The sequence below is a fragment of the Lonchura striata genome, chromosome 13 (assembly GCF_046129695.1).
Source record: "Lonchura striata isolate bLonStr1 chromosome 13, bLonStr1.mat, whole genome shotgun sequence".
NCBI classification, from domain to species: domain Eukaryota; kingdom Metazoa; phylum Chordata; class Aves; order Passeriformes; family Estrildidae; genus Lonchura; species Lonchura striata.
The window spans coordinates 14,325,124-14,397,212 of NC_134615.1; the positions used below are offsets into that span (position 1 = coordinate 14,325,124).

General features: G+C 38.6%; 1 protein-coding gene across 1 annotated transcript; it reads left to right on the forward strand.

Moving 5' to 3' along the window:
* The first annotated feature begins 816 nt into the window (after positions 1–816).
* On the forward strand, positions 817–59,641 carry SLC6A2 (solute carrier family 6 member 2). Its single transcript, XM_021555023.3, has 14 exons — positions 817–1,258; positions 22,081–22,212; positions 25,893–26,130; positions 33,716–33,854; positions 34,579–34,713; positions 38,610–38,713; positions 39,422–39,546; positions 40,269–40,381; positions 42,935–43,063; positions 45,813–45,912; positions 49,281–49,381; positions 51,393–51,560; positions 53,260–53,331; positions 54,910–59,641. The coding sequence occupies exons 1-14, from the start codon at positions 817–819 to the stop codon at positions 54,931–54,933; spliced, it is 2,022 nt and encodes a 673-aa protein (XP_021410698.2). The 3' UTR covers positions 54,934–59,641.
* Positions 59,642–72,089: the final 12,448 nt, after the last annotated feature.

Sequence of the window (72,089 nt, forward strand, 5' to 3'; positions counted from 1 at the left end):
GCTGCCCGGGCTAGGGATGCGTGCTTTGCCTGGCGGGAAGAAGCAGCTCCGAGCGTGCCGCAGTCTGCGGCAGGACGGAGCCGACCCCAGTAACTCGGCGGGGAACCAGGGACGGTGCGGGCTCCGGGCCGTGCGGGACTCCGGGATGTGCGGGACTCCGGGATGTGCGGAGCTCCGGGCCGTGCGGGGCTCCGGGCCGTGCGGGGCTCCGGGCGGTGCGGAGCTCCGGGCAGTGCGAGGCTCCGGGCCGTGCGGGGCTCCGGGCCGTGCGGGGCTCCGGGCAGTGATGGGCTCCGGGCAGTGCGGAGCTCCGGGCAGTGCGGAGCTCCGGGCCGTGCGGGACTCCGGGATGTGTGGGGCTCCGGGCGGTGCGGGGCTCCGGGCGGTGCGGAGCTCCGGGCAGTGCGGGGCTCCGGGCCGTGCGGGGCTCCGGGCGCTGCGGGGCTCCGGGCAGTGAAGGGCTCCGGGCGGTGTGGGGCTCCGGGCAGTGCGGGGCTCCGGGCCGTGCGGGGCTCCGGGCAGTGATGGGCTCCGGGCAGTGCGGAGCTCCGGGCAGTGCGGAGCTCCGGGCAGTGCGGGACTCCGGGATGTGCGGGGCTCCGGGCAGTGCGGAGCTCCGGGCAGTGCGGGACTCCGGGCAGTGAAGGGCTCCGGGCGGTGCGGAGCTCGGGGCCGTGCGGGGCTCCGGGCGGTGCGGGGCGCGGGTCGGAGCTGGCGGGGCCGGGCGGCCCCAGGTGCGGCCGCTCCCCGCGGAAGAGGGCGCGGGCTGAGCGCTCCCCGGGGGCGCCGCGGTCCCCCCTCTCCCGCCTCATTTGCATGGCTCTTATTACGGCCGTGCCTCGCTCCCGCCGCGCTGACACCGCCGGGCTGAGCGCGGAGTCGCCTCCGCCAACGGAAGCGCACTTCCGTTATCTGCGCGCCCGTACCCCCTCCTCAGCTCGCTCTCTCTGGATGTTTAAGGCGAGGATGAACAAACAGGTCCAGCCCGAGCGCAAAGTGTCGGTGGTGGCCCCCTTGCCGGACCGCGCGGGGCCGCCGCCGCCGCCGAAGAAGGACGTGGAGCTGATCCTGGTGAAGGAGCACAACGGGGTGCAGTACACCAGCAGCAGCCTCCTGCCCGCCGCCCCCGCGCCGCGGGGCACCCAGGACAGGGAGACCTGGGGCAAGAAGATCGACTTCCTCCTCTCCGTCATCGGCTTCGCCGTGGACCTGGCCAACGTCTGGCGATTTCCATACCTCTGCTACAAAAATGGAGGGGGTAAGAGAACCGCTTGCGAGGTCTTTTTTCCCGGCCCCACAGCCCCGAGGCGCACCGCCGCGAGGGCGGCATCCCGTTCGTGTCGGAGTTTCTGGGGGACAGCGGGAGCCGGGCTCACCCGCGGTGCCGGGCGCGGTGCCGGGTGGCCAAGGCAGGAGCGGCGGCACCGCGGCGCTGCGCAGCGCTCCCCGCTCCTCCCGGGCAGCGGGACCCGCCGCGGCCCCAGGGCACCGCTCAACCCCTTCCCGGGAGCCAGTGCTCACACACTCCTCGAAGTTTAACTTAGTTTTTCAGTACAGGCGTATTTGCCTTCTGCTGCCGCTCCGGGGTGCTTAACACTTTTTTTCGTTCGCAAAAAATAGCACCAAGAGGAGGGGGGGAAAAAAAGGCCAAACCAAAGACACTCAAGCAGAAAACGAGCATCTAGAAGAGTTAGTGCCAGACCACTGAAAGGTTTCATGGAGGTAGTTTTAATGTAGGATTGTGACTTCTGCCCTCGGTTCTGCAGTGTGGGGGTTCTCCCCTCCTCCAAAGTAGGTAGGAGACTTGTTACAAACAAAGCCTAGCTTCCTGCACAGTTTGGCAATGACAGAAACAAAAAATTACACAAAGTAACTATAGTTGGCTCAGATTGTCTGGCATGTCTTCAGTAAGACCTTAACTCCATCATCCTCTTTCATCTCCCTGAAGTACGCTGTGCTGTCAGTGATGACTCCAGCCTGTGATGGAGTAACACCATCTGCAAGCCGGGCAGGTGCCTGGGGTGCTCTCAAATCACACACAGAAGGAACAGACCCTGCCTGGCAGATGGAGAACTGTGTGTGAACGCTGAACCACACAGATAGAACTGACAGAGAGAAAGCACGTTCTGAAAGATATTTATGTATGTATATAGTGATAGTGTGGTTGCCTGGTGATAAAGGCTAATAGGTCACACTTGTAGCATAAAATAATTGCTTCCAGTGAAAATAGGAATGCAGGATGAATGGGAAAATCCCTATTAAATAATATGGAATTATACCTGTCCTTGGAACTTAATAGGATATTGGTGCTAATGAAAAACTTGATCGAGTTGGTAGCTCCAAAACTTCTGAGAGGAGTCAGAAAATCTCTCTGCTCACCACCCAGACAGACTGAAGAAAGTAGTTAGTACTGAAAAATAGCTTCCATCCTTATTTCATTATGTCCAAAAATAGTCCTGGACATTGACACTACAGCAGCACAATGCATCAGGAACCCAGCTGGCTCCTGCTGGGTCAGGTGCAGGTGGGGCAGCATCATTCAGGATGCTGCTCAGGACAGATGCGCCACTGCCACATGTCCATGTTATCTGGCAATTTTCAAGGAAAGAGATATATTCTCCTATCTCACATTGCACAAGGTGACACCCAGAGTGCCTGAACTCTTTTCCACAGTAATTTGGGTCACTTAATTTCCTAACCTGCTTCCTTCATAATTCACTGCCAGCTCAGGCACAGAAGGTAAGAGTCTGCAACTCTTGCATTTTGTTTAGCAACCATGTATTATCTTATGCCAGTTCAGCTAGAAAAAACTGGGTCTTCATTAGCATCTTCTGATTCAAATACTTCCAAATGGCAGTGAAGAGAAAGCCAACAGCTACAAGAGGCACATTTCAGTGAAAAGTTTGCAGTAATTTTCCATATCATCAAAGGTAGAGAGGCCCTTTGCTACCAAAGTCTATAGATTGGCCGAGAACTCTTTACTGATACAGAGACCAAACACTCTGGTACCTTAAAATTTTTCCATCGATTGCCTCTTATGTTGGACTTACATATCAGTTTTAGTCAGTAGAAACTCTTGCAAGTTTCAGGCTCTAGAAGTACTTTACTGAGTTTCAAGCCAGCTCAGTCCCTTCTTTCTTTCAAACAGTGTTTGGGAGCTTGTTTGCTTTACGTGTAAATTTTCCTACAAGACCAAAAAACATAAGGCAACAGGCATACGTGCATATGCTGTGGCATATTGTTGGATTTTGTTGAAATCTTTCCAGTCATAAATCACAGATATTCTTAAATGTCTCCCCCCCTGCCCCTCACTGCTATTGCATGAGAGAACCTTTCCAGCACTAATTTAACTTTTGCTGCCTCAAAAGGATAACACAATGGGTTTCATATAATTGCTATGTATCCCCATGCAAAAATTGGTATGTGGATATAGACATGGGGAAAACTTAATTTCACTATCTTAGTAGTTTTTCTGGACTGCTGAGCAAATTAAAGAGATGAAATCAGAAGTTATTTTTATACTTGTCTAGCATGTTCAGACTTAACCTATAAAAAAATTTATAGGATACGCATACTAGCGTTATAGTTTGCCTTTTGATATTTATAAGGAGCTGCTAGGTAAAGTAGAAACCAACAGAACACATCAACTTGAATTGGATGGTATGCATAAAGTAAAGCAGTGGAAGGTAAAATGTTTCCTTTCCTCTTCCTCCTGCAGTTTCTCTTTATTCTGAAAGACTCAGCAATTACTCAGCCTCAGTGACTTAACCAGAGCTCTAGAGCTGACTTTGGGCAGTCAAATATGTGGGTTACGAACACGTTATCAGCCAATTGATACAAAATAGTTGGTGAAACAGAAGCACATGCAGCTTACAATGTCCTAAATCCTGGCTCAGCATAGCCTGACAAAAAGAATCAGCATAGCCACCTAACAAAAAGAAATTCTCCTATCCTACCAAAAGCTACACCACAAATATTCTACAAATGTTCTTAGAATTTGAACAACAATGTCAAGGACATGGAAGTGGTAGAAAATGGCATCTTTCTTTGCATTTAAAAAAATGTTAGGTGGTTGACATATGGACTATGTCCTAAAGATAACTATGATTAATTCAAGATGCCTGCAGACACACTAAGGGCCTTTTCATGTTTGTAAAAGTAGGTGGCTCTCAAGAAAGCCTGAAACTTACAAGAACTGAGAAGGAAAATATAAACACACACTCTATTGCCCAATTCAAAGTTGAATTTTACCAGGACATGTATGTCCTTCTTTTGGGCTTTTGGGTTAGATCTGGAAGTTCCACTTATAGACAGCTCTGATAGTTTACTTTGGTGAATTTTACTTTCACAAGGCATACACCACCCAGTGGCAGCTATACAGACTTTTTTTGTTAGGTAGCTTCGGAGGAAATACTGGTGGTGGTAACAAAAAGAATCATTTATATTTTAACAAGCTCCCAGTAACAAAAAGCTAGAGAGTAAGAAGCATCCAGCAGAACTAAAGCACTGAATGAATAGCCAGAAACATCTGTGTTTTGGGAGTAGCCTGCTGAGAGACCCCAATGGGACTTCTGCACAAAGATAGATGGCAGAATGTAACCCTTCTGTAAACAACTGTAATTTTTTGAATAATTCTTCTGCTATTAAAAAATCCCCAGTCTTTAGTAAAGTCTAAAAATCTAGAGAATTTATTTTTCTATATCAGTTACTTACTTACAAAGGCAGACAGATCCAGTGGGATCTGAAGGAGTTCTTGCCCTCACTGACTTCTTGGAATCGGGATATGTCCACTGTGTGCTCTAAAGTATTTATCAGGTGATAGGGTAGACTCTGAACAGACAGGGAAAATCTGCAAGATCCCACTAAGTAGATATGGCAACTCTCCAAAAGGGAGAATTCTCAAACATCACCTTGTCAGTCCAGCTGATCAAAAAAGACCACAACTTACAGTATTTGTCTGCTGCTTGCAGCACAGAGGAAAAGTTCTGTTTGGAGCAGATGGAATATGTTTTCTGCAGTGCATTTGTGAGAGTTGCAAAGGAGCAGGGCTTGTCACTGGAGAAATCATCAACTATGGTCGTTTCTACTGGCTAATCTTACAAGAGCTATATCCTTGTTATAACCTTTCTGGCAAAAGCACTTTTTTAAAAAATTATTTTTAAGAAAAAAAGATCCCCTGCTGTAAAACTCTCTGTGTTAGTGGTCAGCATCCAAAGAACTCTTTATAACACAGCCAACATTTTAATTGCTCCCCAGCTCTACAAGAGGCTATGGTGAAACAAAGAAGAAGACTACTATTAAAATTATACTCTCATCAAATTAGGGAAAGATTTACCCTGATATTTTGATTACATCTGAAATTTTACTGATGCCAAATGAAGTTGAGTAATGCCTACTATGATTAACTGATGTGCTCACGGTGGGGGAGGATGATGCTCAGTCTTAGTTAACAAGCTATTGTAGTTTTTGTACAAGACACTTTCAGTATTAATGTTCATTTTTGTTTCCTGTTCCCGCATAGTCATAGGCAGAATTAATATTTCCCACTGAAACTTGGAGAAAGGGAATTTACCAACATAAAGTACTTCTTTTGTGAGCCAAAGTATTTGCAAGGTCAGTCATGTTCAGACTCATTAGGAAGCATGTAATTGTGGGATTAGTCACTGGAGATTTACTGTATCATAAGAGTCAGATTAAGTTTTTAATGAATTTAAGAATAACGGCAAATAAATATTTTAACATTACTCTAGCTACCATAACGCACACTTTAAATCTCCCCTGCAGCATTATTTGAAAGTGTTTCTAGACCACAGTATTTCTAGAAATTGTTTGCTTTAACAGTTTGCCAGCAATCAATACACTTCAGAATTATCTTACAATTTATCCTGATGCTCCCTGTCCTAGTTATAGTTCCATAAGCTGTAGTGCAGGACTGAGCAATCCACAGCACAGGTACCAAAGACTGCATAAACCACATCCAAATATCCCTGAACAGGCCCAGCACAAAGTCAGGAGCTCAGAGCTGTCACACATCAAGAAGGACAGAGTGGAGCTGTCACCTCCCACAGGGCTGGGAGCGTGGCCACCACACCACTCCACCGAGAGCAATCTGTGGCGCTGACAGCACCACCTTGTCCTTCTACTACACTCTGCCTCCTCAGTTTTGCAAAGTGCCTGCCACCAAATTCAATCACTATTTTAGGGAAGAAATATAACCTGATACTTTACAGTTCAAAGGTGGATGACCTTTCCCTTACAATATCAGAGTTTATACTTCAAAATAGCATTGATGATGATAATAATAAATCAACTTTGAAGTAATCTCACTGCAAAGCCTACGCCAAGAGTTTGACTCATCAGTCAATCAAATCTCAAATGCAAATCTAGTAATTTTGCTTTCCTAAAAAGGGGTTTTCAATTCCCATTAGCACATCAAACCACTGACCTCAGACAGGTTAAACTGTTATGCATGATCTCTTCTCTACGGCCTTGAGCTCTGGGTTCTCAGCCAAAGTGTGACATTTGGGACAATGCTCTGTTGTGTGGTGTTGCAAACACCTCCTTTCCCAGATCCAGAGTCAGTGTCCATCTTACAGATGCTCTCTTCCCTTTCCCACTCCATCTATTCTCTTTTCCTTCCTTGATCAGCCACTAATCACCTGGTGCATGCAGGGCATGGGTTCACCCAGGATCAGCAGCACTGGAGCTCACATGCCAGTTGCCATCTGCTTCTCTGAAATGACCCATTCTGATCTGCATGTCCTATTGGCTCCACAAAATAAGAACAGGAATTTCTGCAGGGTTATAAGCTACTGCATCATACACCTACTACACATGAAGTATTAAGAATAGCTGAGAGGGAAGAACTGAATCTCTCACCCAAATCTTTCCTCTGTTGTAAACTTCTTTTTTCTGACTCTGAGGTATGATATCATGAAATAGTGTATAATTGTGACACTGTATAGACTCTCAGCTAAATACCTGCCTGTGCAGAGATGTTACTTGTTCCTGAACAATTCTAGCAATTCCTAGCTTGACAAATTTACTAAGGTCTGGAGATACACTAGCATAGAAAGGTTGTAGATGAGATCCATAATATTTAGCTTGATGCTACACATTAAGAGGACAATCCTGTGGCTGATGCAGGGCAAGCATTGAGAACTGATCTAAAGGATCCAATGAATTACCAAAACTGATTTTCCAGCTTTACTGATGACATTAAAAGAGCTGGTGTGGACCAGCTGACAAAAGCAAAGATACATCTTTCCAAGTACAGTGGATGAACATTTTGATTACCACTTGAAATACTTTATTCTAAACTAAGAGGCAGAAAAGACTTCAAAAACTAAACTTAGTTCTGTTTTCAAAAATTTAAAATCTCAGCCTAAGATCTTCCCATCCCCTGCCTAGCCCCCAAGCTCTCTTCATTCCTGTACACCCTTCTCAATTCTGCCAAGGAATGGAAGTACTGAAATATCCCTAGTAAACAATTTCTGCACAAGTAAATTCTGCAAGTCACATTAGGGAGCCTTCAAAGTTCATATTAACTCCTGCTGAACCAAATATAGGACATTCTTACAGTTTGACATGGAGACCTGGGCTTGCTTACTCATTCAAACTGAAACAGCAGGCACTTGAGTTTTGTGTGCCTGCTTTCTCACTCACATCCTAAGCTTTGGAGTAATGGAAAAGAGAAAGGCCAGCTTAGGAGTGCAGCAGACAACAACCCTTCTTTACTGAAGAAACCAAAATATCTCTAGAGAGATGCAGACATGGTCTACATGGTTTGGAGGCAGAATTTCACTTTCATTTTTAGGCAAAATACCACAAAGCTGTCTGTCAGTTCAGTGAATATATGACTACAGCTTCAGAAGTCTAAAGATATTATTTTCAGATAGATACTACTTCCCCATCCTTACACCAATATGCAACAGAACAACTTACACATAAGATCAGGAGGAACATACATCTTTAGTGAGAGTTTAAATATTCTGTGAGGGGAAGCATGGATTAAAATCAGGCTGTAAATTACTGAACATCTTGCTGTGTATTAAAATAGAAATGAATGGTTTAAAGAATTTTGAGAACTTCTGAGAAGCAACATCAAATAGCCCATGTCTTCATTTTTGCTATGTCTGATGGTAAGCACATCAGCAACTCCCAGTTGTAAAGCCTTTGTCCCAGTTTAACCAATTTATTAAATTTTTAAGAAGTGTAGTATGGTTCTCAGATATCAGTCTGCACTGTTATCTCCATAGCATTTGCATACATTGCAGTTATTACATGTAGTTATTAGACACTGTTTTACCTAACTGCTCTCAACATTATTACAAAATAATAAACCATAACCAAATAATGGTACACTTGGAGATACAGTTATACTAAAATATTGTAACTTAGAAGTCAAGACACAAATTTAAATTATGCATCTTTGTAAAACAGTTCTGGATCTTTCATTACTACCTCAGTCTTAGTACTTTCCATTTTCTTTATACATATAGAATCATAGAATTATTTGGGTTGGAAGGGACCTTAAGGATTGTCCAACCTCCCCTGGAATCTTGCATCTGACTCCCAACTTCTTGACTTGAAATGCAGCAACAAGAAAGAAATTATTATTGTTGTTCCTATTATCATCATCAAAGTTGAAATAAATTTTATTAAGGACAAATCCACTGTCCCAATCCATTTTCAAGGAAGAGTATGTAAGGAATCCAGGAATATCACAGTGGTTATAAAGCTTGAGTTTTCCCTCCTCAAGGCTTTTGGAGACAAAGGATTTTTGTTAGCAGCCCATTACCCATGTCCTGACAACCTGTAATTGCCTCCTCCAACTACAACTCCTTAATCATCTGCTTTCCTTCTCCCTACCTTTGTATTAAGTCTTGAACCTTTGATGGAAAGATTTTGTCCTAATTGTGCAGATCTTATATACTGGTGCCAAGTCAGTAAAGTTTCAAATGAAAGCTTTATTGACATTCAAAACTTGATTTCCTATAGATGGATATCTGAGTCTTTCAGGAAATCAGCACCAAAAGTGCCTAGATCCCCAGAACTGTTGAGTAATTCCTGTTCTCATGGAAATTCTGGGTAACTAGTATAATTCTGCATCTTAACTTCTGTATAGATTCAAGGTACCTAATTTTATCCATAGAGCTTTTGAAACCTTTAATCTATAAAGAAGGGGAAAGGAGGTGAGAAGCATGGAAGGAAAACAGTTGATTTCCTTGTCTTGTGACATATTCTTCAACAAAACCATAGGAGAGAACCTCTAAAATACATATCAAAACTATCCTTTGTTTTATTTTCACTCTTCCTTCTCCTTTCCCCTATTCTCTATTGAAACAAGTTTTGCAATCTTTCCTGAAGCATGACAAAGGTGACAGTCCAGAGCAGCACTTTGGGGACCAGGGTTTACCATTCAGAAGCAGAAACTGTCAGCAGGGAGGTCTGGCTGCATAAGTCACGTCCTTTTCTGCACTCATATTCATCTAAAGCACACTAGCAACTTTCCAGTGAACAGAATTCTGTGATAACACATTACTAAGCAAAATTCAGGCAGGATTGGGCAGGCAGTTGTCTGTTGCCAGTCCATAAATGTGTTTTTATGACAAACATTCTGACTGCTGGTATGTAGTAAGACAAGCTGCCCTTATTATACAATAAGTCTTTTTATAGAAGATGATAATTTTTCCAGCGCTCCTACTCCTTATGGTTTTATGAACACAACCACTCACTTCCAAAAGCACAAGTGATTGCAGAAGCCATGTTCTTAATGTAGGTATTAACTGATTTCTACAGTTTGGCTATTATAATTGTCTAAGAATATATGCTAGGTGTCCAAAATAGAATCCAACCCTCACTGACTAGTGGTGTTAGACCACATAGACATGAAGTCTTTCTTAGAATGGTTTGTTATAAACTGCTTCCCTAGAACAAACCCAGCATCAGAAGAACAGTACTGGTTTGATTCTGCCCCACTCAAGTATGCAGGAATTGTAATTTCAACAGCAGAAGAATATTACTCCTTTGCAGTCTTTATTTCAAAGCTGGAGATAGTTATTGCATAATTTCCAAGCACTGGGTGTCCTGTCTTACTGCAGCACTCTTGATAGTCTGAGAAACTTCTGTGGCATTGATGTAGGGGAAGGATTGTAGCTGGGAAATTGCACAACATTCATCTTTACCTGAAGCCTGCAGGACTGTGGGAATGAGCTGATTTTCTGGTCCAACAGCAGCATGGAAGAATGAACCCTCTGCAACGGCCTCATTGACCATCCAAACCAGTGTTTCCTTGGGCCCAGTGTATGCACTGAAAAAAGCATCTGATTATTGTCCATCTTGGTTTTTGCCAACTATTTTAATTTATTCTGCCCTGACTGACCTATGTGAGTATGTGTGTACAGCACTCTTTGCTGATATTTTCATCCCTATTTTGCTCTTCTGTAATGAAAGACCTCTTGCAATCTATCCTGAAGCATACCAAAGGTGACTGCATTTTACTTGCCCTTAAGATCCGCATCTCAAGGGAAAGTATGATACTGATTCCAGTTAAATAAAAAAAGAGGAAGAGGCTGGACTTTTCCTGGCCCAGCGCTCTGTACGGAGCAGAGAAACGGGAGGCGTTTTTCAGACCACAAGGTGGAGCAGTAGATCCTCACAGGTCTTGGGAGATCCCAACCTGGTAATTAATGTCACAACCTTATAGGAAAAAAGAATTTCATGGTGGCTCGTTACTCCTAAATACAGTCATAACAAATATTATTAACAGACCATTCTTGGATTTCCCACTTTATTTTATTTATAAGGATATAATAAATATATAGGGGCAGTTTTTAGTGGTGCCTAATTCACGTGTAAGGACCTCACTTGTCAGCATGGCCACAATGATAGCAAGGACACAATCCATTGATAAGAAGAGGTTAGCCCTGAACACACTTTTTTTAAAGAGAGTGCAACAATAAAATGGAGATACAGTCTCTTCTCCACAAGGATTGATACAGGAGGAAACGATTTCTTTAATCCTAAATTTAGAAGGTGCTCCAAACACCCTCAAAAGATTTGCCTTTGCAGGAAAAAACAAGCTCCACACAGACTTTCATGGATACATTCTACAATTGAAAGATTACTTTTTTCTTCTTCAATATTAATGTAACCCACATTTCAGGAGGTCTCAGCATCTTTCCTTCTTGGCAGAGGAATCCTTATTTCACAACACATTAATTTCACAATTAAGTATGTTGTGCTTACTATGATATTAGAGAGTTCAAGGCCAAATGTTACCAAAACATCAAGTTACTGCTTAGAACCACTCTCAGAAGTATGTTTGGTACATGACTCTTCACCAGCATGCACGGCTGTATCTGCCTACTGATGTGCAGTTAGACTGATGTTGAAGAAAGTTCCCAAGCTCATGTCCTCAGACTGAGGGGAGATTGGAGCTGTACAAGGCACCTTAGTTCTACAATTTACTACAAAACCAGGGAATAGTTTGTGCTGTGCAGTGCTTTGTCTCCTTTCAGAAGAGAAATGCAGATGTGTAAATGAGATCTTGAGACAGGTGTTGATGAAGTCAAGCAGTCCAGGACTCTGTTTTGGGGAAGAGTTTGATCATCTGCTTCTTTTCTACAGTTTGTTTCTCATGTATGCATGGCTGTACAGCCTTAGTTAAAATCAATAGATTCGTAAACCACATGGGAGGAATCCTGACCCAGCTGAAGTCAATGGGTGATTTTTTTCCATTGACGTCACCAGAGCCAGGATTTAAACCCGAATAACAGACGTCTCTCTTAAGGACTCCTAAGTAGACAGAATTTCCAGACTAAGAATTATGTGGGAAGAAAAACACAATAAAGTAATAAAAAACTCCTCAGACTAAACTGATACAGAAGACTTCCACCGAGTAGTAACTGATATTCACTCAGTACAATAGCTCAGTATTTTACCTAAAAAGCAAATTGTCAGGATTACATAGATGATGGTGATTATTACACAAAATAGATTTACTCTGTGAGAGTTAGACTATGACCTCAGCATTCTCCTATGCCGGCCTCAAGCAATAAAAAAAAAGTACTATTTTAAGAAGTGCCTTTTACTCTCACAGCTTCATAGGAACAAATGATTTAGGCAAGAATCTCTTTCTAGCTTTCAAGACTGAAAAGAAAATCTGGGAGAGTACAAAGTAAATTCAAAACTAAAAGCAAGCAGGCAAATAAAAGGATTGTAGTAGAATATCATGCATTTTAAAGTATTCTGGGGCCTACTTCATGTTTTTTGAACTTTTGAAATTGGTGGCTATAAGAATACAATTACTCTCTGGCATAAGTTACCATCTTGACACTACTGTAACAGAAAGAGCCAGAAAGTAGCTACCACGGTCTTCCTAAACAGCCATTTAATCCTTCACTGACTCATACAGAAGCTGATGACAAAATCACTGTGTTGTACCCTAAATTATGAGATTTTGAGATCTTCAAGATCACCTATATGTTTCTTACTAAATACTATTTTACAGTCATGATGTATTATGTGTTTAAAGCTGCTTAGAAATACAAAAATAAAAAATCGCTGTGTGACAAGTTGAAAACACCAGACTCAGCCAGACTGATTTATCATAAGGTCTGAGTAATCAGTGAACAAAACTGCCCTGCAATCTGCCCAAGAAAAAGTTTGCACTGTGATGGAACAAGAAGGATTTTGCTTCAAACTGTTAATAGGCCTCTGCTTCATCTTGGAAAGGAGCTATGATGGGCCCTGGGGTCATTTTCACATTCTTCCATGGTGTATCAAGCTAGGAAGCCCTGTGCAGAATGGCAGTGACAGAGCACGTACTGGACAGCTTGGACTGAGGGGAAAATTACATTGCTTGAAGCCTATTAGGAAACAGCCCACTAAGAACAAACATAAGGCTCGAGTTGCAAACTTAAAGAAAAACTTTTGTCTGATTAATTCCCACAGAAGAAGCTGAGTAGCTGGAGGATGGAAAATGAAAGAAGGGTGTTGCTAGCCAGTATAGGTAGATTTGTGCAGCACTGTTGTGATTTCATACAGGTCTAAATATGACTCAGTTTACCCCTTAAAGCAAACTGATGTCAAGAGAAGTAGTTCTTACAGTCCTCCTGCTGCAGGAGGGATGATACAGAGAGGTTTCACTTCATGTTCACAATGCCCAAATTCTCAGAGACCCCACCTAATGGCTTGCACACAGAATATTGCCAGCACTACCCTGTGCCAAATACAGATTTTTCCCAAAAGGAAAAGTTTTATGTGAAGAACTTGGTGACAGTTTTTATGAAATTCCTGTGTTCGGTGCTAATGGAAAGGTACAAAGTAAAGAAGCTACACCCACTTAGAAATTACCATTGCTCAGGCCTTCCAAAATATTAGCACGATCCAACAGTAACTATAAACTTTGATAAGAGTACAGGATTTTCAATTTTTCTAGGCAATTGTGCAAATAGTAGCCATGACTGTAATGGTAAGTTTGCCATCATCATTGTTAATAGCACCACACACAGCCATTAAAGTTTACAAATAAATTAAAATGATGCAGCATTTGTCTTCTAGAAGAAAATATTCTTTATGGCTAGATAACAAACTATTCATTTCAAATATATCTGATATCTTTAATTTGTAATTTAGAAATCATGTCTAAGAAATGTCAGAAAACTGCACATAGTGGGTTTTAAGAAAACATGGACAATGGCATTATAAGGTATATAACTTCTTGCCTTCTGCTTTAAAACCCTGTTTTAGCTTGCATTATATGTAATTTACAGTACAGTTACTCTGCTTCCTTTAGTGGAGTCAGAAAGAATATTCATCCTGAAGGCTTCATTTCTAATGACTGAGAGTAAAGGTTAGATTTACTAGAATTCTTATAGATAGGAGACTCAAATCATCTCACACTTCTGTAATAGAAATAACCCTTTACTGAGAGGAAGAATTTAGGGGATTCTGTTAGGCAAGAGTTTGTAAAGATTAAGACAGTACAGAAAGTATAGCACCAATAAAAATAAATCTCTATTAAAGACTGGAAGGAAAAGGAGTGTTTTGCTTTAGTCTTTGAGTCCAAACATTGAAGTTGCAACTTACAATTGGATTATTCACTAAATGGTGTAAGGCAAGTTTTTAAGAGTGTCACAGATTGCTGTGCTTGATTCTTTAGCAGAATGTCAGGGCATTTTCCTTCTATTGGTTTGTACATTAATCCTCTTGAAAGCTGCTTGGCACTTGTCTGGAGATGATTTAAGATGTCTTGGGCACTTTGTTTTACCCTGGCACAGTTATGAATCTCATGCTGCCTAAAATGGGTACTGCATCCTCCCCAGAGGGTGCTTAACTTGGAGGCTGCTGGCTGGTTTTTATTTTGACAATGTGCAAAAGAAAAGTAGTGTTTAAGAGCAACACCCTCCATCCCAGATTGCTGAGAACCAGGAATTGGCCTGCTACATGCACAGAAAAAAGCACATTTTACACAGGGGCAATCCTAAGAATGTTAGAGAGAGTAGAAACAAGGACCAACCAATACTCCCTAAATGCTAAATGAAGGGCTCAACTTCAGAGGACTCATCCCAGACTCTTTTTTATTAAGTTGGAAAAACATTTCAGGGATATCAACTTGGCATTCCAGATGCTGAGCTGGTAAAAGCACAGCTTAGAAAGCAGGTATCATAATTTAATGTAGGCACCAAAAGTGTCTGCGCAGCTCTTCAGCCTGCCAACACCAAGGAGTACCCATAGGGTGGCAATTTCAGACAGAAAAGCAGATATCACTATTGCACTGTAATTAATTAGTTTAGTTCACTCTTCTCTATCGATTATAAAACAGGAAGACCAACACTTGATTCAAAACTAAAACACAAACAAAAACCCCCAAAACAACACAACACCAAAAGAACCCTCCAAAACAAAACAATCAAATAGCAAAGGATCTGCCTACTATCTTCCAATCAGGTTTGTAGGTTTTTCTGTCTGAAACTCTGGTCTGTGCTGGACAGCAAGTGAGATCAAAGTATCTCACAAGCTGTTCTGGCATCAAATTCATATTAATCCATGAATTTTGAAACCATTTATTTTCGCTTACAGATGGCTGAGGAAAAGGAAACCCAACACAAATGAACATACAAGTTCTCTGAAAAGATGAGAAAACTGTGACTAACAGTCTATATCTGAACCAAAGTAGAACTGTAGTTGCCAAAATCTTCCTGGCACCAACTCTCCCTACATTTAAGAGACAACTAAGCTGATGAAATAGTATTTCCTTTGGTGTACATGATGATGTTCCACATATCACAGAAAATATCTTTTCAGTACTTAATAGTTCAAGGAAAACTTATCACATGAGGTTATGCTGTTATGGATCTAGTGCTGGAATCTAGGAAAACCTGCTTATCTTGATCCACAAGCTCACAGAAAATACCTTCTGATATCTTAATTCAAAAGTATTTTTAGCCATGGGTGTTCTGCTACCAATAAATCAGGGTACATTTTGACAGGCACCTTGCTCTTGTACATCTGAAGTACAGCCTACACCTCACCTGGGTGGTTTTGTTGATATGCAATTGCAGGTGAATATCCTCGTGTCACCCCTAATAGCTGCAAGGTTAGAGAAAAACACACTAATAGAACATTCCTATTAATTAAGTGCTAGAATAGTATTTTCCCCTCTTAATTTAATATCTTTTAAGCTTCCAGCCATGACTGTTGTAAAGCAGCTGTGTTCTCCAGGGAGGCATCTGCATGCTGACCCAGTAGTCCAGTACTACATATGTCCCCTGATTAGGACTTTTTGAAGAGTTTGTGAACTATAAAGTTTGCTGCTTTGTTCCCAACAGTGTTATCTGTCCAGGAAAGGATACTACCACTTTTACAACCCCTGTTCTATTGAGCATTAGCAATAGAGATGGCATAAATAACAGAATAATCTACAAGCTGGTTCCACAGTCCTGCTCACTTACTCTCTAATTTCTTGTTTAAGCCAGTCAGGTAGTTAAAAGACAAAAAGGCATAAAATCAAGATGGTGGATTTGAGCAGTAATGTGAGCAGCTAGGCTTTCATATTGTTACAAACTCCAAGTATTTACTTACCGAACTACAGATAGAATTCACTTTATTGCCTTGATCTAGAAACAAAAGATCAAACTCCAATAGTACCTCTGTTATAGAGGCACAATGTTAAAAGCTACCAGTGCAACCTGTAGAGCAGATCTTCAAAATTCCTATGATCACACTCATGGCAAATGGTGGGAATGGCTCTTTTCCTAAGCCAGGAACAGTGAATGTTGTGAAGGTCAGCAGCAGGAAGCCCCTGCAAACCTCCATAGCTCCCACTGCCACACTGGCCATCTTGGATCAATCTGATTCATATTCTCTGAAACCCACCATGACTCTTCATTTATTCCTTCATTTCCTACCAAACAACACAGGCCAGAGTCCTGTTCTTGTATATGCCTGCAATTATCTTTGAACTACACATTGTTGTAAATGTGAACATTTCATTAATTTATGTAAATAGGACCTTGGCCAATGACTTGGCTGTTATTTATGAATGAATCATGCTGCTCTGAGTGGCTGGATATATTTAACTCTCATTAATTTGTTCAAAATAGCTACTAATGGGTTTCTTTAGCTCATGACTCTTGTAACAAAAGGCAAAAGGATAATTGGATTTGTGAGGGGAGGGCCTAGGTAACCCTTTCAGTTACTGATCAGTGACCACCTTCTAAACACACTGCAAGTTACTTCAAGTGATTTTAAGGCAGTAGCAGGTTAACAGCTCAAGACAAAAAATGCAGGCTTCAGTTGGCCTCAGCCAACAACACTGAACCATTTCTGGAAACTATTTGTTTTCACTTTCTTTTGAGTGAAAGGAATGCTGTTAAAATTGCAATTCTGAAAAAATTGGAGGATCTGAGCCCAAAATGAGAGTAGTAATATAAATAAGCTCAAATCTAGCAAGAGTTTGTTAGAGGGAGTAGCTAAATAGAGAAACTTTAAGAGAAACATGCCTCTCACCATGTATAGATCTGCTGGTTTTATGATTCAGAAATACTTTCCATTAAAAAAGGTTGCATACCTGGATGATTTTATTGTATACTTGGAGAAATTTACATGTGTAAAGTACTGCTGGAGTTTTTGTAGTATGTTGTGAAATCTGTTTTGCAGAAATATATTCTTTTTTACAACTAGAATCTCTTGCTAGCTGCTGTCAACATCATCAGACAGCTGCTGTTATCATCATCATCTTGTCTTTGACTGGAGGTTCTCTCATGCTCCTTTCTAGCTCTGCCATCTCTTTGCTGTACCACACAGACCCTTATTGCTTTTAATCTCAGGTCAGTAAGGTCTCAGTCTTCCACCCCCTCTTCCCAGCTGTCTGCAGCAGGCTCCAGCTCCCCTCCTTCAGAGGTGCCCTTGGAGGCTGTGCAAGCTTGGTGGCCTGTCTGCTGCAGAGCCAGATAACATCCATGTACTGGAAACACCTGCTTTTCCAATCTTGTACAATCTTGATCTAGATTTCAAGAACTCAGTGACTTAGTTTTTCATTCACAAGAGTCTGCACAGATCAGAGTTTCAACCCATTTTCCTTGTTGTCCAAGCAAATGTGCTACATTCTATCAACTATTTGTTGATATCGTTTGAAGTACTATTTATTCTGAATTAAAAAAAAAAAACAGCATTGATAAATGTTATTAGAGATATTAGCTTGCATTTCAGTTCACCAGTTGGGAGATCTCTGCTTTTAGACTTTTCCTGCACAAATACCAGAAACACTCCTATTGGAAAATATACTGCCATATTTGCTCAGAGTTTGTTGTTTTGGCAGACACCCCTGCCAGTATAACATTTTGACTAGAAATAACCATGGTAACAAATGCAGAAGGCTAACAAGCACAACGAGTTCAAAATTGTTTCAACTACCCCTGGCCTGGCCTACTTCTTGTATGTGCATCAAAAGTCCTTTTAGGATAACCACAGCTATTTAAATTATATTTTCTCAACTATTAGTAAATTAATGCTTCTTCCTTTCTGGGATTTAAAAGTAAGATGAGACCTCCTGGTAGGACTGAGAAGAATATTTAGAGCTTTTGCTTCCCACCCCTTTGGATGCTGGGAATGCTTAAAAGAGAGGAAACACTCCATGTGGATTTTGGTATACCAAAATTAAGAAGCTGTTTTGGCACTGAATACAGGAATGCAAAGTCTGTCTTGCATTTTGTCCTTCATTAATTAAATGTAATAGTTTTTCAAAGAAAAAATCTGTGTAAGTTTCCACTTGAAGTTTCCCATAGATGGTTCTTGTAGAAGCTGAGGGTTTGACTTAACCTAGTTTTGCATAAAACATAGTCTGTCTTAATCCCATATTTGCACTGGTGCCTTAAAGGGGCACATATGGATCTTGTGAAATCTGTCAGGAGAGAGATGTAGCAGCTCACAACAGTCTAAGGCCAGCCTGTGGCTTTCTAGCTGCATGTGACGCAGTAGAGAGTCAAGTATGGCTCTTGCACCAGGGCTGTATTACAGATGTCAGTGACTTCAGCTTTTTAGGTGTGAGGCAAATGAGGAGCCATTAGGGATTGCTGGAACCAGTGCTGCCTTGTGGGCTGCAGCTGTGTGCTCACCCGAGGGGAGTGCAATGCCCTCGAGTGCGATCACGCCTTCCTGCCAAGACCGCGGATCGCGCTCCCTCAGCTCACTGAGGTAGGCAGGTCTTGGCAAGCTCGTCTGGAGTGTCAGCCAAGCCCTGCTTCCTAAGAGCTCGGCTGTCTGGCCTCTCCAAATGTGACACTGGATTCATGCAATTAAAGCGCTGCAGTTTCTGTGGCCAGCGGCAGGGCAGGAGTGACCCATGGTGCCTCCCTTCCCAGCGCACTCTGACCGCCGAGGCAGGGCAGGCAGCACCAGCAAGGGCTCCTGCAGAGGAGCCTGGGCTGCTGCTTCAGTTCACACCGGTGGATCTAAGGCAGCAGGACCACCAGGACTGCCTTGCCTCTGGCCCACGGGAATTTCACACAAACAAGGATTTAAAAATTCTTCCAAACACCTCTTGTTCATAGGGCCCTAAGATGGAGCCCCTGTGCAAGCCCAGAGTGACGCTGGTCAGCTCTCACACACAGGCTGTTTACAAGAATTTGCAGACCATTCTATTCTATATCTATTTTATGTGGAAATTTGAATGATATTTTGACCATAATTTCTTTTATTCAAAGGGGCCTTGATCCCAGAAAGGGTTGAGCAAACACCATGAAAATTGATTCTGAATATTGGCAAGGAAAATAAAAGCAAATATAAAGACACTTAGAAAAGTACCTGACTTTTTAATATTTTTTTCTACCTAATCAGAAGCTGCTAAACAAGAAGTTTCCAGAAGACTCCAAAACATTAAGTCAAACTAATATGACTAAGCACCCTTACTTTGGTATTTATCTCAATTTCAAAATACTTCAATCACTTAGCACCTGAAAAGTAACCCAGCTACGAAACCCTGCCATACTGTGTAACTGCTCTTTGATGAAAATTACACCACACCTTATTAATCCCTTGCGGGGGCAGGGCGGGGGAAGAAAAAAAAGAAAGAAACCTCCTATAACTAAAGCCTGGAATGACTCGCAGCCAAACAGATGACACTTAAGCAAGTATGCTAAGTACAGTACACTTCACAGTTCATCTTGGTATTAGTAATACTTTTAAAAACTGAGTATTTTAAACTAGCATTTAGTACGTATGTCCACTACACAGCTCCAGGATTAATCTTCTCAAATACAAATTTCCCTGAATGGGCATCATGTTTTCCACGGTCTCATGACATTAATCAAACATCACTCCCTGCAAACTCCATACCTCCCAAATACAAGCCAGGTTTATGAGTCAGCTCCACACACTGTAATACGATCAAAGACAAATATGGCACTTCAAAAGCTCACTTGTGGAAATTTGACAGAAAAACCACCTAAAATAATTTTTCCAGATATTAGATATACTGAAAGCAATATGTTGTATCACAGACTGATTTTGCTGAGTATGCTTCAAAATTGAGCAGAGCTCAGAACTGCAGGCTATTAAGTATCTGTTGAATACAGATTTTTTTTTTTGCACAATATTCAAACATTCAACAGTTCAACACAGCAATCATAGGAAACAGATTATAAACAACACCAAAATATTACTAAAACCACTGATAGTGTAGTAGCTTATATAAATGCAAGTTGCATTTACATTACATTCCATCATGAAGAAGATTCTTGCCCTCAAAGTGATACAACCAATGTATTTCAATTTTAATATGCATTCTTAAGGGTTTAAGCTATTTTTTCTTTCTGTTGATATACCTTGCCTCTCTTTTGTTGCAAGGTTTCAACTTTCAAATGACTAAACTTATGACTGAATGCTGAATACATTGTCCTTACTATTATGTTACAGCACGTTACTTTTAGAAGTAGATTGGTGGTATGACTAAGAGAGCGGAGTTTGTTTTTCCATTCTATTCTCCAGTATATAGTCAAAATTCCCTTTCTGAGCAGGCATGCAAGGCAGCTTACACCAGTAATATTTGTGAAAAGCAAGCTCTAAAGTTAAAGAAACAACCATTCAGACTTTTAAAAGCATAACAATAGTTTCAAACATACTTTTCAAACATATAATTCATTCTGCTTAGTGGCATGTTTTGAAAAGCTACAGGCATGCTTCCAGATTTTTACCTCCTGTAAGTGCATGAATTTAGAAGCAATGCAAACTTCCTTTTACAAAGGAAGTTTTGAAATTACTAAACCAATACAACAGATTTTAAAGGTTTGTAGAAGTTTGTACTACTTGCTATTAGGAGAAATAGTCAAGTTACTGATGTTTTTGCCTTTTGCTGAAAAATTGAACCATGATATTCACAATCTAGTTTCCTCTTCATAGGTAATTCCTAAGGACATTAGTCATATATTCAGTGTACATAGTTACTCTATCATCTCTCTAGTTATTAAAGCAATCCAATAATGTTTTTCAGAGAGGCAAGTTTAATATTAATTGAACTCTTCTTGACCAAGCAAGCTGTGCAATATAGTAAAAGCTACCCTTTGCATGTACCACAAAGCAGAGATTTGCCAGAGCCCACAGTTATTAAACATGACACCAGCAATAACTGCTTTATAGTTTCACATGTAGCCATGCACTGGGGTAATCTCTCTGTGATCTGGATCATATGAGATAGCTAAGAAATTTTCAGGTAGTTTCTACATTAGGTGATCCTTTCATATTTCAGCTCGCAATACTTTTTATGCTACAGTAGCTCACACACCAGGATTTTTCCAATCTGACAGTTTCTCAGTGACAGTACAAACTCACAGGAGAATGCTCAGCCTTGTGAAGTGCTCCAGGAAGGTGCCAGCAGCCCCAGCACTGTCCTGCTGCAGTATCAAGATGCTGTACTGGGGCTAGCAGGAACCTCCACATCCTCCACAGTAACGGCCATGAGCATCACTAGGTTGGAAAGGGGTGTGTTGTCTAACCCATTTCATAAGAAGAAGGAAATTTATTATCGCAAAATCCAAAATATGCCATGGAAGTCCAAATTCTATATAATTAGCCAGTAGTAATTAATTTTCAAGCCAGAGGTTGCAGCAGACACTTCACACATTGGTTTAAGCTGCACTTACAGGATTTCACATTTTTCTTTTCTGTCGCTGGTTCCATGCTGCCTTCTGAAAATACTGCAGTTAAATTAAAAAAAAAAAAAAAAATTGAAAAATTGCATGGTCCCTTTTTCTTTCAGCTAAGCAAGTTTGTTCAGCTTTTTTTTCTTATTCAGTTAGGGATTAATTTTCAAGGACACATTTTTTTCTCTTTAGAGCCAAAAAGCAGAGGGGAAACATTAAGGGGAAATAGGAGGTACAGCCTATAGCTCCCTTCAGGGATTCCGTCTCTGAGACAGAAAGCAGAAAAGGGATAAGAATACATGGATTCTTCCTTCCTGATATTTCCTTTCTATTTCCCATAAGCAGTGGTTTTGTCTTTAGCTGGTAAAGGTAAGCAACAGAGTAAGAAAAATTTGACCAATACCAAGACTACAATGTCTCTTTACTGTCTTTTCAGGTGCTTTTCTTATTCCCTACATCCTCTTCTTAATCATTGCTGGAATGCCCCTGTTCTATATGGAATTAGCACTGGGACAATATAACCGAGAAGGGGCTGCCACTGTTTGGAAAATCTGTCCAGTTTTCAAAGGTAAGTGTTCCTCTGCTCCCCTGAACAGCACCTGAGGGTGCCACACAAGTGTGATCACAAACAATGTAAAGATCTCTCATCTTTCACAGACAAGGTGGTATTTGGTGACCTTTCCCCAACCCTTGAAGTCAGAAGTTTTTGTGTTATCAAAGGTGAAACACAACATGGGAAAAGTCACAGAAATCATTTCAGGGTGATTGCTGGCTGAGTGAAACAGAGAGCAATGAGCAGGAGCAGCTCAGCCCTGCCCTCCCTTTTCCCTGTGTACTGGGGTTTGGGAGGAACTGGGAATCTCAGGGTGGAGTGGGGTGGTTTGCCAATCCAAACGTTGGAAATACCAAATCCCATCCAGGTAAATTCAGCCCTGTCTTCCCCATTGACTAAGGTAACCACTACTCCATTCAGGGCGTGGAGCTTTCTCTGAAGAAGCCAACATACCACAGTGCCTACAACAGTAAAATGGAGTTGTGAAGACTGTAGGTTTGGCCACTAGACTTATAACAGCACAGGAGTTTTCTGTGGTTTCTCTGTACCTCAGTTTTCCTGCCTGTGAAGTGGGAGCAATGATTCTGATAGTCTTTGTAAAATGTCTTTCAGATACAGCAATGAAAAACACTTATTAAAATCTGGACATTATTACTATTGAGTGTTTACCACTAGGATTAACTCTCCAGCATCACTGAATAAAAGCTGTGGAGTGTTGTTTGTGCACAGCATCATTTTGCAAGGAAAAATATGTTGGGTGTTTGGCTTTGATCAGGAAACAATGTGTAAAAGAAGCCATATGTGTTCTGTACATGAAACAAGTATTTGTTAATGAACCTAAAGAAATTTTTAAGCATTCCTTGCCAGTAAAAAATGTAAGTTCCTTTGTATATATACTAGGCTGCATCTAAAATCTCATGCAAAAGTCTTTTCAACAGAGACATACCTGAAATTAAACCAGGCAAGTTCAGCTGACCTTAGAACCTTAAAATTCAGATCATGTTCATCCTGGGACTGACAAAAGCTGAGGAGCTTAACAATAGCAATCCAGACTTGATGGATCTGCTGCTTGGATATAGGTTACACTAAGTAAATGTTAGTCTTCTTTCTCAAAATACAGCTTTCCTCTTCAAGCAGTCTAGTGCCACATAGTAAGAAAAGTGGAGGGGTTTTTTTTCTACCAGTTAAACCCGAAACTCACAGCAAAATTAGTGGTATAACAGAAAATAAGTAAGCGAGCTAATAAAACAATGTGCCTCAAAATTTTAAAATTAATTCATATAGATTTACCTAGCCTTTCTATAATCCTGTCATGGGAGACAAAATTCATCCCAGCACCCAGGAACCTGAATACCCTTGCTCAATAAAAATTCCTGTTGGTATTATTTATATACCTTTGGATGACAATGAGGATTTTGAAAACCTAAATGCAAAAAATTAGACCTTCAGGATCTCAAAGCATTTGAGCCAAATACCACTGTGCTCAGAGGTATTCTGTGTTGACTTCAGGATTGAAAAGATTATGAGAAAGGAAAATAGAACTTATTTCATGTACATTCTTGTTGACATTCCAGCTGTGTTTTTAAGCTGACATTTTCAAGGTGGACTAAACATACATTACTGATGATTTTAAAGTTTCTTATTACAAGAATATAGAAGAGTTATTGATTCTCAAAAAGTAATAAGTATTGAGACATTTACACTTTGGTATAAACTCAGTACATTTAAAGTTTTGACTAAAACCTCTGATAACATGCAAACACATTTTACTGCTAGTGCTTTAGAGTTGTTTCTGGGACAACTCAGATCTCTCACTCAAAGGAAAAGTACACAGTCTACACAAATTCATAACAGCTTCTCTAAATGAACAGCACTATAGTTCTAATTTTAGCTATGAATATTATTGCTATGAACTCTAAGCACTCTACTTTTAATGAGATGCTATCATAACACATGCAATTACAAATATACCCTGTAACCTTTGTAACATAGTCTGTTTTCATCTCTGCATTTTTTTCCAGAGTCTATTTTAGACTGTGGGTGGTGCAGCATTACTTTTAATAAAACCTAGAAACATAAGAGCAAATTCATTCCTGAACATTCTTAAGATCACAGAGAAGAGCTATTTAAAACACATTTGATCCAGTATTTTTTAATCTTGACATTAAACATCTTGCGTCCTCCTGGACCGGAGGAATTTCAGGAACACTTTTTTAAACAACAATCATTTAATTTTAGTCTTTTGTATATTATCCATACTTAGTGTTTTAGCATTCACCTTAACACTTAAGAATTATTCTTTTTGGGGTTTCCTCCCTCCTCTCCATTCTATTGATCATGGTGTATCACTAGAGTTTGAGTCTTCAAGTACAAGATTCATTTAAGCACCAAGGATTTGAAAATACTGTTTCATCTTTACTTTCACAATTTTTCCCCATTATTAGGGATGAGAAAACTGGTTTACAGATTAAAAGCCTCCTGCAGAGCGAAGAGTAACGTTTGTACTGTTTTGTACTGCAGCAGTCTTTGAGCTGACAGCTCTTTCAGGGTCAGAATCTGTTCTTTATGCAAATTTTAAACCTGGATTAATACTCACAGTGGGTGCTACTTCCTTCCTTTATAAAGAAATAATAAAGCTAATAATCTCCAACTGCTAGGCCTCTGATGCAAAACATTAAACTGAAGCAAACTAGAAGTAAAGGTTTGCACTTAGTTGCTGTTACAGTACCCACTGTGACAGTGATGACATTCATAAAATAACTGTACTCCCTACCTTTTATATACAGTACATACAACTTTGAGGAAAGATTCAGAGAACAAAGCTGCACACGGAGTAAGAATGATTGAAGTCAATGTAAAGCAAGATTCCTGAGCAGCTTCCTCTCAAACTGTTGGAAAATGTCCATTTTCATGAGGAGAATGTGCACTTTCTTGGGTGCTTTTGCTAAAGAGACCCTCCAGCCACACTTTATGATATGCAAAAATACAAAGCCAAAAGAGAACGCTTACACTCTGAATTCTGTAATCCTGGAGAGACAGAAAAAGGGGATGAATGTCACACACAGTTTAGCCCCAACCCAAGAGTCACCAAGTTTTACTGGCATTCCCAAAACCACCTGGAGACATTGGTGGAACAGCACAGACTCTTTCATGCATGATTTGGAGCCAGTTCCATGCTGATGGAAGCCAATCTAGAGAGCAGTAATGGGAAAGAAACAAGAGAGGGATCAGTGTCTGTTCCAAACTAATTCAGGGTGGGAACATGTGGCATAGGGAAACTTCATTTAAGTGTCAAGCTTTACTTTTCCAAGAGAAGTTGCCAAGGTCCCTGACGTCATGAAGATGAAGTGAGTTTCGCTCCTAACATGGGCTTGCAATCTTCTGCATTGGAAGCAAATCAGCAATTGAGTTGTACAAGGACAAATTTTGACATTGCACTGCTTAATTTCTTTTTCTGACAGACAACTGGATTTGATAAAAGCCAGTCATTTTCCAGAAGCATTTCTGTAATTTTTTGTTTAGAGGTCAGGTACATTGTATCCGCATATGTGTATGCAAATGTCAAAAATTCCTTTTTATTGATGTGAAGACCTAAAATGCATTTACAATCATGTATCATTGAATTTAACTCCAGTGTTTGTGTATGCTGTTGCATGTCAAGTGCAATGTGTAATCTAGTTTTCCTTTGTCTTTAGGTGTAGGCTATGCAGTGATACTCATAGCTCTTTACGTGGGTTTCTACTACAACGTTATCATAGCTTGGTCTCTGTATTATCTATTTTCATCATTCACATTTGAGCTCCCTTGGACAAACTGCCACAACAGCTGGAACAGCCCAAACTGTACAGATCCAAAACTCTTCAATGCATCAGTGCTTGGCAATGGTACTAAATACTCCAAGTACAAGCTCACTCCTGCAGCTGAATTTTATGAGTAAGTGTTGACCTAACTTCACTATTTATTCAAAATTCTGTGTTTAAGGGAGTTTCCTCTTGAAGGTAAAATAGTTTCTATCCAGCCTCTAGAACAAGCATCAGAAGACTAAGGTTAAAGTGGAGCTGTAATGTTGGTCTGTATGCCTGGGTGACTGACTTTTGCCTCTGTGATATTTGGTTTCTCCTGTGCTAATGCAGTGCTTGCTACTGAGCAAAATGGAATTGGACAAGACACAAATGTTCTCTATGTGCCACTTTTGCTTGCACCAGCTTTGCTAGGGCAAGGAAACACAGCTATATTCTGACAGAGGTGACTGCATGTCAAACTGAGATGAGTTTAAGACTTTAAAATAATCATTTGTTCACAAATTTAGACTGCTGCTCCACTCAAAATTTCAGAGCAACAGCAGACCTCTGTTTGTTCCACTGCTTCAATAGTTCAATGAAGTGAGATAAAACACTGATCAGGAGGAAAGAACCAGGTTACAGAAAAACAGGGTTTTACCAATGCCTAAGCAAAAGAGTGCTCTGCAACACGGGCTGAGACAGACAAAGGCAGGCTTAAATCAAACAGCTGGAATCAAACCCCAAATGGTATATAAATTAACAACTGAACTATAAAACAAAGATACCTATGTCTGTATAAATATTTTCATTATGGACTTATAGGGGAAATGGGATTTGATCAGGAGAAATGGGATGAGCATCAAACTATTGAATCAGCTGTTTAATTAATCTGAATAATGAATCAATTAATATTTCTGTGTTTGGAGTAGAAAGATACCAGGGCACACACCTGCTAAGCAGTTAGTCCAACCTTGTAGAAACAAAGGGAAAACACTGTTACCATAAATAACCAGTAGGGATTTTGGGGTCTCTGTTTATAGCTCTTTAACATTTGTGGCTGCTGTTTCTCCTCTGAAGACAGCACAGTGAAAGATCAGTAGTGATACACAAACTGCTGGCAGGGGTTTGGGTAAACGAAACTCAGTGCTTTGAAAACAAGATGGGGGCTTGAGTTCAAAGGAGCTTACTGAAATGGCAAATAATGACAGCTGTGAAATCTACTGCCCTTACAATAGAAGACTTAAATCTTAGCAAAGTAAAGTGCAATCTCTGCCTTCTTGCTTTGCCTTTTTATGATTTAAAATGGTTCTCAACAACTTTTGCTATCACATCATGCTTGGGTAATGATTTTGACTTTGTAGTGGGTGAAGCTGAAGTAGAATCAATTCATGATGTTTTGATTTAGTTCCACTGATCTGGGGAACAACTGAATTAATGATTGTACACTGAAACTTGAAATATTATGGACCTTTCCTCATTCTGAATGAGATTCAAGGTGCAGTGTTCAGAAGGTAAGAACAGAAAGGGAATTTGACATTTCATCATGCTTTAATCCCTGAATTTTGCAGCTGTAATTAGGTCACTAGGCCCTGTACTTATTCATGACTAGAGTACATTGCAAAAATGAGAAGGATAACCACTTAACTAAAACACTCTACAACATCTGTTTTCCCAGCTGTAAAAACATGCAATCACAAGGGGCATTATATTCACTTATCCAGTATTTGGATGAGCTCATTGCGTCCAGCTGTACAGCTCAGGTGTCAACCCAAACTTGTACAAAGTCTCAGTGTATTAAGATCCAACCTATAAATGAAATCAGAAAACAGTTTCTTTCTTATATCAAATAACCCAATTCATGCTTATGCTCTTCTTACAACAAGGAGAGTTGAATCTTTTGATTATAAAGTTTCATATTTTGTGCCAGAGTCACAAAAAGAAATTGGAAGTGATACAGCTTAAACTTGGTTCTCTAGGTTGTGTAGTTAGATCAGAACACTCACACAAAGTTTTGGCCTCTGGTAGGCAGGTTGAGGGGGAAGCAGGGAGACCAGAAACACCAAACATTTATTTTGCAGTTGCTGAGTGGCTGAAAAGAGGTACTTCCAAGACAGGACTCAAGCAGAGAGCTAGTATGATTATTCTGAAAAGACACAGACACTTCTTTTTGGGATATAATTTCTTCACACTAAGATGGCCTGACCAAGAATTTAGAGTTGATTATTTCCTAAAGCTCTGTAGCTGCCAGAGCTGACTGCCTCTATCTCCACCAGCACAGGAATAAACTGTAGGAGGAAGTGGGAGTGCTGTGATGTGACAGTTCATCAAATACTACAAGAAAGGTACCTCAAATTCAGCAGAAATATGCTGGTTGTCAGTACTTATATTGAGTGAGAAAAGGGAAAACTTGTAATCTAGGCCAAATCTATCAGCTGTCCAGTATCTGGGAGGAAAAGCAGAAATAAACCTCTAAGCCTCAGACTAGGAAGAAATAATTTCAAGTTGCAAATTCCATGCCAAGGCAATGGCAGGAGAACCTTGAAGAACATATTTGGGTTTGTTTTCAAGCTTCAAGAGCTGGGCAGTACTTAAGGTTGAAGTGCTTCTACACTGAGGAGTGTAGAAGAGTTTTTTAATAAGTTTCATTTTACTAAGTCTGGTTTCAGTTGTAGAGGGCTAATTCAGGCCGAGGTGCCACTGATGTCATGGGACAGCTTTTTACTACAGGAAGGAATGGGACCTCTGCAATACTTCATTAGGGATGCTTCAAATCAACTATAAAGTATTTGTATACTGTAAACTTGGCAAAGCACGCTAAAATCTAATATCAGCTGGTGCCTTTCTGCTAAGTAATAGCCAGACATAAAAGAAATCCAGTTAGGAATAAAATGTCAACTCCACATTTCTTTAGGGACACACATTACTTTAATTCCTTCCCTCTTCAGTGGTTTGGAATTAAACACAGAAAATGAAAAGAGCCTTCTATCCTTTCCACACATGTTAAAATAATTCAATATGAGCCTTTCTCTTTTTTAGAAGAACAGAAGTACATCACAAATAAAGTTTCCCATCTACTTCATATTGCTCCTATTTAAATACTTTATCAGAACACAGGCATATTTTATATTTGTTCTCTCCACTCTTGTGTCCGGGAAAAGTCTGTTACCATATTGCTTTCATTTATGCTGATGATTAAGAAATGCCAGTTAGGAGGAACAAAAGCACTAATCTTCTCACAAGGTACTGTGCCTGCAAAAAATCACAATCGGCTGTAGAAACAAGTCTTGGCAATTTAAAAAAAAAAAAAACAGTGAAAATATCAACAAACATTGGGCTACAGCTATTTCCCTCTGACAGTACTTTTTCTCAGGGCTGTAAATCCATTCTTCCTGCACGAGAAATTTCACAGGGAAATTTCCATGCCAGATTCAGTAAAGGAAACTCACAGAATTCACAAGTCTGCCCAGCTGTGAACAATTACAAAAACCTACCTAAGATCAAGGAATAAACCCAAGATTCACTCACAGCAGTCTACATTTGTCATATTTATGAACATCATGTTTATAAAATTTATGAATGCGTGAACCAAGAACATCCTGTAAAAAAAACCCTCACCCTATACAACAAAGGTTACTTTTCTAGCATAGATTTATGCTTTTGGGTACAAGTCTTAACTGGAAATGCCACCCCAGGCAAAGGCTCCACATGGTTCAGTCTGACAGCAAATGGAGTGACCAATGCTGTGGACCCCAAAGATGCAGGAACCCATCCTCATTAAACAATTGGGAAGCAACTTCTCCCAAAAGAGAATACACCACTTCAAAAGTCAGCACAAGCTATTCTGCCTATAATTCTGCCCACATTTATAATGTAAATGCTTACAAATTCTGCCTATAAATGCTTATAAAAACTTAATCAGTCTGCAAGAACTAATGAGAGTGGATAGCCCTATATTCTGCTAATCACACCTGGTCTTTCCATTCAGCTCTTCTGAAACAGTAAATTTTAGAGTCATGAATGTGCTGAAGTGGGGTACAGTAGCAAGGGAGGACAGAATTCCTAAGTTAGTGGGAGAATAAAGTTTTCAGTGCATTGAGATAAACATTCTCTCTGTTGTTGTGATTTTAAAAGAAATTTCACCTCCAATGGGGCAACCCTGGATGTACAGACAGACAGGGAATGAGATCCTGGAAAGCAGCACCATGAAAAGGGACCTGGGGGTGTGGTCCATGTCCAGCTGGCCATGAGTCAGCAGGGGCTTGGCAGCCAGGAGGGACATCAGGGGCCAGCTGGGCACAGAGGGCGATTGTCCTGCTCTGCTCTGGGGTGGCCTCACCTCCAGTGCTGGGGGCAGTTTTGGGCACCACAATATAAAAAAGACATTAAGATGTTACAGAGCATCTAAAGGAAGGCTATGAAGATGGTGAAGGGCTTTGAGGGGAAGCTGTGTAAGGAACAGCTGAGGTCACTTGGTCTGTTCAGAGCAGGGGAGACTGAGGGGAGATCTCAGTGCAGTTACATTGAGGGCAAGAGGAGGGACAGGCACTGATCTCTCTTTGTGGTGACAGTGACAGGACCCAAGGGAATGGCCTGAAGTTGTGTCAGGGGAGGTTTATATCAGGTATCAGGAAAAGGTTCTTCATCCAGAGGGTGATTGGCCACTGGAACAGGCTCCTCAAGGACCTGGTCACAGCTCCAAGCCTGACAGCATCCAAGAAGTGTTTGGATAATGCTCTCAGCATGGGAGATGTGGACATTTCTTAGAGATGTCCTATGCAGATGTAACAGTTGTACCTAATGATCCTTGAGGGTTCCTTCCAATTTAGTATATTCTGGGATTACGTACAAATAATAATTTATTATAAACCAGCCAGGGTGCCACTGGGATATCATTGGATTCCCAAAATCTATCTTGCAGTCCATTACACGGCTCCATTGTCCAACACAAGAGGGAGCTGAAATATCTAGAGAAAAACCCAAGTGCTGCTACATCCCCTGGCATCCCCCTGGATTGTGCCCAGCACTCCAGGGTGGTGGTGAGGCACACAGGGCTCAAGCACTGCACCTCAGATGGCTCAGCTGCTCTCCGTGCTCTGGGCTGTAGGACAGCACTGTCCCAGAGCCAGGATATCCTTCAGCACTGCAGCTGTGCCCACTCAGAGCTCTTTACAAAGCATCCAGGCAGCTCAGAGAGCAGCCCCAGGTGGGGCAGAGCTGGGCCTGAGCCAGGCTACCCCTGTGGCACTCCATGGGAGCCACGCTGCTCTGTGCACTGCAGCCCCAGCCTAAGTTCCAGCGAGGAGACCCTGGTGAGGAGCCCGCGTGGAGGCAGCTCAGCTCCACAGGTGGTGCACCACAGGCTCTGCCTCCCACTGCTCTGTGGACACAAACTGCCACAAAACCACAGGTGAACGTAAGATGAATATCAGTAGTGCTGTTTGTGAAATAAAAATACCTGGAGCCTGGCAAACTGCAGAAAAGGCTCTATCCACATCGTGTATCTAGCCTAACCTTCCACAGGTAAAGGAAAACCACGTCATGCTCTGAAGGAAACTGGCAGCAATGATGACTGAACTGTGGTTGCCCAAATATATAACACAGAAGATGCATGTAGAATAGCCTTCTAATTGAGCACAATTATCATGCTCCAAATTGCCTTCTAAATTGAGTATGCAATTTAATTTCTATAGATTGCACATTGTATACACTTACAGTTCTTTTAGCATCCTCAATCTACAACTTTCATTACGTTTTAAATCATAAAAACATAGTCTAATTACTAGGATAGGGAATATAGCTTGGGACACCAGGACTATGTCTATTTATACCTTGTCCATTTTGCTGATTCTTAGTTTATGCAAACCATTTCGGTTTGATCTCATAAATATGACTACTAACTTTTAGAAGTACTTAGATGTTCCTAGAAGTACTTAATATGTTAACTAGCAAATACATTTGTTAGTTAACATACTAATTTACTGAAAAGTAATGACATTTTTGAATTCTAAATCAATCTGATGCAACACACGTAAAATTTAGATAAATGACACTCTTCTATTGAGCACATCAAATTTAGGCAAGTAACTTTTACCACTAATAAAAAGTGAAAGAATTAGCTTATAGAGCTGTGTCATAAACATATTTGGACCAAAAATGAAAATTATGATTGATTTTGTATTGAAAAAATGAGACTTACTCCAAGACCTTAAACTTGATTTGTTTATGCAAAATTTTCTAAATTTCTAAAAGACAATTACATAAATCTGTCCAGGGATGAATAATACATAAAGCTCCCTAGAAAGTACCAGTCTGACAAAACCATCCCAGAGAATTCCGCACCTAAAACTCTTAAATCCTGTTTTCTGGCTATAGCTTAAATATGTTGGAGTGAAAATGATAGAATAATTTTCAGATCACAACCCTTGGTATTTCTTTATTTCCTGGTTTGATTCCCTGTTTATGTACAGATATTCACCACTTCCATAACAACTATGTTCTGAATTGCACAGAGACAAAGCACACATTTATAATGATCCTTATTTTACAGCTGGGAAAGCCAAGACACAGAAGAATTTATTGGTTCCAACATTTCCTGTTATTTAAACTATAACTGGATCCTTCATTTACTGAGTCCTACTGAGCAGCTGCCCCACTACCTCCTCAATAATTTGTTTTTTGTAGGATTTATGTGTGAGTACCAATCAGCTGAGCTGCCTGTTGGCTGTTCAGGGTCTGATGCCAAATTAAAGGAGACCCAAGTGCTGCACAAAGACTAAACAGAGTCAGTGGTACCAACAAACAAATCGCTGTTTGCAGATTTCTTTGGAGGTATTTCCCTTTAGCTGAATGCAATGTGGAAGTAAGGCAGGAACTGGTGCCAGAGTCCTTGGGTGACTAGGAAAATCTTCCCAGAAGAGAGCATGGGGAAGGAGAGAATGAGAAGAAATTTCCCTTGGGAGGAACCAGAATGTCTGAATGCAGCTCCAAATGGAGAGCCCTCCACATTCCTGCCCCTCCCACAGGAATGGAGGAGGTGGACAGACTCCTGGAACCTGGATGTACCATCTCAAAGTCATTGCAAATGTAATTTATATCCCTTACATGGGATGCAATCTTAGGGTAAACCAAGCTCCTTTGCACAAATCCCTGATTTCTAGTACATGTAGTTTGATTCTTGGTGCTGTTTTAATTAAATATTCCTAGAGCTCAGAATAGAATATCAGAAAGTTTAAACAATTTATTTGTTTCTCTTGCATTTTGTCCAGCCTAATAAAATAGATCCCTATTCTACTGTCAACTTCATCTGTTGTTCTCAGCCTTTCCCCCCATAACAGTCTCTTCTCATTTTTGCATGTATTTCTCATCTACTTTAATTCTTTTCTCAATAAAAATCTACAAGCAAAACACTAATTCTAGTTGTCTTACTACCAATGGTTTTTCCTTTCTTTTTGACTCATTTGAATTCTGAGAGTTTATTTTGTTAGCAGAATTGGACAAACATCTCTCTATTTATGAAGCAAGGATTGCTTTCAGAAACTTTTACTTAAGACATGCTTTGGACATAATTTGAAGGCGTTAACAGAAAACAGAGCTTCTCAAAGCACCTCCACTGACTGCCAGTGATGCCAGTGGGGTTTCTACTGCTGCCATTCCCATTCCTGCTGCCCACAGCATGAGAGGTGCAAAAGCCTTTTCCCCCAGTGACTTCACTTTGTTTCTGTGTATCTGGTGTGTAGGCGAGGAGTTCTGCACCTGCACGAGAGCCGTGGGATCCATGACCTTGGCTTGCCTCGCTGGCAACTTGCCCTCTGCCTCTTGGTGGTGGTAATCATTCTTTTCTTTAGTCTGTGGAAAGGCGTGAAGACTTCAGGAAAGGTAGAGCTCATATTGTCCTTCTGTCTTGACTACGTTCTTTTTCTACTTTAAGAAGTCTCCTAATTTTAGAAAGCAAGAAAATAAATCACTGATTTGAAGCATCCTCAGGAACCAAACGATCACATTTCTTGTGTGATATTCCGACTGAAAATTTTATTAATGTATTATTTTCAATTCAACATTGGTGGTTTCACCCAGAAAGTATTTTTAAATAAGCAAAATTGTCTTAAATGTGCATCATCTTCTTAGCCAAATGTACTAATATTTCAATGATATAAGAGGTTTTGGTTTTATTATATAAAATGCCATGTCAAGAGAAATATCTGATGAAAGTCATGGGGAATCACTCTTTGACATCCCTCACAAAATACCTCAACAGAAATTCTAGAGTTGGATACCTCTGAGAGGTTTTTGTACATTTTTATGAAATGATCACTTAACATCAGGCAATGACTGCACTTTTTAGTAAACAACAGAGAGATGAGGAGCAATCAGCAGTCTAACATACACTGACACTGTCTTCTGTTTGTCAAAACTCTCTCCTACTGGCATCTGTAAACTTATATATGAAAAGATTCATGGCATACAACAGCATTTTTCCTCCTAAAAAGAGCTCCTCCATCTGACTGAATGGACTAAACCAAGAAAATTCCAGCTGTACTTATTACATATTCTTAAATCTTCTATAACTGCTGATTAACCTTGGGATCTCTGTTGTCTGCAGGTTGTTTGGATAACAGCCACTTTGCCTTATGTTGTATTATTTGTCTTATTAATACATGGAATAACCCTGCCTGGTGCATACAATGGAATAAATGCATACCTGCATATAGATTTCAGAAGATTAAAAGAAGCCACAGTAAGTGTACTCTTCTGTTCTCATTCCCTAATTATTAAACCTATTGCCTGTGTTATTGAAACTGAAGATATTACAACTAACCTGAAATTAAATAGCCATGCTCCTGCTTCTGCCTAAGCACTGGTCCCCTTTCTATGACAGTTTAACTTTCCAATGCTCTCCAAAACAGGATTATCTCACTCTAAACCCAAACAATTCAGATCACAAAACACTCTGTGAAGGCACTTACAGGTGTGGCAGACCCCTGAAAAAGTCCATTCTTTGACTGTGCACCCAGTCAACTGCAATATCCTTTATACAGGAAATTGGAATGCAAAAATTTAGTTCTCAAAAGGCTAAGAATTCCCTCAAGAAGAAAATCTTGCTTTCTGAACCACTAGCTTAAATACTAACCTAGAAAACAAAAATACTGACCTATGCAAACCTTGCTAAACATACAAGACCAGGACTAAATCACCTAATCAAACCATGGTCCTTCATACAAATAAGATTTTCAAAAGTACAATGTTCTTATTTTACTATTGAAAGTAACATACATTTCATTCTATCACTGAATATATACGAACCAACCCAATTTGTGGAGTAACTTGGAACTACGACTTATTTGTAAAGCAAAATCTACACATAAAGTCACTAATACATGAAATTGGCAGCATTTTAGATCTATAAACATCAAAGACAACAGAGATATTTACTCCCTTCTACTATCCCAAAAATGACATAAAACATTTATAAGACATTAGTGTCTCTATGGATGGGTCATAAGGCCATTCAAATGGTTATAAATCTGAAAAGAAACAATATCATTTTACTAGAGGGAAATGCATCATCTTGAAAAATTGCAGCTTTCAGAAATGTCTGCAGTCTGTCCATAGTTGCACAGTACCTTTCCTGTGAATCCTAGCTTGACTTTTCCAGAATTATTAAAAAAGTCTTCAAGTGTTATAATATAGATATATTTTTAATATTCTTAGCCAAAAAAAGACATTCCTGACTTTTTAATGCTAAATTTGAAAGCAGGAATTTCTTCAAAAATAGACCCAGACCCCATGTCTATTTTGGAATAATCCAATCAAACTTCAAATTTGGGATTTTCATCCACCTTTGTCAGAAGACAGTAGCCACCCCAGTAATTCACATTTATGCATACACATAAATACAAAGACATCAAGATGAGCAAAGCCAGTGCTCATATTTTTCTAATATATTTTAAGTGCTATTTGGAAATAAACACCACAATTTCAAGTAGATGTCTATTGAGCTGTACTAGCTGTACCAGGCCTCTATAACCATATCTGCCTTCTGCTTCTGGAAGGACATTCTGTGTGCTGCTCTTTCTTGGCTTAATATTTCTGCAGCTGCTATTTAGATGACCCTCAAGTTATTTGTTTCTACAACTACGTTTTTCAGACAACAACAAAAAGTTACACTAGAATAATAAAAGGCCAAAGAGCACTTATTCTGAGAAGTGCCACAAACTGCTTTGTCATGCCAACCCTTCCCCAGTGGGATCCCTGCTGCTGCAGTAACCTTGTGTGTTTAATCTTTGTCCTCAGGCTACAAAGAATAGAATCCCACTTCATTTCTATGTCAGTGTATGTCAGTGCATCCCTGGATGTGATATATGATTTTTAAAATTTCTTCCAAATGAAGAATCTGACAAAGAAACATCCTAAGTCACAAACAGTGATGCCCCACAGAGGGCTCTGCCAAGGCTCTTCTAAGAGCCCTTAGAGCACCATGGCCACTGTCAGGGTGTGCCCCATTTTGTGGAGCCAAAACTGCACTGCACAGAAGTTACAACAGCATAAACACCAAAGAAGGCTGGAAAGACTGATGACTGCCTATTGTAAATTGTTCCTATTTATTTTTAATACAAATAAAACCAATATTCTATCATAAAATATATTCAATCACACATCAATCAAAAGCTGTGAAAATGAGAAATGTGAACTGCAAAACGAGCCATGCTGTCTTACATCCTGCTTGGTTAGAACAAAGAGAATGTTTTACATTTAATCCTAATTGTGAAGGAATTTCTGGTTTCTGCTCTTTTTTCCCTTCACCTTGATCTTCTCAATTTGTTTCCTAATCAGCTGCTATGAGCCAAGACTCTTACTCAACAGATACTTCAGCATGTGCTTAAATCCTTTGGGAGGCAGCAGGTGCTGATCTCTTACTTGAGTCAACAGGACTTAAGCATGTGCTTAAGGGTGCATGAAAAGTGGGCAAGGGTGAGTAAAACTGCACTAGCAATATACAAAAGAGACACAGAACCACTGAAAACTAGTGTCTTATGGTGGCAGTATGCAGATCTGGTTAAGAGTTTAACAAAACTGGTATTGAAAATGCCCAGGAATTTTGTTGACAACTAAAGTTATCTGAATTTTTCAAAAAACAAAAACAAACATAGGAGACTGCATCCCTGCTTCTGCATTCCTATCCACATAAATGTTATTCATAGAGTACAACTCAATATGATTTCAACCTTTGTGTGAAAATAGAATATTAAGATATTACTGGTATATAAAAAGAATGAGTATGGAATTAAGGTTACAGGATTGTTTTGTAATTCATTGAAAGAAATCCATAAAACCCTGCATTAACTACAATTTGATAAAATCATATCCTCCTATCCACTGGCTAGCAATAAACACTCCACAGACTGCTTTTCATATTATCTTTCAAGTAATCAACTCTCCATAGTTCATAAAATTAAGGTTTTTTACAAACCCAGAGTACCATAAGTGGTTCACAGTGTCCAGCAGGCAGCAGTTGAAAGCATCTGTCATCTATGTTGAGAGAAAAAAAGAGATTGACAGCCTAAGTGCTTTCATATATCATGTCAGCATGGGAGAAGGCACTCTCTTCCTTTCCACTAGGCCAAATATAAAGTGTAGCACTAAACTACCAATGCAGAGGGAGCTCATAAGCTGCTTAGATCGATCAGAAAGTTGCTGCTGAATAGATATATTAGATCTGATTTTGTAGAGATGGATGAATGATGAAACCCAGTGCTTTTCATAGTTTTTTCTGAGTTCTTGGCAGATTTAATCAAACATTGCAGATCTCATTTTGAGAAATGTTGGGTATTATTCACACCACTGATTTCACTACTTCTGTTGAAGATGGTCATTTAAAAGTCTGTGTAACAACAGAAGAGGGTTAACCAAGGCTATTCTCAGGTTTCTGGTTCAGAGAACCAGGACTGTGGCATTGTTCCTGTCTGGATGAATGGCTATTGGTAGAAGGGACACTTTAGAAAATATTGTACTTTTACAGTGTTTCCCTGGTAGACAATCCTTAAAATTATCAAACTGCAGCTAAACTGAAATTTAATGACTATCACAGAAATATCTCTTTCTCCAACTAAGTGAGAAAGATGAGACAAATCTTGCATGGCTCTGTTCACAGCACATCAGTCATGCTTCAGCTCCTGAACCAGGAAAGTATCATGTAGAGTGCACTAACAGTCACACAAAGGAAGCTTTGGTATGGGAAAGAAAATGTCCTATAACTCTTGACCCATTAACTATTTTTAGATTTCTCGTTGTACATTCCAAGCTAACTTGGAACAAGAGCTGTTGGAAGCGTATTTCTGTCACCCAGGAGAAAAGCCCCTGTGATCCTTTCAGTGCTGGGTAAAGCCCCAGAAGCGCCTGTCCCCCTGCACAGCCCCCGGGCAGCAGTGTGTGTGTGCTCTGAGGGCTCTTCCCCTGCTCCTGCTCCCCCCTCCCCATTCCAGAGGCCATCCCAGAGCAGGGCCATGCTCCTTGTGACACTTCCCTCCCCTTGGCATGAATGCCAATTTCTTTCCAAAAGCCCTGCTCTTGCTTTTCTCCTGCTGCATCCTTGTGGACTGAGCTGACCCTGGCACTGTTGGTGTCATTCTGCAGGTATGGATTGATGCAGCTACTCAGATATTTTACTCCTTAGGAGCTGGGTTTGGTGTTTTAATTGCATTTGCCAGTTACAATAAGTTCGACAACAACTGCTACAGGTAAGAGCCTATTCTTCCGTTCCTGCTGCAAAATTATTTTATTTTGCTCCGGCTGCAGCTGGAAGAACTTTTAAGCAATCATTCTATCTTCAGTCATATATTAATGATGGTGAGTTTTGTGTAGACATAGTAACCAACCCAAATCTTGAAATACTGTCTTCCTTACTGAATTTTTAGTAACAGGAACCTGCCAAGATATCTGCTGCTCTCCAAAGCAGAATGGGATTAGGTTTGGACTTTAGACAGCTGTGTAAACTATACTGGTGTTTGCCTTTCAAAAGTACCATTAAGCACAATAGTGAACACAGGATAAAATCTTATTGGTGCAGAAACAAAAAGCAGAAAGATTCCAGCTTCCAGAAGTGTTTCTGTGCTTTGGGATTATATTTCTGATATTTTACATTGTGCTCCAGTTTAGGAATGCACTTTAAATCAAGTCAGTTTGTAAGTGTTTTGCTGAATCACCACCATGGAAATTCAACCAGAATCACTCTGCACCATCTGAGAAATTCCAACATTTAAATGTTTTTTTTTAACAGTAAATTTTGGAATGAAAACAAGCAAGTCTTTTCCAATGAAATATAAATTCAGAAAGTACATATATTATAAATGCATTGTAAACTGAAGGATGGGGGAAAATGTTAAAGGAAATCCCCATCTAGTTCTTAAAGTTTTTTCTCACTGGGCTGTTCTTCTCTCCATGTTTAGGGATGCTTTGCTGACTAGCACCATTAACTGTGTCACAAGCTTCATCTCAGGATTTGCAATTTTCTCCATATTGGGCTACATGGCTCATGAGCACAAAGTTAAAATTGAGGATGTAGCTACTGAAGGTAGGAAGTTAATTCTATATTAATTTTAACCCTTCTCCCCCACCATTTCTTTGCAAATGTGTTTATATTTGATTCCAGCAAGTGTGTGAAAATCTCATGGAAGTAAACTGAATTAACTTACTTGGAACTAGAACTCTGTGTTTAAATCCCTTGTTGAAACGTGAACTCTCAATGGCATTGATTCACCTCACCTCTCCTGAACTGAGCTTCCCCAGAATCTTACCCCCACAGGTTTTGCCCATTCAACAGACAGATGTTAACCACTGGACAGAATCTTACAAAAGTATTGCTGTTCAGTGCCACAGGTGACTGGTTTTGATGGTTCTGCTAAGTTCAGCTCTACATTCTTTACTGGGAACAAGTCACTCATGGTCCCAGCTCCTGCACCTCTCATCACATCCAAAAGTTCTCTTGCTAAACAAAGGCAACACTTCACCACTACATAGAAGAATAACTAGTAAAGTTGCAAATCCAATAAAATATTATTCAAAGTGGACAACAGTGGGATAGTGTCTTTTTAATACTAAATCATCATGAGTAGGTAAATATGCATTTTAAATATATTTTGGTATAATGCAAATTTTGTTTTAACAATAGTCAGACCATGACAAGGACTGAAATGAAAGTCAACTTAGTCATGATTTATCTTATTAAAATGAACACTTTGGTGAAGATAAGAAACATAATGAAGTGACACCTCCTTCTCCCCTTTTCCATTCCAGGAGCTGGTTTAGTTTTCATCCTGTACCCAGAGGCAATTTCAACTCTTTCAGGATCTACATTTTGGGCTGTGGTGTTCTTCATCATGCTCCTTACACTTGGTATCGACAGTTCTGTGAGTACTTTTTCCTTCTAGCCTTGGCATTGTCCTTTTCCTGTCATATTTTGTTACTAAAGAGGCATTTGCCTTAAGCAGATTACATTTCAAGTAAACATTCTGTACATTTCCTAAATCTGTTTCCACAGTCATAGAGAACATGGCAATACTATTACTTGCTGCCTTATAAAGACTGTCCATCATCAAGAGGTTTAGGAAAAGATTAAATCTCTGACTAACCAGTAAATATTTACTCCCTGCTATTTTTTTATGACTTTTCAGAAGGGCTATTCAACAATTATTACTATTTAAAGGTCCAACAACACTACTATGAACTATTACTACTATGAACCTGCAAAAAGGTTTTGAAGCCCTGCTTGCAAAATACAAGTAAGACATTGAGTAGAGTGGTTTCTAGAAGGGATTATTTTATGTGCTAAAATCCACTAATCTGCTCTAGACAGACAATGTCTGAAGGTACTCCCATTGTTTTTCTACAAGCCATGATACAGAATTTCCTGTAAATTTAATCACAAGTTTAAAATCATGCCAGAATATTTCCATAGCAGTTTTGTTTTCCTATAATCTTACTGTAAAATGTCTAGTCTAACAAGTGTATTTGCTCTTTGATGAGGTAAGTTTTACAACATGATATTCAGGATCATAGAAGCTTCATCCCAGAAAATATTCCAAGTCCCCAAACAACTTTTGTACTACTTTTTTCTACCAAAGAGGCCTCAAGACATCCTGTTATATTTAGCTTAAAGGTTAATACATTTCTGGAGAACCAGATAGGGTCTTTAAGAAATAGTAAAACCATGGACAAACTTTTATCCTCTTTAGTAGGGTAAGGGGTTTCTTACTATTCCAAAGCATAGAAGTCTCTTTTGAAGTTCAGAATGTCCAAAGTTGATCCAGGAATTTCTTGCTGGAAATGGTAAAACACTGTATTTCCATTGCTTAAAACTTCAGGAAAATTCATTCCTTTTCAAGGGCAAGAAAGGGAATTAATGAATTGATATGGAAAAAAGCAAAATCAAAAAAAAAAAAAAAAAAAAAAAAAAAAAAAAAAAAAAGGGTTGAAGCAGGAAGCTTTGATAATCATTGGCAAATAGCTAAATAAGATCTTGTGGAGTGAGGGCTGAGCTGTAAAGGTCAGATTCAGGTCTAAATATTTCCAAAGTGTTTGGATTTTTGGATTCCAGCTGAGGCCCAATGAAATTTGTCTATATAGACTAAGATCTGCATCCTTAGAAAAAAGTTTGAGGGAAGATTATATCTGGAATTGTAGCTTTTTCAACTGCACCTTTTTTAACTGTAAGCAAATAGAAATGATTGAAATGAAGGGTTTATTGCAGTGAAAGGACATGAATGACCAGTAGGAAAAGGACAGAATGAAGAAGAAAATTTATGTTGAGAAGTGTCTAGATCCAAAACAGTTAACTTTGCAACAGCAGTAATGTAGGGCAATGTAAAGAAACATAAAAGTGACACTGTAGGTTGCAGAACACAATTTTCCTACAAATAGAGAAAAGTTTTTCTGCTGGAGCTAATTAAAATACAGTGAACTAGTCAGCTGTGGCCAAGTTTAGTTCTTTCTTTCTAAAAAGGGAAGGATTTACTGGTTCAAGATTTGTCATAATTTGCCAAAGAAAATTCAGGTCCTGGAGTACTTTTTATGGTGATAATTCTCTGTTACTGATTTCAACCAGGAATATTTTAATCAAAGGCTTATAGGAACAGGACAGGCTGTGTTAGCACCTGCTAACCAAATTTTGTATTGCACCAGGCACTTCAGGTCTTGCTGTGGTCTTTTAGCATCACAAAATGCATAGAATTAAGCTTCTCCAAAATATTAAATAAATTTGTTTACTATGATAAAAGATTGAAATTAATTTTCATAGCTTTTTGTTGGCATTTAGGGGCAGATTTTTTTCATTAATGGAAAGAAATTAAAATTCATAACCACCTACATAATCCAGCAATTTAAATGAAAATTTGGAAAGTACCTTTCCTGTATTGCAAAACAATAGCTAATGTCCCACATTAACTTCTGAAAAGCAAAGTAAAATTCTTTCGTGTTGTCAACAAAAAAAAATCACATCAACCTTCCTTTGTAGTAATTTATAGACTTCTTCCAAGTCTGTAAAGATTTTTGTCAAACTGGATTCATTAATCAATGGCTAATGCAAATCTTTGTTCAGTACATTTCCTTTAGGTGCTTGCCATGCCTGTCTTTAAGAAATATCTTAAGGAGCTTAGCTACTTAAGCTAGCAGCTTTTCCCCCAGAGTACATTCAAATGTGTATCCTTTTCCCCAAAGTACTGTCTACTTATTGTTCTGTTGAGTCAGCAAAGAGTCCTCAGAGGCTGTGGAGGCAGCAGCCACTCCTCTTGATGTCCAGTTCCCTGACCCAGAAGAAAATTAATCCTCATATCACCAGTTACTTACAGCTGAAATATCAGAAATCATAGTGGTTGGATATTAATTGCACAATCTGCTTTGCATTCTTCAGTCTGTATTTCCTACAGCCAGTAGCATTTAACCAGAGTTTGCCTTCCCTTTCTCAGATGGGTGGGATGGAGGCTGTCATCACTGGCTTGGCAGATGATTTCCACCTTCTGAAGCAGCACAGAAAGCTTTTCACCTTTGGTGTTTCTTTTGGCACTTTCCTACTTGGTCTTTTTTGCATTACCAATGTAAGTACAACAAAAGTTTCCCTCAAAACATTACCTAAAAATGCCATTAACATTTTCAGATGAAATATGGATAGGTTCAGATGACTACATTTGATTATAAATTTTAGTTCTTAAACAACTTCTATTCAGAACATCACTTTTAATATAATATATGAAGCTTCTCTAGTTTTTGGCACAAGATCATTTGTTATAAACCAAGCCTGTAAGTCTTTGTTCCAAACAACTATCTCTGCTATTGCTGGGTTTATTTGGTTCTGTGTGCTTTCTTTTGCATGTTTGTTTTTTTTTTGTTTGGTTGGTTTTGGATTTTCTAGTCACATTAAATGGAATTGTGTAGAGTGCTTATTCCTCTGTGAGGAGTTAAGAATTTCAAGTGACCAGACCATATGTCTGTCCTCTTCTTGAAGAAAGTAAAAGACACTTACTGCTCATGGAAGGAGTGCAGAGTAATGAACTAGTCTCCCCACCTTGTTTCTTCTTGTTCCTTCATGTACCTAGATCTTGACATCTTTTACTGTTAACACCACATAAAGCACAAAGAAAACTTATCCTGAACATTCAATAACCTGTATTTATCACTACCATCAGACTGAATATTTTGCCTCATCTGGCATTTTAAAACTAATTAAGGAATTAAATTAATGAGTTCTAGGCAGGAGATAATTTTTCTTTTTTGGCCATAAAAAAACCAGAGAGACCTGTTAACTAACATACCAAAACTGTTAGAAAACAACTGAAACTTGAAGAAACGACCATGAAACCTGGTTTCATGTGCTGAACCTCTCTCCATCTCTAGAAATGGTTTCTACGTCTATTATTAAGATTAGTGAAATGGCATAACTTTATAAATAACAAAGTGCTTTTTATGTAAAAACACCCCAGTATTTTTGTTCCAGTCTCCTCAAACTGAGATATAGTTGAGACTTTAAAAAAAGATATATCATTTTAAATATCTATCCTTTTAATACCATACTATTTCTATCAATACCTAAAAATTGGACAAGCTCCTGTTTATTCAAAGTTTCAACTGGAATAAAATATCCTGAAATACAATATCAGAAGAAATTAATTGTTAAGAACCAGAAGATGTGCCAGTGGGTGCAATTCCACTGCCTCCAAGTGAACTAAAGCTATTCAAAATAATGACCTAACTTTAGCTTTTAAATAATGGCACCTGTTTAGGCTGAAGTTCACCCCTCCAGCTGGAATTCACAAACTGTCCAGAATAGTCCAAACAAATTGGTTCACATAACTAAAGGACAACATTTCTGATGTGTAAAAGATAAAAAGGAAAACCCTTGTGAGCACATCATATGAAATTGTTTGATTTTGGCCCCTGAATTTTTAAGGCTATATTTTCAAAAATAACTGTTTCTGAAACAAGCATGTTTCTTACAAAATCATTAGTAATTCACTTTGCTAAGTTTGATTGAAAATGCATTCATTTGGAGCAGTTGTAGAGCAAAAACAAGAGGTCAAGCTCAAATGTCATTCAATAAGCAACATTTTCTAACACAATAACCAAACTTCATTCCATTTCTGGACAAGTCCCCACAGCATTAAAGACCTCCATGAGGCCTGAGTACTGCTCTCCCTATTTTTGTAAATATGCACAGCTGTTTCAGAAAAAGACATCTTTGTAAAATAAAAGGCAACTGATTACAGAGACTACAATCACCTACACATTTAAACAATACAAGTGCTATTTCTACCACTGGTGGTAAAATAATTCCCTTTGTTCCTCTCCTTCTGAACAGGCATCATCAGGTTAAATTTGGTTGTAAAAAGATATTTTAACAAAAATCTACTGCCACTGCAAACATTTCAGTTGTTTCCATGTGACAAAGTATCCTGACACACTTTATCAGGGTTCATTTTGAAACAAATCTGGATCTCATGGTTTTCCATTCACCTTTAGCTGAAACTCAGTAAAATGTGTCATAATTTACACAAATACACACCACACTGTAGAACATGGAAAAAAGTAGTAAAATTGCAGCTAAAAAAAAAAAAAAAAAAAAAAACCAAAAAACCCAAAAAAACTAACAGGGCTTCAGTCAATTCATTTCCAGTTCTCAGTCATGAACCACTGAAGCACAAAATGTGCTGTTGTGAAGGAAGACAAGGTATGTTCTCTCCACTGAGCGAAGGTTTGCAAATACCACAGCCCAGAGACTGGACAGGGCACAGCAGCTGCTTGCTCTGCTGGGGACACAATTTCCATCCCCTCCTGCCTTACAGAGCAGTGGCCAAGAGAGATGTAGGCACTCAGGGAAAAGAGAAATGAGACCAACTCACCCAAGACTCGCTGGCCTGCAGAGCAAGTGGCCTTAGGAGCAGAGTGACAGGTAAGGGCCTATGGAAACCCTTGCAGAGCTCCATTCCTGCCATTAATTTAGGACGTTCATTAACTGCTGCAGACAGGCCCTGCCCTACAAGCTGCTGATCATTTCCCCAAACTTCCACTGAACAGGAGTGCCAAGAGAACTCATTAATCTAAGCTGAGGTTTCTCTTTCCCAGTGAAGTGAGGACATAGGTGAACAAAAGCCTCTTTAGAAGAGTTGCAACTTTGATTGCACTATTTTTTATGCAAATATGAACCTGTGTCTGATGCATCAGATCCATACTAAAATACTTGGGTTCAGATAATGCTTCAAGTAAAGCAGATTTCTGTTAAGTGCATACTAAATTCTGAGGTGATTCTATTTGTAACTTCATGTCCTTGCATCTTTTAACTCCCTTTTGCAGGGTGGAATTTATGTGCTCACACTTCTGGACACATTTGCAGCTGGGACTTCAATATTGTTTGCAGTTCTAATGGAGGCAATTGGAGTTTCCTGGTTTTATGGTAAGCTTCTCCTTTTGTGTGTGCAAAAGCTTTTATGAAATTCCAAATTCTCATTACAGGCTTACACATCATTTTAAGGGAAAACAGCATAGCCTTGTATACACAAAACCATGACAAGTCAGGTTTCATAGAGTGATATTCATTTGATTTATGAGCAGTGACAGGAATGCAGACATTCAGTGGGCCAAGCTTTGAGACCCTGCACAAAGCCAAAGCAAACAGCCTTGTGAAAGGGGCTGTGATGGGATGGAAAAGTTACTCCTTCTGCCAGTATTTTACAACTCTTAGTATTGCTGATGACTTGCAGTAGCAGATTTAGATTTGGTACTTTCAAAGCAAGTAGATTAGCCTAAATATAGACTCACCTGTTTCTGCTTTTCATTAGTCAGGACAAATCTCAAGCACTCTTCACACAACGCAAATAAAGGCAGTGTTTAGAGAGTTAGAATAATTCCTACATCAATCCATTCTGCTTGAGACAATATTCTACTTCATTGTAAAACACTAGCAGTTTATTTATTTTATTTCATAGAATGGTATAAAATACCCAACACACTGGATACTAGAAATTCTATTTCTCATATTTGATACTAATTTATGCCACAAAAAAGGAGTGGTGATTTACTTTATCCCAAATATGGCAAGCTTTAGGAGTATTTAGTTGACCTCTGGCACTAGACTCTATGCCAATCAGACTGCAGTGATATGCTATAGCCACCTAAAAAAAATATGGCCTCTTCTTTTCCTTCCTAATTTCCTCTTTATTCTCATGCTTTAGTTCCTGGTTGATCACAACTCTTTTCACTATTACCAGGTTTCAATGGCATAGCAGCCTGCAAATCTTCTTCCTTTTAAGTCTATATTGAATGAGTTGCCCTGATTCCCAATAAGATTGTTCTTCCTCTGAACACCATCTTCATTTTTATTCAGACCTAGTATTTATAGCTAATGTATGATTCAGAGGGTTCTTAGACATTAGGATTCTTATTATTTACCTCACTCAGTCACTTATTTATCCATTCATTCTGACTTCCTATGTTCTCCTAATCGAACTTTATCTTGCAGTTAAAAAAACTGTTGAAGAGTGCGTGAAGTGAAAGAATGGCATCCATGCATAAAGCTGTTCAATCTATCAAAGGAAAAGTTTCTAGTTTTAATGCACTAATTCTGTCACCCAACATCAGCATGGAGCAAGCACCTGTCTCTCAAAACAACTGAGGCACTTTATTTCACAGACAAATGTCTTTAATCCCTGTAAAAGAGCTGAATGTGAACGAGTTATCACAGTTTAGCTTGGATGTAGAGACTTGTTTAGTTTCTAGGAGAAAGTTACTTTTGGCTACTATTAAAACAGGATTTACTGCACTTTACAGTAGCTAAGCTTTGTAGGTGGTTCACAGACCAGGCCAAAGTTAGTTAAATTTTATTTTACACCTCCTGTCTTTATAATTTTTTTCCTTTCTTCCAGCAGCCTCCCCATAATTGGGAAAATATCTATTCATTTTTCTTGAGCAGCTGACAGATGTTTCTACTGACACAGCATGACCTGTTGCTTTATAAAGAACTTATTACAGCCCCAGGTGCTATTTAAACTTATTAAATCTGGCATGATCTTGTCTGCCTCTTTTTTCTGATAGACCCCTCTTGCCTTAATGACCTAGCTGAATATTAAGCCAGCCTAAAGGCAAGCATTGACATTTTGGCACAGACTAAAAACACGGAAATTTAGTTCAAATTATATCTATGACCATTTATTGTGAAGTTTTTCCTGCAAAGGCCAACTGTGTATGTAAGAGAAGGGAGAGCTAGTTTCCTTTACTGTGCAGATGTACCTTAGTTATGACTGCTAAGTTGTTACCAATTTTCCTCATGTGCAACCCTGATATCATCTTTCTGGTTAATATTCTATTTTGATGTATTTAACCAGCTCCTAATAAAAAAAATTAAGTATCTCTGAAACCAAGCCCTACAGGTGCCATCATCTGTAGCTATAGCTGTGTTCTGCTTAAAAGTTTATTCTTAGTACAATTATTTGAAGACATGCAGTACTGAAAAAGAAAATTGTGGAAAAGTGCAGTCTTAGAGCATGGCCTATTCATCCCCCATTTTCAGCAGAAATTGAGCACCAAGCACTGTCTGAGGTCCATGTGCATCTGTCTGGAAACATATGAATAAAATTCTGATATACATAGACTTTGTCTTTGACCTTCTTCACAATGATAAATTTCAGTCAGTGCTCATAGCAGTTAAAATTTAGTCACTTTAAAGTTCACAGAAAGCACTGCAAATAGAATCAGATTAAGGTTAAAGAGCATTTGCAGATCCTTCTTGCCTATTTCTCTTCCCCTGGACATAATATTGGGGGCTGGAAATTGTTTTAAGACATTTGCACTCAAGTGTCCACACCCTGAAAATATTTTGCATCCTATTAGGTACAATGGACTAATTCAAGCTGACCCAATTATTTACATTAAATAAAATAAATTGTGCTGAACTGATCCACATAAAGAGAAATCATATTTATGGAAAACTATACATCCTCTCTAACAAACAAATATTAATGGAAAAAAGCTGCATTTCTGCTGTTTACCTAATGGGTTCATGATTATAAGTAAACTTTCTGAATACATTGAGCAAAGCAAATTGTAAACAAATAGTCTGACATGACAGAATGCACAGAGCCAACGTCTCTAAGGTGTATAGTCAGAGACTGTTTTCTTTTTACAGGAAACAGAGAAGGATATTTTTCCCCCCATTTTATATCAGTGTTAATTATCCCATTCTAAAGTGGTGTAGTTTTGTACATATTTACAATAAACAGAAGAATAATTGCCTGAGTTTTCTGGAAAAGTCATAAATATGAAATTATATTTGTAATAAAGAACATTCTTTGTTCAATGAAACACTGAAAAGTAAGCATCTCTTAAGTGGAACAAAGAAATCTCCTTTGATAAATTAAGAATCATATGAATCTATCTCATTATCAGCAAGCAGTTTCTGTAAGGGTTTACATTTTCCTGCAGTATACTCATAATAACAGAGGAATTAGGTTGAAATAATCCATAACTATTTTAAAAATTGTGTCCCATTTACAACTTAAATTCTAGATATTTGTGAAATGCCTCTTTTCAGTGGTAATGCTGCTGTCTGCAGCAGGCCTTAGGTGCTCATAGGCATTTAAGTCAGATACAGTGATATAAAAGATACATCTAGACATTGAAAGGAGATGAAAGTTGTTATTTCTTATGTCTTCTGCTTTGAAAGTCATTCATGTCTGGTTTCTGAAAAAGATATTTTGGGTATGACAGCATCTCATCAGTTTAGACTGAAGTCAGTCTCATGCTTGCATCCATTCACACCCATTCTAGGTGTGGACAGATTCAGTGAAGACATCCAACAAATGATGGGCTTCAAACCAGGCCTCTACTGGAGACTGTGCTGGAAATTTGTTAGTCCTGCTTTTTTATTGGTAAGTGTTTATAATTATGCCATCATGAAAAGAATACCAGTGCATTGCTTCCCAGAATATACAACAGATCCAAGAGCAAGATACCTATTGCTGTGCCAGATATTGTTGGGGCAAATAGGAGACAGTCCAATTTAATGCTTTTTTTCTCCTTGAAATTATATGCTGGTTATATTTTGTATAATACATTTCAGTTATGGGAGAGAAACTAATGGTGGTTGTGGTCTTCTTCTGATCTTTCATTTTAGTGTGATTTTAAGAAGGCAGCTTTTCTTAGGGAACATTTAGGACAGTCCTCTCTGTCCCTGTAGCACCTCTCTGTATTAAACACAAACCATTCCCTTGGGAAAATAAGCTAGCCAGGGATAAAAGATTGTGTTAGCAAAAATATATTTCTGATTGGAGGATACTAGGATCCCCAGTTTGTGAAATGACACCAGAGAATAATTAATATACAGCTACATCTGTAATTAGCTGTGTGAAACACTGAAGAATTGTATAAAATGTACTTTGTAAGCTGCCTGTTGGAAAAAACAAGCATTCCATTGCATTAGGGAAAAAAAAATCCCAAAGCGTGAATTTGGTTGCTTTGTGTAAAGGTTAGATTCAGTACTAACCTTGAGTTTTATATTGGAATCTCTTCCTATGCATATTTGTAAATCAAAAGGTCAGGATAATAACACAGAAATTTGACCTCATTATGATTTTATGAGAAAATTCCTTGCATTAAAGCTCAACGATCTTAAAGCATTACTGGTATTGTGAATATACACTGGCTAGGCTTTTAGAACAGGTCCACATTTTTTTTAAATATAAAAGCTATGACCCCAATTCATCCATAAGCACCTACAAAGCCTGTACTAATTATCCTTTTAAACACAGTTCTAGAAAGGAACTTGTATGGAACTATATCCTGCAGCACTTCAAGCAGGCTGACTCAAGCAGAATGGGAAAAAGCTGGATAAAGCATCCTTTGATTCTGCACACAAGGAAACAGTTGAAAATTTACATTTTATCATGAGTGTAGTAATAACCAAGCTAAAAGTGGAGAGCCCACCAGTTTAACCTTAAGTAGTTTAAGATGTCTCGGTGAAAGAGCCTCAATATCTTCCTAGGAAAGCCTGAAAACATAAGGATCAGAATAAATCTGTAAATAACACATCTCTGAGCCATCACAATGCACACTCCTTTTTTTCCCTCTGTAAGTTCTTGAAGCTCTTTCTCTGTATTGTCTGCAGCTATGAACACAATCCCAAGAATAATCACAAAATAGAATTAGTATTTTTCTAACCAGATTCTACACTAAGATCTTCCTTTAACCCACACTATCCTGGTGTGGTCTTTAAAACCCTAGGCTCAAAATATTTTAACTGGAAATTGAAATATAGAGCAGAACATATAGCCCCAAAGAACCAAATCAAGGATATCTGCATGTTAAACAACCCCTATGGATTTAACAGCAGAGAAGTAGGGTGGTGCACCACTCTCTCCTTCTTGCATCTAGCACTGGACAGGGAAGCATAGGAAGAAAAAAAACAACTTTTTTTCCAGGCCATAAGGCTGGTCTACCTTTCCTCAGTACATGTATCATTCTGGAGTTTGCATTATGTCTCTCATTGAAAAGTGGGTACAAAGCTTTTAAAGGAAGTCTAATATTCCTGGGAAATGAAAAGTAAAAACAACAGATCCTGCAGAGCTTTTTCTTGACTACAGAATCCCTTTTCTACATCTGAAACACTAGTTTAAGTGAAGCAGTAGTGGACAGTCACTTGATTTTCCCATCAAAATTTCAAATAATCTGTATCCACAGTAGCTAAAATGAACTGTTAATACTAGTAAACACATCAAGAACTTCAACAGCTTAAGCAGGAAGAAGCCAAAGTAAACAGGCTGAAGGTCAATCAGAGTTGGTTTGAAACATACTTTAGGGTGGCTGCCTAATAGAACACCTGGAATCAATTGCAGTAAGGTTCTTCATCTTAAATCTGTGTTAATTTTATACTTTCTTCTCTAGTTTGTTGTGATAGTCAGCATAATAAATTTCAAACCTCTGACCTATGATGACTACACCTTCCCTCCGTGGGCAAACCGCATTGGCTGGGGAATAGCTTTATCCTCCATGATCCTTGTGCCTGCCTATATCATCTATAAATTTATGAATGTGCGTGGGACCTTTAAAGAAGTAAGTGGAACACTAATCAAATGTCATGAAATGTTGCTGTGAAATGAAATGGCTGTGTCTAAATTGGCAGTTTATTTCTCTCCCAAAACTTATTACTTATGAGTGACCTTTTGAATCCATCTGTCAGGTGGATCAGTCGTTTGAGGTAGGATTACGGCACTCTGAGTTTATAGACAGAAATTAGCTTTCCAGACAGCACCATAATAATTGTGAAAAAAATATTTTTTATGCATGTAATTGATCCAATTGATGAGATCAGATTATTTTTTTAACAAAGAATGTGCAAATTATGCTTTCTTCACATTCAGCTATGAGGTATGGTCTTCAAACTGTTCTATACCTTGTTTTATTTGTCAGTTCAAAATGACACATGAATTAGGTTCACTAGCCATATCATTTTTACCATCATATTAACCTTCACTGTCTATATACTCTTATCTATAGTCTTAAAACCTCTAACAGTGCTCAGAAGCCTCCTCACCATTATACAGCACTGAGTTTTTTCCATCACAATTTTACAACCTTATCCTGACCCACTGACTTACACCTAGTTCTACTGCTCTCCTTTCCTACAGCTACACTTACACAATGGTGTAGTAAGATTTTGATGTTCTTAGGCAAATCACTGAATCAACACCACATACAGAATTAAGCAGAAAATAAAATCTCAACCTTTACATAGATAGGTCATATCCCCCTCACAAAGGAACAAATTGTTTCCAAAACATTACAGTCAACCTCATGTAATGCTCACCGTAGAAAGGCACCCCAAAGCTGAAACTTCTCAGCTGCCCTGTTTTTTTCAGGTCTAGCATCTCAATGTTGTGCACAATTTCTAGATCTCATTTCCAACAATTCCAACAATTCTATAAGCCCTTTGTGTTGTTCCATCCAGGGGAGGGTTACAAGCACATTTTCTAGGAGCATTTAAGTCTCAAAGAATAATTTGTACTGGCCCATCAGGCTTTTGCCCTCTTGCTTAAGTTTACTGATAGGGGGATGTAGAAGCCTTTGGCCAAAATCACATTCTCTCATTCATCTGTACTGTTAGCAAGTTCTGGTTCTGTTACTGCTGCTGCAAGGAGCAGCTCCCCAGTTTCCCCACCAGCATTATGGCAGAAGGCTAATACATGACATCCAAGTAACTAGCTCCAATATAATGCCTCAAAATTGAGGCTCTTTAAGGGATGGGGAAAGGTATGAACCTAATCTAATGGGAACTCCTTAAGTTGGTCAAAATTTCCTAATAGACTAAAATCTACATGTGATCTCAAAGGGCATGGCACGGGGTAGACAAGGGAGATGAGCTGGGAAATACCAGTGCCTCCTTCCTCTCCCACTCTGGGACCAGCCAGGCCTTTTACAGCACTAACAGAAAAAACATTAATTTAGGGAATCTAAGGCCTGTTATACCAACTTGTTCCTGATACTCTTTTCTATATGCACTTGCTAAATATTTGGACTTAGTATTTGCATAAACTTTCTACTGTTGCTTCTTATATTAAAGGCTAACACTCAAGGGCTTATGATAGGCTTATTCTCTCAGTGACTGAGTAAAGGCAGATGATGCAGTGATATTAAAGACTTAAGTTACCATTTTAAATAAAGTTCATGCTACTTCCCCACTATAGATTGGGGATTACATACATAATCCCACTTCATATGGCTGACTTTTTCCTCTTCTTCCTGTCTGGTTTAGAGACTAGCTTACTGCATCACGCCTGAAAACGAGCACCAACTTGTGGCCCAAGGAAATGTCAGGCAGTTTAAGGTTAGTAGATCTTCACATGCTTCTTCTCCTGATACCATCCATTTCCTGTCTTTAGCAACAACTACAGCCTTGCTCCAATCTCCTCATGCTGGATGCCTTAGCAGGTCTGCAGTTCTTTATTTCTGCCAGCATGACAAGACACAGGACGCTCAGTGCCACATGCATCAACTCTTTTGGAAGGCTTTTGGGACCTTCCTTCTTTGCCTAAGGAGAGCCTCAATTTTACAGATCACCTGAATCTGGTATTTTAGGTTGTGTTTGAATATATTGAGATTTCACCGAGAAACAAAGTTATTTCCAAACTAGTGCATTTGTATTTCCAAACTTGTGTCACTAGAGTCATGGCCTGTCACTCAGTTACTTGCACTTCAGCAAGCTGAAGTCATGTTTCTGAAACTGCAGTTATGTCATACACCATATGGTAAACACAAAATAAATATCCAGTGTCAGAGTTTACCTATAATGTCATGAAATTGTGTACCAGGTTACATGGAATTGGCTTTCCCCACAGGACTAGAGTTGATTGAAAACACTGCTGGAGACTTCATAAGCCATGAAAATTATACTCTAGGTTTCCAAATACTGCTTTCCATTTAGCAAATAAAATGAGCTTATTGAAATAAACTCCTTTATGTAGAGGATTAAAAGGATGCAAATGTGAAGCTTGTTACACTTATCAGCATTTCTGTCTTCAAAGTTGAAAGCAACTACAATTATGCACACCTCCACAAAATATGACCCAGATTTTATAGTGGTGGTTTGTATGTTGATACTGTAAAAATAAATATGGCTTTTGCTTTTTCTGAAAGATACTATTTGAAGTACATTTTGGCTTTTAAAGGAAATATGTGCAGCTTTATGGGATGCAGAATGAAAGCATAAATAGGCTTCCTGTTTCATGACCACTATTTATTTGATGTGGTCAAGAATATAAAATAGCACAACACCTCTTCCTGCCTTCTCTTTCTTCTGTTTCTACCCTCAGTTGTCAGATGATTTACTGTTCCTGCTGTTACTCAGTGTTTCCAGAGGCAGATGTTCCTGTGTGAAAGGGCTATAAACAGCCACTCCACAGTGCTGGTGTTCTGAACACAAATCTATAACAAAACTAGCAAATTAATTTCACATAAACTAGTAAAGACTGTCCTCAGAAGTAAACAACTAAAGTTACCTCAAACCATGCTACATTATGAGAGCATTTTAATTTGCTGCCATCTTCAATGAACAGGTAGGAATGGGTTTGTTAATGCTAAAGCAGATTTAGTAATTTGCTCACAATGTTTAAGATTGTAAACAAAACACTGCCTACTATAACCAAAAAAATACAAATATTTTATTCCCATATATGTCTGGCAGTTCTGAATTTTAAAACTGAATTGAGATCTGGCTAAGTAGCCTTTACATTCAGCACATTTCTCACTGCAATCTGGACTGCATAGAAATTTAGTTACAGAACGGATAATCTATCCATTATTTTGAAACATCTTTGTAACCCTAGATTTGTCAAAAAAATGTATCTATCAGCATCATCATTTGAATCAATGATGTAATCTAACAACCACTTCTGTTTCCTTACAGCTCCAACACTGGCTAGCAATATGACAACCAACAGATCAAGGAAAAAGCCCACATTCAGCTAAACTGAGAATAAAGAAAAGTCAAGTTCAAAGCTCCCTCACTTATGCTTGGGCCAGGCTGGCCCAGAGTTTATCTAGTGACTCCATGAGGGAAGACATCTGCTCTCTGTTGTCAATGCCTCCCTTCTATTACTTGGCTTCAAATGATCTTTAAAGACTCCGTTTAAGTTTTATTGCATCCTTTGGTGCCATGAGATCCCTACATGACCAAAACTTGTGAGTTTTGCTATAGGCAGAAGTGGAGGAGGGAGGAGCAGAGGAAAAGAACAATCAGCAAAAATTAAGTGCTTTTTTATTGTGAAGACGTGAATTAAACTTTTCTGACAGTAATAACTTCTTCAGATATTCATGCCACAATCTATTTTAAACCAACACCACCTGAGTGCTGTCAGATCTAAGGAAAGAATACACCTCAGTTATGACAAAAGAGCAATTTTAACTATGTCCTCATGTCATTAGCTTTCTTGCCATACTGTCCTTTGGGATGCAAGTTTGCATCCTTCTGAAGTGAAGACTCAGTGCTTCATTTTCAGTGGTTTGTTATTAGTTCGTTCTCTTGGTGAAGAACATTGTCTTTGCTGTACATATCTATGCCATTTTCTGACCAGTTTAATTACACTGAAACTGAAGAGCAGCAGGAAGAGAATTCCTGTTAGGTTACTAGTGTAGAACACAGCTTAATATCACAGTGTACTTCTTGAAAGAGATATTCCCTTATATCAACAATTTGAATGGCTTTATCATATGATCCACACTCTGCAGACTTTTCCAGCTAAACATGAAAGTTACATCCAAATAGACAGACTCTCATATTTTTGTTGTATTTTGTTCCAAATAAAGAATGTAAAATACATAAGTGATAATTTAAAAAATATATAATTACCAAGTGGCACAAAAAACCAAATTCACAAATTACCCTGCTGTGAACATATTATAATTTAACCAGGATTCACCTACCAAAACATAGTTAGATTTTGTTGATTAACTTAATTATATTTTAGGCACAATCAGCTCTCTAAACCTATTCCCACTCTGTTCTCTAGTAGTATTATGCAAAGTAGAAGATACAGAACAAACTCTGCTTTTGGGTGCTGTTCTTACTCTGTGGTCACTTGTCACTGTAGTACCTTTCAAGTGATCACTACATTCAGTAGCTTTGAATTAGTTCTTGTGATTATTTATCACTAGGTCTACAGTAATTTTCTGAGGCAGTAGCTTCTCCGCTGGATCCAACACAGTTTACCTCTGGGCATTACCTCTGGTGTTTTTTGTCTATACATTCAGTTGAGCTTGTCTTTTAAATGTATGTAGTGCTTCCTCTTTTTTAAAAAAAGACCTTTTCAATGGATCTTCTTTTTTATTTATGAAACAATTTTTGTTGAGTTGTTTTCTTTTTTAAAATAGCCAAGTTTTAAAGTGCCAAGTGCTTTTGGGCTTTTTCTATTTAACATTGATTTCTGTTCAAAATAATGAAAGGGAAATTTCTCTCCTTATTCATTCTTTTCCTCCAAATATTCAATACTTCAGAGCAAATCAAGTGTTGTCCTTCTCTTGAAGAGTCTCTGTGACAAACAGTTTTATTTAAATAGGGATTTGAACCCAAAGAATACTTTCTTCTAATTATAAAGGAAGTTTTATTTTCTGGCCCCGGTGATGGCCAACAGCTGCTTAAATCTCATTATTAAATATATTTCAATAATAAAGGAATTCCAAATGTTGCAGTTCTAATGCTGTAATTACACAAGAGGCTAAATAGTGAAAACATATTGAAGGCTTTGAAAAAATCATCCCACCAACTTCTCAGTTAATCTCATTTTTATTGCTTGCCAAACGTCATGAGAATCTTTCCATTGTTTTAAAGCCTACTTTTCAACAATACAGCTGCTTCAGTCACTGTCTTGGCATGGCTCAAAAGCTTCTTAGCATAGATGCAACTACCAAGTTTAGAAACTTCTAGGGGCTGTTTAACATGGAGCTTTAATAGGTTGTCACTTTACACACTGGTTGGTTCATGATTGGAAATGCTAAAAACCTCCACCAATGTTCAGTTGTGGAGTCCATCAGCACCATCCCTACAGCACAACCCATGTAGGAAAAGTTACATTTCCTCACTGCTCTGCTCTGATATAGAAGCAAAGCTACCATCCATGGGAATACATCAGCTTTAGCCAGCGTGTTTGAGTTTGATTGTATTCTTAATATGGACTCCTAAGGCAATTACCCACTGCATTATTTTTATTTCTGTTACTGTGTAACTTCTTGGGTTTAATATAGTATTTATAGCTCAGGACTACATTGCACTATTGCCACCTTTTTCTGAGGTTTTCTAGGTAAAGAACTTGCAATCTATACTGAAGTCAAAAGTCTTACCAAAGGAATTAGGGATCTTATTACCAGAACTAGCCTGAATGAAAATATCAATACACACTGCATGACTGCATAGGCAGACTTTAAATTCAAGATATTGCCCAAAGAAAGTCTCCCTCCAAATAATATGACTTCTGTCCTAAAGACAAATATCTTAAATTCTCCACAGAATAAGATGATTAACTACCTCATGCCTCTTGGATGATGAATGATGCCATTAGACACAAACTAGCATCTATACAAATGACAAATACTTCTGTGAAGACCAGGTTATGTTCATTTTCTCCACTCAGTGATATGGTACAGACAGGCCAATAAGAAGCCATAACATGGGCACCCACCTCCTCTTACCCACCTGCTTTGGGCCCCCAGGTACATTTTCAATATGGAAAATATCAAATGCCACAGAGATACTCCTCTCCCTTTGGTTAAAACACCTGTACTTAAAAAACAAAACCAAAGACTCCAGTCAGGTCTTTATCATCCATGTCACTGAACTGCAAGTCTTCCCCTAACTCTATCTTGACTTTTCAGCCCAGCAGCTGACCCTTTCCCTCAGCTGCACCCATTTCAAGAGCAAACCCTCTCTGGGGAATGCCACTCTCCCAGATATCCCTGTGGAATTGCGTGTATATTCTGTCTGAGTAGGCAGCCCACTTTTTAAAGAAGAAAATTTTTGGTACAAGTTGCAGAATCATCTGCTTGTTAATTATGTTTGTTGTAACAAACCCATGGGAAGAATTCAGTGAAGCTGCTAAAGAGCTCATTTGACAGTTCTAGAAAATATTTCCTCAAAAGCCTTTTCTTAATCTGATAAAGGAAGCAGCTGTCATATATCAGTATATCTCTTCTAATCTTTCTTTTGACCAGTGAAAAAGACCTGCCTGATGATGTTTCATCAATCCACAGAAAGTTAGTCAGCACCAAAGAGAGAGACCCTCCATTCTCTCTTTGTACCCTTCCCTGCCATCATTCAGCCAGAAAATTCTTCACATCCTTGGAACTATTCTAAAACTACATTACTAAAACACCACAGATTTAAATTTCTGGAAGAAACAGTGGGCCTTTTAGGGCAATAGTCCAAAAAGCACTAGTACTATTTATTATTGGGCCCCTGTTTGACCAATATCTTTTTTATCAGTTCTTGTGTTCAGTCATGACCTGAGACATACACCCTGGCAACACTTGAAAGACATCTTACCATAGTGAGGGATTCTGCAGGATATCCAGGATCAAACATGATATTTTAAATTTAGAAAGTAGGAGAATTACTTGGCTGTTACTACTGAGCACATTCCCTGACTGCACGTGCAATGTGTTGTATGTACTTTTCCCAAAGGAAATTTCCTGTACTCAGTCATTTCTTCTCAGCAAAATACCATTTAACTACTATTTAAAAAGGGCAAGCCCATTTTTTGTATACATTTACTTATCATACTATTGTTTTGACATCAATTAAGTTTATTTTGTACTGTTAGGTTGTAAGAGGCCACATCAAAGTTATTTTGCTGCTAATGTCTCTTTTGCAGTTCTTTCAATTCATACAGGATTAATTAGCAGATACTTGCTTTTATAGGAGTAGATAACTTTCATTCATATCTTGAACTGCTTCACTAAATTTCATGAGGATTTGGCAAATGTTCAAGAATTTCTTTCCTAAGAACCAAATTAAAACCGTAGTTCAACAATTTCAAAAGAGGTGAGACTTAAAGATGCTTTATTTGCAGTGCCACATTAAAACATTAAAATGAGCCCGAAGGACCCAGACATTGGAAAGCTATCACAGTTCAACAAATGACAATACATAACCCTACCTGCAGAAATTGTGTGAACCTTGAGCCTCTTGGAGCAGTAAACTGGGACTTTTTTGCTCTAACACAGTTCATTTTCTCAATACTAGGAATATTTGTGGTCCACAGATCACCTCATGTAAGAGCCAAAATTTCTCAATGTGAAGGCTAACATGATGTTTTAGATTAAACCCCTGAACAACTTGGGAGACTTTCTCAGCTACTTCCTCTGACTCATATCCACATTCTTGTTGGTGATTGTGAGCTTACCTAGATAATCAGTGGAAAGTGATTAATTTGTACAGTAGTACTGATCAAATTTAGACCAAATTTAGGCACATCTAAATTCATCAGAGACTACTACAGATAGTTGCATAGGCAATAAAAGCATTCAATCAGTAAAAACATAACAAGGTAATACAGTCACTTTTAAGTACAGCATTTGATTGGCTTTCTTCACTACTAAAAACCAGAATGTGCTCAGAGAGATTGCAGTGGCTGTGTGGCTGACCAGAAAAGCAGGCCAAGGAACTGAAGACACCAGATGTGGCAGGAGCTCTCTGGCCACAGAGAGCAGGCATGGACTTTGCCAGGGAAGGCTGTGAGAAGATCAGAGAAAAGAATGAGAAACAATTCCGATCTCCACTTGCTGCACCTGCTGTTGTGCACATGTGGAATGTGTCATGGAGATTTGGTTACCAAGGGGTGATTTCTTAATTGGACACTGGATGGTGTTTGGATGGATTGACCAATTAGGTCAAAGCTGTATCAAACTGGCTGGAAGAGTAACTGAGTTTCTTAATAAGTATAGTATAATATAGTATAAGATGATAAAAAAAAGCAATTGATCAACCTTCTACAATCATAGAGTCAATGCTAATTATTACCTGCCTGGGGGCCTGTGTCAAAAACCAGAAGGCTGCAAAAGACACAGCTATGATTGTGCTCAGTGAAATTGTGCTCTTAGAAGGACATGGAGGTCTCTAGATCTGAGTGGCTGGGAAGAGCAGGGGATAAATGGAGAGTTTAACCCTTGTGTACATTAACCATGAACTGCATTCATTCCCATAACAACAGGGGGCCTTTCCTGCCCAAGCACTCACAGCAAGATCGAGTCACCCCTGTGCTTTGCTTTCCTCCTTTAAGGCGTTTCTTTAGCTGCTGTACTAAACATGAGTTGCCTAATTTCATTATAAGGAAACAGAATAAATTCAGTGAATTGAGAGAATTACTAAGCCTTAAGCTGGCTTTCTTTTGCAGGTGTCATGTTGTTTCTTGGTCACTGCCAAGAGGCATTAAGCTTGAAGGTGACCTGCATCTGTAATTTACCTTGTACTCTCTGTGAACCTTTCTGCAAGACTTAGCTCTCCTTTGCTATGGGCAATATCAGTTACAAAGGGAGAACCTCCAAACAATACATTTTGAAAATAAATCCTAATAGGTCTAATGAAGATTTGCCTTACAAATAAAAGCTTTACAGTAAGCATTTACTTGGTTTACACCAGTGTTTTACTTAATTTTTAATGCCTTTTTATAGCAGTGACTAGACTTTAACTTCAATAAGGGTACCTCTGTATAGGAAATATTTTAATATTTTTACCAGTTTTTTTAATTTTCATAGAGTATATGTATATTGTAAGGCGAGAAATTCAACTTTGATGTAACAAGGTTATCACACAAGACCTATCTCTTCATTACACGATTTTGTAGTCAGCCAGTCTAGTTCAATAATATGTTGGCCTTTGATTATAAATGTAAAAATGTGATACAGGAGAATAGAACATTACCTACAGCTAATGCACATTGTAGCACAATATTCTCCATTGCTGCCTTAATCTCATGGAATGAAGTCATGTGTTTTTAATTTATTTTCTAAAGACAAACCAAAAAATCCAGAGTACCTTTTGGCTGCAATTTTGTGTTGTTAGATGACTTAACATTGAAGCAAATGTGTTAGTGTCCAGTAGATCTACTTCCAAAGCAAGAGAACACTTTGCAGTTTTCAGGAATAAGTCTTCATAGGATCTCTAAACTTGCCACTAGTAAAAATACTCTCCAAAGTGCCCCAGTGACCAAAAGTGTCCAAACACAGCCACCACGTTTCCATGCCCAATTCCATTAATTGTGCAATCTGCAGGCCAATTTTGCCTTTTTTTTTTTTTTTTTAAAGTCTTTGGTTATCTGGGGGAAATGGCATTTCAAATTTATTTCATTAATTTTTGTTTGTTTCCAAGGGAGACACTTACATGCCCATGTGTATAATTAGAAACAACTGCATTTCTTATAAATACGGATATGGATGTGTGTGATGTGTGCTGGTTAACTATACTTAAAATGCTGATAAAGATGGTGAATGTAAAGTATTTGTCCTCATACCTGTCTTTCTGTGATCAGTGTAAATAAGAACTGTTTTAAGCTGTGCATTAATGTAACAGATTATCCCAATATTGTGTATAAAATTATTTAATTAAAATCTGACAAATATGCACATAAAAAGAGTATAAAGAAAAGGATTATGTACCAAGAATTTACTTCTGTCAATTAAAAGCTGAAATGAAATTTTTGGGTTTTATCGACATTATTCAAGCTGAAGCTTTGCAGGGGCAGCTGGTCCTTGGTTCAGGAGACAGCTGAAAACAAAATCACAAAAACTGGAAACCTCCATAGCTCTCAACCTTCAGGAGACTGCTCACATCCTTTCAGTGTCCAGTGGATGCAGTGGGCAGATTAATTTCTAAATTTGAACTCCTTTCAGCAAAATAACTACAGTAATGCAAATGAAGTCTTCACAACCACACATTGAAAGGAAATAATGAAGACCTTCTAGGAACATGAATCATGATGCATAGCACAGATAGCCTCCAAGGCTACATTGTTCTCCTTTTTACGAGAAATTATTTTTGTCTTGTTAATTTTGCCAAACGTAGTACTAGCCGTAATTTACAGATCAGCCAGGTAAAGGTGACCCTTAACCCAACATAAATGAAGAATAGATAACAATTATTTAACTTTTTTTACTAGAACTAAAACCTTTCTTATATTTCCACATCAATTTCTTACATTTCCACATCAATAATATACAGCACTATTTACAAAGGTACATTTTGTTAGACTATCTTGCTTGTCTCCATACAAATTTTATATTTAGAACATACAGAACCTAATGACCTTCCTTGCTGCTTTTTCCTTTAAGCAGATCTCAATATTATTAAGGGTACAGCCTTTAATTGTTTATATTTCTCTATTGCCTTCAAGTAAGAAATGAATGGTTTAAACTATTTTAATACATCTGAAAGACTGAATAACAAAATTTTCATATGCCAGTTTTTAACTGTGTCAAACATCCAAACCCACAAATTAGTATTAAAACAATTAAAAGTTAAATAATTTCAAGATACTTTAAAACAAATTTCTGTGAAACACTGAATCTATTCTACCATTCAACAACAACATTTTCATTTTACCACTACTCTTCATTTTCCCATAAACTGCTTTAACCAAGCTTTAGTCAATTGGCAAATCTTTAGCACTCATTAACTCAGCATTAATAGATTATGGAAATAAAGCCAGATAGGGATTACTTAAAATAACAAAATTATTCTGTCCTCCTGGAGGTATTATTGAAACCAAGTTTTCTATCTATTTTTGGATACCTATATTGCCTCTTCTGATAGCTCCCTAATTTGCTCTAAAAGCAGAAATTTAAGTAGCACTGCTTTTCAGCACTCAGAGGAGGAGGCAGATGAGGTTGGGTGCTACCAGTAGATTCAACTACTGTGTCAGCTTCCCTGGTTCTTCAGCATCTCAGATTCTCACAAGCAAACATGAAATTTCAACTTGCTTTCTTACAAATATTTATAACCTAAGATAATTTAAAACACAGAAGCACAACAAAAATTATCTTTGAAAAGAAAATTGAAGGCTTTGAAAAGTCAGAAAACATCTGGTTCTTTTTTCCTTATAAGACAAATCAACAATGCTGCCAAAAAGCTGAGATATTACATTCTTGTACAATGAAAGAGAATGAAGAGAAAACGGGTATGACGTATTTCAAAGTGTGAACTAAATAAAGGCCTCTTTCTAGGAATTCCAGAAGAAATCGGTTTTAAAAACTAAGAGTGAACTGCTAGAATTGAAAGAGAGCCAGAAATGCCTACTTGCATAATCCACCAAAGTGTAATTCCAGCAATAAATCAAAAGCAATTCCTAGAGAACAGAAAGGCCCTCCCCTTTCTCAGCTGTAAAAACAGTGATAACTCTGCTGATCTTTGTGAACTTCTGAAGTATCTGGGACAGGCCAGAGCAATGACATTACACCAGCCAGATAATAGAACCCTTCATGCCTACAGTTATTAAAATTCTTCAAAACTTCCTGTGGTTTGCAAAAATGAATTAAAATAAGTCAATAATTTTCTTCCTAGATGTCTACAAAGTATGTGTGGAAACATTTGCATATTTTAATGAAAACAGTTCCACGTGACGTAAATTCACATTGAACCAAACTGGAAAGTTTGTTCTGGTCTTGATTTCTTTTTAAGCAAGACTCAAAGTTCAGCCACCCATTATTTTTTGCAGGGTCATGTTACAATCAAATTGTGAAATTTATTGTAATTTCAAGCAAAAATGTGTGATCAAACCATAGATTTCTCTTCAAGCAAAGATTTAGTTTTCAACTTACCCAGAGAGAAATTGACTTTAACCAAAGTATATGACACTGCATACATTTTCAGAAGGCACCAGTGGCAGGGGTTTATTACTTTTATTTACTGAGACTCAGAGAAAAACACAACATAATTTAAGATACTTACATGCCACATCTTAAAGTGAAAATCCATTTTTTAATTTTCTTTCTCTCTGCCAAAGTCAGAAAACAATCAAGCGGGAAATACCATTGGTCAATACTGTTTTTCTAAATCCTGATCACAAATTTTCTAAAGACAGGCCTGTGAAACACTTTAAGTTCAAGTTGTCTTATTTGACACATAGTATGATTTCTGGTAAATTCATGAGATTAATGTTCAGAATTGTGTGTTCAGTTTTATTTAAAAAAAAAAGTACTTGCTTCCCACAAATATCAACACGAACATTATTGTGTCTAGATAAATTTCTGCAAGCAGCACTTTGCAAAAATATTAACCAATGTGAGCATGACAGTACACAAGAAGAAAAAAATTATCAAGTGGTTTCACTCATTACCTTTTAACAAAACCTTCACAAACCACTACAGAAAAAATAAAGCACATGTAGGCAGCAAAAAAAAAAGTTGGAATTTCTGGCAGAGAAAATGTTCTATCACCTTTCAAAGAAGAGATGCTTGATTTGAAGCTTCATTCAGCAGTGCTTGTGAAAGCAAATCTTTAAAGACATCCAATATTGTGACATTGAATATGACCAGAAATTCAGTTACAGCTATTCAATTGCAAAATTGAAAGTATCATAATCAATATTCCATTTTTTTTTACCCATTTCTTTAATTCGTAAAAGTAAAAAAAATTCATAGAAGGGAAACATTCTGGCAACTCAGAATGTCTCTGGTGGAAAGGGAGCACAGGAGATTCAGTCGTGTTCAGGTGCAATTTCCTGTCCCTCACCTCCCAAAACCAGCCCATTTCTTCTTGTCCTCTTGTGTGGGTCTCAGATTCAGTCAAAGAGAGAAACAGAGTTTCTATCCAGGCAGAAGCCTGGGAATCTGTTGGAAGAGAATGTAAATAATTCTTGATCTCTCTTGTTGACATTGTTTATAGTTCAGTTCTATCACTGTGCATCAAGCATTTTGCACCAACAGTGTGGGTTGTTTTCACTTCAGGACCAATGGAGTTGGTCCTCACAAAGCTCTGTATAAAAGAGCAGTGTATTTTGAATAAACAGGAGTTTTACTCTCAGCAGCCTTTGGAGTCAGAGTCTTTTCGTTCCCCTCCTGCCTCAACAGCATCACTCTTGCTTGGCCCCACCAAGCAGAGCCTGCTGCATCCTCTGACACCCCTGCAGGCACTGACAGACACTGAGGATGTCCCCCTCAGCCACCTCCTAAGACAACCAAGGCTAATTCCTCCCTCCCGAGAAGGGAAGTTTATCCTAAATCACGCTTTAAGGGAAATATGGGTGATTTCTTCCAACCAAATGCACGTTTATCTAAACTATTTCCCATCTTCTTTCCAGAACACACATTAAAGGAACCACAGACCAGAATTTTGAGCCTGAGGTGAAACAGACACTGATGACAGATAATAGGTCTTGTCCTGGCTTTAGTTCCTAGAACTGATTTATTTTCTGCCACCTACTGTCTCCATTAGAACTCTGGTCCTGAGTTGAACAGCATTTAGTCTTCCTCAGTTCTGAGGTCACTGACAGCTTTCCTTAAGCTTCTGCTTTCAAACTTCAGAGTTAATTAAGCCCCATTGTAAAGAGTATATACATTTAACTTTATGGCCAATTTTGAATTCTTCCATGACGTAGCTTTCACCATCTGTAATGACAAATCTGAAGGGGACAAAGGCATTGTAGGGCTGAGTGGTGAAAAGCAGAGGTCACCAGGAGTTTCACAAAGCAAAAGGAGAGCCCTCTAAAGGAACACTCAGCACTAATGCAGTAAGGCCATGGCTGGCAGCAGCTCTGCCAGGTGACTCCAATGCTGTCCCCAGGCTGCACTGCTCCACTTTGCAGGTTTATGCCTTGCCTCAGGTTTGCCACCTATGCAACATCTGCAGGGGTTTCCTGATCTTCTTTGCTTAAAACAACTCAACTCAGCTATGGCTTTGAAACCATCTTCTGTTCATTTGGTGTAGGCCAAGCAATAGAAATACAAAAGTTGTACAGGAAATCAGAAACCTGCAGTCCTTTTAAAAGGACAGAATGAAGCATTAAGATTTCCATAAAACATTCTATACTTAAAGAATACATAGGTAAGTGTCTGTAGCTGAAGACCAATTTTTCAATGTTAGAAAGAGCTGATTTTATATTATTTATTTTGTAAATACTACATTTATCTTCCTGTTTTGCTGGGCTTCAATGGCCCCACTTCTATTGGGATAGCAAATAAGGCTGAGAATTAACTGTGCAAGAACTCCGACTTCCCATTTTTGGAAAAGAACAAACTGGCTTTCAGTTTATAGTTGTCTCATCCAAAGCAATAGCAAGAAAAGCTTGGGTGCTGCTTGAGTGCCAGAGCAACCACCTAGAAATGACAGAAGTCCATATCAGCCTTGCTCTGGGTTGAAATACTTAGGCAGCCTAGGAATTTCAAAATCTATTTTTCAATTACTATTTTGCTCTTTTGCTATTTCTTAAGCATGTTGCATTTACCTACTGAACTGACCCCGAAACCTCTGAACTACTTTGAACTATTTATTTGTTTTTAAATTTGTTTTACTCAAAAAGTAAACCTGAAATATTAATCTCCCTCCTAGGCATATAGAATATTCTTTGTTATTCAAGAACAAAATTACCTGTTGTCTACTAATCTGATTTGATGTGTTTGTCCTTGTAATATGCCAGTTCAGTAGTTCACATTTTCCATTGACTTTTCAATGTTTTCTGAAGCCAAAATGACATTACCCTTTAAGTACATGAGGCTGTTGTCATCAAGAAAGAGGCAGCACAGAAAAGTCACTGTATACAAAGCTAAGATACAATTAAGCAAATAAAAAGAGGAAAAACAAATGATCAACCATTTCTGCTCCCATTCACCCTTTCCATGCAGAGCCCACCTGGAGATACATCAGCCCTGACATTGCTCACAATACAAATGAAGGTGGCAGGCAAGTTCAGGTCAGGAAGAATTCCATTCAGGCTTCATGCTGTGGCTTGTTATTTTATTTGGGGTTTTTTAGGGGGGTTGATTCAGACACAGGAGTCCCATGTGTGACAAATCTTCAAAGACAAGACATTTCACCACCTCATGTAGATGTTTTGATGTTTTGAGTAACAGCCCTTGAAAGACCTTCTAAGGTGCTATTCAGGACCTGACCTAAGGAATTCTGAGACATTTCAGTTTCCTGAATTCTAAAGACAGTTCATTTTCCCTGAATTATGTTCTAGGCCATAACAACCAAGTGATCCATGTGATTTTTCATTTGCCATTGTTAGCACCTATCAGCAATACCAGCCTGGCTTCCAGGAATAACTTCAACACCTCTACGTGGACTATGGCTACACCAGAATAGACTTTTTGGACTATTTTTTAACAACCTCAGTGTAAATGAGTATCTCAATCTATCAGAAAGCTTATGAGATAAATATTTTGTAAAAGACACTGTATTTTTAGGCAAGAAGTTAGAACTTCTGTGAAAAAACCTTAGCCAACTCTTCCAATATTTTGTCTCAGAAAAAGTATTTTTGCAAAGCAGGGGTGATATTATTTACAGCTTTGTTCTTCATAGCACTTTGCTACAATTTCAGAAAAAATTTTCCTTTCATGTCTATTGAATAGCTAACTTTTGCTCAGCTATTTACTAAGACCAAAATATGTTTTACAGAATAAATACAGATAATAGAGAAAGACAATTTTGACTGGATCCTGAGCTCCTTTAGCTCATGCTATATTCCCCTTTCAGGGCTAAATACAAATTATGACCCATAAGGATGTTTAGTGGATTGAATATACAAAACACTGTTCCACACACAACATCAGTAGAAAGTTATTGCTATTACCCTCATTGATTTTTCTGCTACTTGTATTTGGCTTGAAACAATTTGGTACTCACAATGTAGGTTTGTAAAATCCTCATTTAAATCTCTACCTGCTCTACTTCCATTTTGAGACAAAATCCTAGATAAAAATGCCACAGAGATTTCAGACATTCCCAGGGATTTTCTTCCTTTATTTATATATTCTTTCTTTCATTTCTGATATTTAATATGTTTTGTATGCAAGCATAATAAGCCATTATTACTTGGCTAGGAAAAAAAATGCATCAGGGTGGTAACAAATACCACCCAGTATTTCTTAAATTCCAAGACTTCATTTCCAACACAGAAATTTTAAAAAACTGATATGAACCAAGCACTAAAAATTAGAAAAATATCCCTTAGAATTATTCAAAAAGTTTCAAGGGTCTTCTGGAGTTTTAGTGTAATCCATTCTCAAAAAATTATCATATACTTGAACAAATCTGGCTTTTCAACAATTCTTTAGCCAGCTGATTGCCTTCCAAACACCTGCTGCTATCTGGTGTGACAAAAGGTCAAACTTACAAAATTCCTTAAAATTTATTTCAATAATGAAAGTCAGTAAACTTCCCATAAACCACAGCACAATTGCTTGACTATGACAGTTTAATCCAATTCAAGAGGAAAAAAACCCACTTGGGTTAGATGTCTGGTAACAAACTCATTCAGACAATTTGGACTCTAATCTAATTCACAAACATTAATCTGTCTGGTTCCTGATCTACAAGCTACCATTCTCAAAAACTTCCACCTGCTCCTGTTAGAATGTCTTCAAGATGTACAAAGACATGTCAAACATCTTCCAGCAGGAAAAATTATACTCAATCACACTATTTAGATCCTTGTACAAGTCTTTTCTATGATTTATGAATATTAAACATTAAATACCACACCAAATTTCAGGCAGTTAAATATTCAAGAAAATTTATTCCTGATGCTAAAGTTCCTACTGTGGTTTTCCTATGTATAATTATTAATAGAGCTTATATAATAACACATTATATCCTGTATATAATTATTAATAGATCCCACATATATTGTTTGGTATACAAGAAACCAAAAAAACACAAGATTAGCCTGATGTCAAGCAATGCAATGTTCTGATTTATAGGAAATTTCTTGATGAGAGGACCTCAATAAAAAAATAACTTTGTAAATAAATCTCAGCTGGTGCTCCAGCTATCTCCAGCTCTTGGAAGACACTTTATTCCAATCCTACCTCTATTGTGATTCAAGTGTGTAGAGTAATGCATGACCCTTAATTCTTGTTAATTTACTTTCTGTCCCCAGCCAGTGCCAACTAGATTAATGCATGTTTCTGCCAAGAGAAAACTTTTGTATTAAACCTGGTTATAATAAACTACAAACTCAAATCCATCAATCATAGTTTGTATAATCCCAAAGAGGGCACTTCCATATTCCACAGCAGCAATAATTTCACTTACTATCAGCCCAGGAATATGCCCAGATTCAACTGTGTGAGCATACCTGGATTTGTCTAGTGAAGGCAGTGAGAGGATGTGCAGAAAATTCTCAGTTTGGCCATTCCCCAAACAGCCAATCTCACCTGAAGTGGTCACACAGAAAAATAAAATGAAGGCAGAAGAAAAGCAGGGAAACATCTTGCATGAATATCCATTGGAATTCAACATGCAATTTTGGACTTAAAAACCTCTGCAAACGTGAAAGTTGGGAGGTTTTGGCACAGAGACCAGAAAAAGGCCCTGAGGGGAGAATTTCCTTTCTACCAATGGCATATGTTACAGTCCTACAGAATAATTTAGGACCACCAAAGAAAAAGCACATATAAACTCACAGAAGATGTCTCCTGGTCTATACAAACACCTGGTTATTGGCAGATAATTGTGGTAACAAACAGATGAAATTTTTTTATTAGTTTTTAATAGTGTGATTTTTTAATGTGTTTACCCCCCCTTTTTTATTTACTGTGGAACAGCACTATTAGAATTCTAAAAGGAAGCTTTCCTTTCCCCATCTTAGTAATATTAGACTGCATTCTCTAAGAAGAAAGCCTCAAACATTTATAAATAAGGTTTACAATGGACAATGCAATATATTTTCTATAAACAGTGCTTTTCTTGTAAAATATGTATCAAAATTTATTACCAAAATATTATTTATTAATTCTTCCCAAACCAACAGATTAAAGTGTTTATAGGTTTTAGAAACACAAAGAAAATTTACTCCTGCTATACATGGGCAAAACTTTCAAGCCTCTGACCTGGCAAGAAAATCTGAAGCACAAGAACAACTAAAACTTGCAAAAGTGACCAATCTCCTTGGATAAATAAAAGTTGTATGCAGACATGAAGACAACTGAGCTACTAAAGGCTGCACTGAGCTGCAGAATGGTTTTACTGCCCCAAAAAGGAGCACTGGCAGTAATCCTGTCTTTGAAATGAGATCCTGTCACAAGCTCTTGTGGGGCACAGCTGGCATGGCAAGAAGGAAGAAAAGCAGTAACTTAGAGCTGCTGCTAAAAACCAGCCTCACAGCACCTCTTCATCCCTGGATATTGATGTGCAAGGTACACAAACACGGTGACTCCTGCCTCCCGAGACACAGCATCACAGCTGTGTAACAAACACACCCACATGGCAAAAATAACACCAGAGGCAGCTCTGCTGGAGCTCACACATCTTTTTCTCCATGTTTTGCCAGGCCACACATTATTTCTTACACAGCAAAATATTTTTAAAAGTTGCAGCTGTGCCACAGAGTAGGATTCCCAAAAGAAAAAGCATTGCTGAAAAGTTGGTGTTTATGCTAGGGGTAAGCTGTTAGGCACATGCTTTTGGTGTATAACATGACAATAAACAAAGCCCGCCCTATATATTTTCTGGCTCACAGACAAATACCATGCAATTAAATGTCAAATTAACTTGTGCAGCAGCTGCTAATAGTTTTCACATATTTGGAAAATTGAGCATTGGTTGTTTGTAACAAATTATTTAAGGCTGACTCATTTTCAAGTTTCCTAAGCACCATAGGGTTCCACAGCTTTTTGTGACACTGGCTGGCTTTCATGAAAATAACAAAGAAATTTTAGGAGTAATGACAATAAACAAGCCTGACATGACCTATTGGTGCTTTTTATTACAGAAACTATTTAGATAACAATATCTAGGGGCAATCAGGAAACATTTCTAACATATCCCAGCCATACCAAAATTTGGTAGTAAATAACAATACTCTGAATTATCTAACAATAAAAAGATTTTAATTTTTTTAACATGGTGTAAGTATTATGCAATTTTTAGTCCACATCACTACAGTCCAAAATGGTACTAGAAGGAATATTCAGGCTCATGGTATAGCTTTAGGTAATCCTGCCATGTCTTATTCTTCACCTATAAAGCAAATGCTTTATAGCATTTAATATTTAATTCCATAACAGAAATCAACATATTCACAGAAGTTCTATGAAATCTCCACAGAAAAAAAAAACAGCCAACTTCCAACTTCCTAGCTTTTCTGATTAATATGCTGCACACAGCTGCTATTCTTGATACATTTCAGCTGCAGCCTTCTACTTGGACAACACTGCTCTTCTCTCACATACAATTGAAGGTGATAATATTTTCCATATATTTGTGAATATATTAACCTATAATAAGTTTTTAAAGCCCATTCAAACTCCAAAGATTAAAAAGGAAAAGGATGTGCACACTTGATGTCTCTGAACTTAGAGGCATCAGTAAGTAAAGAATTTAGTAAAGAATCATTGTACATCACCCCACCCAGATCTAACATTCCTACAGCACAGCTTCCTCTTGTGTGCACAAGCCCCAGTTGCTTAGTATGGTCCCTTGCTGGGCCTGAAACAGGGGAGTTTAATTTATTTTAAAAATAGAACTATAAATTGCTTTCCCCAGTGATTCAGACATCTCACTTAAGGTATAAATGAGGTACAAAAATTGTGTGTACAAATAAATAATTCATTTTTTTAAAGTTGTCATAGAGACATATTGCTTACTGTTGACCAGAATGACAGCTCCTGTGGAAGTAAACAGAGCTGAGAAGACAAGAAGATAATAGAGCATTGGATTTAAAAACTGAAGTCATGTTAATCTACCTCTTTAATAAAACTCATTAGTTACACAGAAATTAATTTGAACGTTCCTGTGGACTGTTGTAACTGACTTCAGTGAAGTCATCTCATGGATGAATTTGCCTCTCAGTTATACTGAGCTTCTCAAGCCCTGATAAAGCTTCTCTGCCAGTGTGGAGCTGACCAGGAGGACTGGGTCAATAAGAAGATATCTTCCAACTTAAA

Bases quoted from the DNA above. Each gene is read 5' to 3' on its own strand.
- SLC6A2 (XM_021555023.3), top strand. From the start codon at position 817: ATGGCTCTTATTACGGCCGTGCCTCGCTCCCGCCGCGCTGACACCGCC. The intron at 38,714-39,421 runs GTAAGAGCCTAT...CTCCATGTTTAG, and splicing joins TTCGACAACAACTGCTACAG to GGATGCTTTGCTGACTAGCA. The intron at 49,382-51,392 runs GTAAGTGTTTAT...TTTCTTCTCTAG, and splicing joins TTAGTCCTGCTTTTTTATTG to TTTGTTGTGATAGTCAGCAT.